This window comes from Petromyzon marinus (genome assembly GCF_048934315.1).
Source record: "Petromyzon marinus isolate PM22_M1 ecotype Great Lakes invasive population chromosome 68 unlocalized genomic scaffold, UKy_Petmar_22M1.pri1.0 chr68_unloc.1, whole genome shotgun sequence".
NCBI lineage: Eukaryota > Metazoa > Chordata > Hyperoartia > Petromyzontiformes > Petromyzontidae > Petromyzon > Petromyzon marinus.
This window is the reverse complement of record NW_027422597.1, coordinates 6,602,531-6,673,468: the sequence shown is the minus strand read 5'-3', so window position 1 is coordinate 6,673,468 and position 70,938 is coordinate 6,602,531. Positions and strand designations below refer to the sequence as shown.

The 70,938-nt window shown below is 46.1% G+C and overlaps 1 protein-coding gene across 2 annotated transcripts; it reads right to left on the bottom strand.

Annotated features, from left to right (window-relative positions):
* Nucleotides 1-11,186: 11,186 nt before the first annotated feature.
* On the bottom strand, nt 11,187-47,305 carry LOC116957979 (chitin synthase chs-2-like). 2 transcript variants are annotated; one of them, XM_076058195.1, is made up of 17 exons: nt 46,015-47,305; nt 44,139-44,234; nt 42,981-43,271; nt 41,084-41,246; nt 40,098-40,184; nt 38,321-38,462; nt 35,689-35,889; nt 31,933-32,217; nt 30,391-30,506; nt 21,948-22,256; nt 17,256-17,392; nt 16,315-16,445; nt 15,621-15,724; nt 13,765-13,875; nt 13,188-13,390; nt 11,868-12,174; nt 11,187-11,772 (listed from the first exon to the last, which is right to left on the bottom strand). In XM_076058195.1, the coding sequence occupies exons 1-17, from the start codon at nt 47,040-47,042 to the stop codon at nt 11,680-11,682; spliced, it is 3,804 nt and encodes a 1,267-aa protein (XP_075914310.1). In that variant the 5' UTR covers nt 47,043-47,305; the 3' UTR covers nt 11,187-11,679. The 2 variants fall into 2 exon arrangements, with proteins under 2 accessions (XP_075914310.1, XP_075914311.1); XM_076058196.1 differs by having other exon boundaries at nt 17,256-17,389.
* Nucleotides 47,306-70,938: the final 23,633 nt, after the last annotated feature.

The window sequence follows — 70,938 nt, the reverse complement described above, 5'->3', positions numbered from 1 at the left end:
TTGCTGTACTGTGTTGTGTCAAAGTTATTTTCAGAGAAGCTGTATTTCTCTTGCAGACAAGGCTCTCTTAACCTCACAGTCATTCTTGTAAATTATCTAACCTTGTCACTGTCTGCTCTTCTTTCATTAGCTGTAAATTAGCTATTACTAGTTAATCTGATCCAACATGATGATGTTCTGCTTTTTACCGTTTTTTCGCAATAGTGATGTTTGTTATTGAATTGTCCATAACGTCTGAGTCGACATGCAAATTTAAAAGTGCATTCCTATTACAAATGTGTCATTAATGTGGTTTTGAAAGTCAAAACTGTGACTATCACAATATTTGAAATTCCTTTCATAATTAAAACAACTCTGTATCTGGTAATGTGCAGGAAGAAAGGAGAAAATGCCTTATCCATTGGATATCGACAGCGAAGTATTCTCGTCCCATTATGTGACAGCTGAGCATATAATTATAGTAGTTCCATTCATATTCTTGGTTCTTTCGGTAAACTCACGTAGAAGGGAAACAATAAAATAATAAAAATATGAATCAACATTCTCACGACGTTTCGACTGCAACACAAGCAATCATCATCAGGTGTGAAAACCACAGCAATATTTTTTTTTAATCATTGAAAACATCGATATTTCCAATCCCATGAAACTTCTCTATTACAATAGACGAGAAGGTAAATTACAATGCCATGTATACACGTAAGTGCAGACAATTATATTCCAAATTTCCACCACTAAAGCCTGTTTCGCGCCCAGATCACAAGGCGTTGTACAAACACACCCAGGCTTATACCAATACAATCCAACCCCAAAACAAAGGACACAAGAAGTAGAAAACGCCCTTAGAATTTAGATGTATCTTAAGGTGCGATTTCAATAAAACGAGGGGGAAGGGAGTCAGCAGAGTGAATGCACGTCCCGTGGAAATGAATGCCACAGCCTGGGGGGCCACACAAGGTCACCCATATGTCTACAAAACAAATCTCAGAGCCACAATCCACCACAACAGCGCTTAATGTGTTTTACACATTGTTGCTGTTTTGTGCTACATATATCTCACATTTCATGTTAAGCACTCTTGCATCCTGCCCAAAACACAAGGCCACATACAGTGAGGGAAAAAAGTATTTGATCCCCTGCTGATTTTGTACGTTTGCCCACTGACAAAGAAATGATCAGTCTATAATTTTAATGGTAGGTTTATTTGAACAGTGAGAGACAGAATAACAACAACACAATCCAGAAAAACGCAAGTCAAAAATGTTATAAATTGATTTGCATTAACCACAATACCTGCAGTCAAAATGCAAACAAAAAACATACTTTGATAATATATGCATTGTCCTTGAAACTGATTGGTCCACACCAAGGGACGGCTTTCTTTTGAGCCTCGACCCAATTGGTGCTCGACCAGATGACGCCAAAAGGCGTCCTTATGGCGTTCTTTGTTGTGTCCAAGTTACCCATTTGCTGCCAACCTGCTCTACCATTAAGTTCCCTCCTACTATACATGGACTGCTCAAAATAAATTGCAGCGACGTGCTGCTGACGGTTAATCGGATGCCTTAGGACGAGTCTACACAGTTCATCCCAACAACCAGCAGTGCTACTTTCTCCCAATGCTTCTCCATGTTGCCAAAGGGCACAAATCTTTCCAGGACCTCTAAACAGTCGAAGGAATTGTATGTAAAACATACAGGGAAGCTTGCAATCTTCGTGAAATTCTTGCACGTGATCACCATCTTCATAAAGCTATGACAGAAGCTTCTGTTGGTCAGTCCCTTTTCCAACTGACATTGCTCTTCTGCATACATCTTCAAGTTTGCAGCCCATCTAACCCCGTGGGACTCTGCCAAAAATACAAAGAGGGCATGAGTGAGGACATCCTCCACGGAGCTCAATGACAAAATACAAACCTCGAAGTCAACTTTTTTGATGTCATCTTCAAACAGGCCCTCATCCTCCTTCAGGACAAACTGCACTCCATTGGTGCTAAGTACCTCGCGTCTATGGGACTACCAACGCCCTACAGGGACAACCTGCATGCCCTTGCTCAAGAGATCGCATGTTAAATATGCTATTATACTTTACAGCTTCGTACACTTTTTTAGGAAATTTAACCAAAGCTCATCCATACACAAATTGAAGCCTACGCAAAAATCTTGCAACACATTAAGACTACAAATCAAGTCTTTTTCTCCCTTGATGCACCTGCAGTACAGGGAAGACCTTTGTTTTCAAACTACTCCTCGCTAAGGCTCGCCAGAGAGAGAAAATTGCTCTAGCTGTGACATCATCGGGGATTGCTGTGTCACTCGATGTGTGTGTGTCAGTCGATGTGTGTGTGTTTGAGTCCATATGTGTGTGCGTTTAGGTACGTGTGTGTGTGTAAGTCCATGTGTGTCTGTGTATTTTTTGCCCAGGCAACGCCAGATGTGTGTGTGTACGTCGATATGTGTGTGTAAGTCCAAGTGTGCGTGTCATTCTATGTGTGTGTCTCAGTCGCTGTGTGTGTGTGTGTTAGTCGATGTGTGTGCATGGCTCCATGTGAGTGTGTAAGTCACTGTGTGTGTCTATGTGTGTCAGTCGATGTATGTGTGTATTAGTCCATATGTGTGTGTAAGTTCATATGTGTGTGTGTGTGTAAGTCAATGTGTGTGTCAGTCGATATTTGTGTGTGTAACTTCATGTGTGTGCATCTAAAGTCCATGTCTGTGTGTGTGAGTCCATATGTGTATGTGTGTAGGCCAATGTGTGTGTGAGTATATGTATGTGCGTGAGTCCGTGTGTGTGTGTAAGTCCATATGTGTCTCTCTTAGTCGATATGTGTGTGTGTAAGTGTATATGTGTGCTTTGGTCGATGTGTGTGTGAGTCTACGTATGTGTGTGTGTGTGAGTCCAAATGTGTGTCTGTGTAAGTCGATGTCTTTGTGTGTGTGGGTCAATGTCTGTGTGTGTAGGTCGATGTGTGTGTCTGTCTTTTTTGCCCGGTACTTACCGCTAGCCTTATATATAAAAGTCTCCGCGTGCTCGCGCTTGCGAGGGATTTGGTTTGCGGTGGGAATAGGCAATTCCTTTTTCATGTCCGTCAGCTTTAAATTAATTAAATTAGCGATTTAGTGCAATTTTGCTATACTTATTTATTGCGCGACATCAGCCGTACCAACTCACGCCAATTGCGTGATGCACGTTCGGTCAAGCTCACAGGGGATATTTTATTTTATGAGTTTAACAATATACACATAATGCTGCGGCTATTTCTTCACAGTCCGATGTCCTCTTCGCTCCCCCCCCCCCAACACGATGCGTATAGTTACTGCTATAAGGTCCTTACATATTAATAGTATTTCAGCGCTTCCGTAGTATTATTGTAGCTCGGGCGGGGATATGGGGGGGGAGGGGGGGTAGCGGCCCAGCCCCCAGCCTGGCAATGTGTCACCTTCTCCAGCTGGCCAATGTAGGCCAGGACGGGGGCTCCGCACGGGACTAGGCCTCACCACGGCTATGGTAAGTACAATTTTCCTTGCTTCTTACGCGAAGAACTCAGGTTCATTGTTTATTATTAGTAAACAAATAAATTGGCAAATATTACAATAATTATGTTAGTGTGCAGATAACAACTCTGGTTCATTGTTTACTATTATGAAACTATGAAGTTGGCAAATATTTGTGTGCAGAAAACTCATTTTTCATTATTACGTTGCTAAATATTTCCTTTTTTAGTTTTTTTTTTATCACACTGCGACGGTGTACTGCCAGTCTGTGCTGTGGACTGCTGCCTGCTGATTAATTTACATCAGTGCACTGCCACTCTATTATCTACACTGTTAATTTGGCTTTTGCCCATTAGGAGTGTATGGCAGTCTATAATCTCTTGCCTGCTTCTTTACCTCACTCAGTGTACTGCCAGCCTTTGATGTCAACTATATCCTGCTTTTTCAGCTGCTGCCTGTATTGTCAGCTTTTTATGTCCACTGAGTCGGCATACTGCCAGTTTATAATCTAGACTGTAGCCTGCTTCTCAACTTACATGTGCGTACTGCTGCTATTTAATTTACACTTATTTCAGCTTACTCTTTGTTTTTTTTCGGTAAAGTCACAACAACTAAATTAAATCACGACGTTTCGGAGGCAACACAAGCTTCCGTCTTCAGGTGGAACAGTCACAGCAAAATTGCTGTATCAAGTGAAGAGAGCTCTAAGACACCCGATATTATATACAGGTTAAGGGGGGGGGGAGGAGCCAGGAAGGGCCGTGGGGGGGGGGGGCTAAGTTAAGTGAAGTGTCGAATGCCCGCTGGCAGGTCAGAAAAATGACTGAAATATGATCGAAACATTGTGATTTAATTTAGTTTTTTATTTATTTCATTTTACCTACGTGACTTTACCGAAAAAAACAAAGATTATGAATCCTTGCAGTCACGAAAGCTTCAAATCTAGAATTATTGCAGTTTATTTCTTCTATACATTAATATTGTTTCCATTGCTCACGTCCCACTATTTACTGATACATAGTACTCTGATAGCTGTGCCATCATCGGGGATTGGTGTGCACGTCGATGTGTGTGTTTGAGTCCATATGTGTGTGCGTGTAGGCCCATGCGTCTGTGTGTAAGTCCATGTGTGTGTCTGTCTTTTTCGAACGGACAACGCCCGATGTGTGTGTGTACGTCGATGTGTTTGTGTGTGTGTCAGTCCATGTGTGTGTATCAGTCGCTGTGTGTGTTAGTCGATGTGTGTGTGTGTTAATCGACCCCCACAACTCTCAATCGGTGATGGGGCAGTTGTGGAGAGAGTGGAGAGTTTCCCATACTTTGGCAGTGTGATCATGACCGGCTCCCGTTTAACAGCAGAGGTCTCACTCCCAATCAGTCGAGCGGCATTATATTTTCATCGTTTGCGTAACGCTGTGTGGAAGCTACAGTGAGAGAAAAAAGTACTTGATCCCCTGCTGATTTTGTACATTTGCCCACTGACAAAGAAATGATCAGTCTATAATTTTAATTGTAGGTTTATTTGAACAGTGAGAGACACAAAAAAATCCAGAAAAACGCACGTAAAAAATGTTATAAATTTATTTGCATTTTAATGAGGGAAATAAGTATTTGACCCCTTCAATCAGAAATATTTCTGGCTCCCAAGTGTCTTTCATACAGGTAACGAGCTGAGATTAGGAGCACACTGTTAAAGGGAGTGCTCCTAATCTCAGCTTGTTACATGTATAAAAGACACCTGTCCACAGAAGCAATAAATCAATCAAATTCCAAACTCTCCACCATGGCCAAGACCAAAAAGCTCTCCAAGGATGTCAGGGACAAGATTGTAGACCTACACAAGGCTGGAATGGGCTACAAGACCATTGCCAAGCAGCTTGGTGAGAAGATGAGAACGTACAAAATCAGCAGCGGATCATATAGTTTTTTTCCTTCACTGTACCTGGTCTATCACTCCGCACGAAGCTTTAGGTCTTCTCGGCAACGGTCATTCACTCCCTTCTCTGCGCTTGCGAAACTTGGACCCCCCTAATGGAACATCTTCGCCGGTTAGAAACATTTAGGCTGGCCTGCCTACGATCCATCCTGGGTTTAACCACGCTGGTTTGCATGCCCAGTCACCGTATGCCTAAACAGCTTTTGTTCGGCCAAATCGAGGGGGCTAAACGGGCGCGGCATGGGCTGAAGAAGAGATGGAGTGATTTGGTACAGGAGGATGTGGAGCTGAGTGGACTTGCCGATGACTGGTACCAGCAGTCTTAAGATCGGCCTCTGTGGAGGAAGCTCGTAAAGGACGCTAATAGGGCAGTTGGAGGCAGTCGCCCTCCAACAACAATGGAAGGCGGAGGAGCGACGCTCACAACAACGAGCGGAGCGCCGGGCGGCTAAAGCACAGCAAGTAGGCATAGTAGGTGGCACAGGTTTTCATCTCAGTCAAACTGTGGCACCTGGGTCTGCCCCATGACTTCCTGCCAGTGGGCATTCGACACTTCACGTGGCCTGAAGGTGCACATGGCCTGGCACAAGCGTCGTGGTGATGTCACCGCCACTTAGTGGCGAATGGCGGTTGTTGTTGTGTGTGCGTCGATATGTGTGTGTGTACATCTAGGTGTGTGTGTAGGTCCATGTGTGTGTGAGTCTAACTATGTGTGTGTGTAAGTCCGGCTCCAGTTGAACAGCAGAGGTCTCACTCCGAATCAGTCGAGCGGCAATATATTTTCATCGGTTGCGTAACGCTGTGTGGAAGCTACCTGGTCTGTCGATCCGCACTAAGCTTCAGGTCTTCTCGGCCACGGTCATTCCCTCCCTTCTCTACGCTTGCGAAACGTGGACCCCCCTAATGGAACATCTTCGCCGGTTAGAAACATTTAGGCTAGCCTGCCTACGATGCATCCTGGGTTTAACCAGGCTGGATTGTGTGAGGAGCTCACAAATCCTTGAAAGATCTGGGCAAGGTCCCATCGGTGAGCTCCTCCGGCAGGCAAGGCTGCATTGGCTGGGTTATGTAGCCCGCATGCCCAGCCACCGCATGCCGAAACAGCTTTTGTTCGGCCGAATCGAGGGGGCTAAACGGGCACGGCACGGGCTAGAGAAGAGATGGAGTGATGTGGTACAGGACGTGGAGCTGAGTGGACTTGCCGATGACTGGTACCAGCAGTGTCAAGATCGGCCTCTGTGGAGGAGGCTCGTGAAGGGCGCTATTGGGCAGTTGGAGGCAGTCGCCCTCCAACAACAACGGAGGGTGGAGGAGCGACGCTCACAACAACGAGCGGAGCGCCGGGTGGCTAAAACACAGCAGGTTGGCACAGTAGGGGGCACAGGTGGTGCACCAGCCAGTCATCTCAGTCAGTCGACCCGTGGCACTTGGGTCTGCCCCGTGACCTCCTGCCCGCGGGCGTTCGACACTTCACGTGGCCTCAAGGTGCACATGGCCTGACACAAGCGTCGTGGTAGCGTCACCGCCACTTAGTGGCGAATGTCGGTTGTTGTTGTGTGTGAGTCGATATATGTCTGTAATGCCATGTGTATGTGTATCTAAAGTCGACGTCTGTGTGTGTGAGTCCATATGTGTGTGTGCGTGACGATGTGTTTCTATGTGTGTGGGTCGATGTCTGTAAGTCCAGGTGTGTCTGCCTTTTTCGCCCAGGCAACGCTGGGTACTTACCGCTAGTAAATATATAATCTCCACCATCTGTTAGAGCAAATCAAATCAAGTGGTGACGTGGGCACTAATTCCAATTGCTTTGGTTTTTAAGCAACCCGTCTGTAAGTCGTTGGTAACTGGTGTGAGGCCTTCAGCTGGCTACACCGGGAGAGCCTTATCAGTCACAGACAGGTGGCTAGGATATGTTAACTACCTCGCCTGCTATGCAGGAGTCCGTGGGTACGATCCCGATCCTGATGCTTGTTGAATATATTTGGACTGGGAGTGGTATATCTAACCCACTCCCAGTCCCATGGTCTTTTTCCCACAATGACCCTAATTAATGACCTGGCTCCCACATCTCGCTTTCTATGTGCACCTAAACATATCTCCCCCAGTCCTTCGTTGTGCTTCTCAATCAGCTCAACTATCTCGCCACCAGACCTCTGTCCCTACCACCATTCACCTACCCTCATCCATCCCAATATTACCACTTCACGTATGTGCCCCATACCCCACTGCCTCTCATCCACGTTGCACCCATCTGTCACCCTCACTCACCATCACATTCAAGCTTATTCCTTCTTCCCTAACACAGCAGCATTTGCTGAATTCCCAGCCCCTGTCCCTCCATCCATTCCGTCAACTCCCTCACTGACAGCCGCTCCACCCCACCCGTTGCTCTCCTTTTGTCCCTTGTGTACCGCGGATTTTCTCCAGGTCCTCCGGTTTTTCCCTACACATTTAGAATGAACGTGCCTTTAGAGAATTTGGCTGCTGCTCTAAATGTACACGTGATAATAAAATTCCACGAGCTATTATTTGTGGCAAGGTCGTTTATTAAAAAAGATATATAGCTTAGTGGGCCTTATCTGGTATAATAAAAAAAAATACTTTATTTTATTTAATAAACAAAATAGTTGACTTGCAAGACTTTTGCTCACAGTCGTGCATGGCCTCATGTCGTCACTCACAGTTGTTCCCTCCACGACATTGTTTAACCTGGTAAAATAAAAGTTAGTTTCGGTAGCTGAACCCAGTTTCTCACTGGTGGCAGCCCAGCGTTGTTTTCTGAGCAACCCGTCCACATCCATGAATCTCGACGACTATGCAATGTTTCATTATTTCAAGTGGGTGATGCATACCCAATTATTTATGTATTTGGATGTGGTAATGCTAAAGTAGTTGGGGGTATTGATTAGTGCGCTAAACTGTTACTCAAGCGATATGTCAATTTGGCGGTGGGTGGCTACAGGTAACAATGAAAATTACACCAACGGACGAGTTAAAAACGCCGCTGGAAGTCGTTTGGGGTGCTGTTGCGCAATCTGGAGGTGGCAGGCTGTTTCAATCGCCCAGAGGGGTGATTCATTGAAGGGCTGTGCCATCATCTCTTTGCAAGCAGTCGAAAATACATGACTGATAACGGCACAGAGGTTCAGTAAACTGTATTAGTGCAAAATAAAAAAAAAACAGGCAATAAAGCGTTTTATATACACTTGTATATATCTCTCTCCCCCTATCTCTACCCCCTCCCTCCCCCAATTTTCTAACACACCCGCTACACTCCGATTCCTTGTGCTCTACTCCTACTATTAGTGCTTTACTCCTACTCCTAGTGTTTTACTCCTACTCCTACTGCTTTACTCCTACTCCTAGTGCTTTACTCCTACTCCTAGTACTTTACTCCTACTCCTAGTGCTTTACTCCTACTCCTAGTGCTTTACTCCTACTCCTACTGCTTTACTCCTACTCCTAGTGCTTTACTCCTACTCCTAGTGCTTTACTCCTACTCCTACTGTTTTACTCCTACTGCTTTACTCCTACTCCTAGTGCTTTACTCCTACTGCTAGTGCTTTACTCCTACTCCTATTGCTTTACTCCTACTCGTATTGCTTTACTCCTACTCCTATTGCTTTACTCCTACTCCTACTGCTTTACTCCTACTCCTACTGCTTTACTCCTACTCCTAGTGCTTTACTCCTACTGCTTTACTCCTACTCCTAGTGCTTTACTCCTACTCCTACTGTTTTACTCCTACTCCTAGTGCTTTACTCCTACTGCTAGTGCTTTGCACCTGGCTGCCCCGCCCATGCTGTTTACGCCATACAGCTTTGCTCACTATGAAAGCCATTATAAGCATATGCTTGGTTCTTTCGGTAAGGTCACGTAGAAGGGAAACAATAAAATAAAAATATAAAACATTATTTTATTGTTTCCCTTCTATGTGACATTACCGAAAGAACCAAGAATATTAATCCCTGCAGTCACGAAAGCTTTAAACCATTATAAGCAGTTGCATTTGGAGGCTTGCCCCCTCTTTTCTCTCCGCCTGATGAAGACCGCTTGTGTTGCGATCGAAACGTCGTGGTTTTTTGCTTATATTTTTAATTTATTAAAAATATATTTTTATTTTCTATCTTCGTGACTTGACCGAAAGAACCAAGAATATGTATATAATCAGTACGTGCCGTGTTAGCACATTGCATAGTAATATACTTAAATAGCATAGTACAAATATATTCTACGACAAACGAGCCCTATTCTAATTTCCATAAACTAAAACATTATCTGGTCACGTTAAACAAAAGCTATGAATCGCGACGTTGTAAATTCAAAAGAGCCTATCGGGATGTATTATTAAGCAGTGGAGTGTAACCTACATTCCACTCGGCGGGGGAATGGTGGAGGAGTGGACGTTTAGCCGCTCGTGACGAATGTTTTCTATGTCATGGGCAGAGCTCGACAACGCATCCATCAGAGAGACACAGAGAGCTTGGCGTGTGCGTAAGCGCTACAAGCGCCCATTGAAGTGTGGACCTCAAAGGTTTGGATCGTTAAGCGTTTGGCTTAACGATCCAAACCTGCAAGGGAATCAACAGTATAATTACCAGTTACCAATTAAAGTCCACTGCACTATGAGCTCTTATTCATAGGTGACCTAGCCATAGCACATGACCGCAGTGACTGATATCACCACACGTGGACATTTGTAGCAGCAGTCAAATCATCTGAACCGAGGAACGCAGAGAAAAATCCAAGCTCCGACCACCACAGGGAGAGAGAACACGCGGACTCCAAATGTACAACAGCAGGCATCGCCAGGCTCCGGCAATTAAACCCATGACCTCCTGTGTACCGGGCGAGGGAGATGACATATTCTTGGTGGCAATTAGCAGAAAATCATTGCCTTGGTATTACACTCATGCATTCACTTCTCTAATCCAATATTTTGGGGAAACCATCTGAACACAGTGCTCTGAATGGATGGCATTGTTGAATGAATGTCCCTTTGCCTGATTGCTTCTTCTCTGTATCTTGTTTTATGTATCCATAGTCTCAATGTAACTCTACATCTCTGTAATTAATAACATTATAAATGCCAATAAATATACTTAGGTATATAGAGATATATGGCCAAAAATGTAATGTAATAAAACGCATCTTCATAGCCCTGCACAAGTATTTCAAAATAGTATGTGCCATGCATTGTCTTTTGCGCTAAGTACTTGGCGACCCGAGTTTTATTCCCACTCATGGCCACCAACAACAGTAGCGATTAATTAATTATCTGAACCGGTTCTGGGCCTCCCCTAGATCTAATCAGCCTCAAATTAGTACCTGGTGCAGTAAGGCGGTTTGACTTGGTGCTGGCCAACCACCTCTTTGTGTGTCATGCCGGCCGTTATAGGTGCTCACTAACAGCCCGATAAGTCTATTAAATCTAAACGGGGGATCTTGTTTAGTGTTGTCTGGTAGAGAAACCTTTCTAAAAACAAGATTGCCCATGTTGGTTGCTAACCATCTAAATTAATCAGGCATACACATGTTATTGCATTAACTACTATGGTTAACGGACCAGTTTAGGTGTGCGTGATGTTTACATCCCCAATTAGCATGGTTGGCTAAGTGCGGTGCAGAATAAGTTCAACATACATACATACAAGAACATGACGTTTCCTTCATCTGACCACTGCTACATAGAAGCGCCATCTCTATCTGATTTTGAACTGGAAACATCATTGTGAGCAAATAAATCATCACATGCATTATGTATCGGATATAAATTTATATTGGAGAATACTACTTACGTTTTCATACATTGAAAATATAATAATCGTCGCTGGCAATGGTCGCTGATGCCTCCTAAGACATCTACACCTCACGCATAAACGAGCCCACATCACTAATCACTCAACTGGTACCCCACCCTATCCCAAGTCAACCTCAAGGTCTCACTGATACTGTTCACACTCTTCTATGGACTTGACCATTAATTACCTCCCTCTCCCCTTCCATCTACACAGCAGCTCCTTTGACTGAATACCATTGTAATGAGAGGCTGCTATGCTGCAATTAACACGACACTGCACTTGCGGTGTCGCTGAAGTTGAAGCGACACTGAAAGGTCCCATGTTGCTGCAAGCTTCTTTAATCCCGCCACCTGTGTCCACTCAGCCACGTAAATGGACACAGCACAGTTGACTCGATTGGCAGGTCGCGTGCTGTGTGGATGTAAAGCATGGGTAACTCCCTCGTCTTTCAAGACGTCTGTGCCCAGCGTGGAAGAGTAGGCCAAAGACACCACTCGAGAGGGGCTCTCTCTCGAGCTCCATTTAGCAAGAGGCCCATCATCTGGGGGTGGCAACAAGCGAAAAAAAACTTGCAGGGCTGCACGTTTACCGACCGCACCGTCATTGATCAACCACGACGTGTGTGGGTCCACGTACGGCGTGCGAGTAGAGGTCCAGGGATCTGTTAGACAATCTCTCTGAGGCGGCACTGCTGAGTGTCATCATCACCGTCTCCTTCACTGACGAACGCTTTTTTTCTCGGCCCAAAGCACCGCTCCTCGAGTGCTGCCGCGACGACGATGACGACGATGACGACGACTCCACGTCATCATCACCGTCTCCTTCAATGACGAACGCTTCGTTTTCTCGGCCCAAAGCACCGCTCCTCGAGTGCTGCCGCGACGACGATGACGACGATGACGACGACTCCACGTAGGAGAGCACGTGCAGCAGCGTCAATAACCTGCACGGGGGTGGAGGGGGTGGGGGCACAGAGTAGAAGTGGGGGGGGGGGCGCCGTGGTGGCGAGACGGCAGGTCACGGGACAGACCCAGGGGCCAATGGTAAACTGACTGAGATGACTGGCAGATGCACCAGCTGTGCCCCCTACTGTGACAAATTGTTGAGTTTTATCGCCTGGTGTTCTGCCTGTTGTTGTGAGCATTGCTCCTCTGCTCTCTGTTGTTGATAGAGGGTGACTGCCTCCAGCTGCCCAGCAGCATCCTTAACATGCCTCCATAGAGGCCGACCTTGACACCACTGGTTCCAGTCGTTGGCAAGTCCACTCAGCTCCACATCCTCCCATACCGCATCAGTCCATCTCTTCTCCAGTCTATGTCATGCCCGTTTAGCCCCCTCTATGCAGCCATAGAGAATCCGCTTTACCATGCGGTGGCTGGGCATAGGGGCTACTTGAACCAGCCAACAGCCGCGCTAGCCAGAGGAGTTCACCGATGGGAATGTGTCCATATCTTTCAAGGATATGTGAGCTCGTCACAATCCAGTCTGGTTAAACTCGGGATGGATTGTAGGCAGGGTCAGCCTGAATGTTTCTAACTGGCACAGATATCCCTTTAGAGGCCTCCACGTCATTCTCAAAAGCAGAAAGAAGGGAGGGCATCACTGTGGCCGAGAAATCCTTGAACTTTGAGTGACAGAGCAAGTAGATTTCACACAGCGTTTCGCAGCCAAATGAAAAGATAATGCTGCCCGACTGATTCAAAGTGAGACCTCAGCTGCCAAATAGGAGCTGGTCATAAGCACACTGCCCACACTCGCACAAATACAAGGATCCCCAGTATAGCTTTAAGATACTGTTTTGGAAAGTGCTGTCAGCGAGTAACACCTACGAAGGCCAGCACGGCACACGAGGGGGAGGTCCAGGACCAGTTCAGATAATCGTCACTGTTGTTCACCGAGTCGACACGCGCTCACACCTCCTATGGCCACGCGTGGGTCTACCCCCCACCCCCTCACCTGTGATACAGCATGGCCAGGAACTGGACAATGAGCATGCTGGCGGAGGTGATGAGGAACATGAAGGCGAGGGGCGGCACTTTGATGAACGTCCCCTCATTCTTCATGCTCGGGATCTCGATGTTGAGGTCAGCTCCCACGAACTGCAGCGCCAGGGTCGCCACCAGCCACAGCGCGTTGATCAGGAAGTAGACAAAGGTGCCCTGCAGGTAGAGAAAGGCAGACCGGGGGGGGGGGGGGGGACGGGGGGGGGGGGGGACCCGAGGCTATTTAGGGACCCCCTCTTTGTGAGTTCAATTCCGTCCCCTACTGTCCATGCCCAACACTAAATTGTAACTTATGTTGTTATTCTTTTATGGTTTATACATTTTAGAATAATTATTAGAATAATTTGCAATAAATTAGTAGGAATAATAAGTCATAGATAATGCAATGTCCTTTAAATCTTCCTCTAGCACATACCAAGTACGGTAAGTACTTGGTTAATGCCTGGTGGTCGCACAACGCGTTGTTGGTGGAATGCGATTCTTCTGTTATTGAAGCATCTCCGGTACCCGCGATGATACGTCGCCAGTACCTTGTTTCTTATCTCGAAGAGTTCCTGATTCACACGTTTCTTGTGATCGTCATCTTCCTCCAGAGGCTTGAGGTAGTCGCTGATCATGCTCTTCCAGAACTTGTCTTCCTTCTATAAATTCCCGATCACGGGACAGAAGGTTCACTTTGTGCGATTATCCAAATAACAACAACTTACTCCGATGAATAATATTACTATTAAGATGTAATTCCCTACCATTGCACAGTTATTTTCTCGCTGTCGAAGAGAGATATAGGAAGCGACTCAGTGAACCAAGGAGGAATCACAAAATATATGGGAAGGCCGCAGCCATGCACACTGTGACAGTGCTACCAACAACTGCCCAAGCTATGCAGTCCTCCGGCCAATTAATGAGGGTTCACACGTGGCAGGGAATCGGAGCAACTGGAGAAAACACACTCCATCCCATAGAGACGGAACAGTGGAGTCCATATTTTCTGTACCGCCATCGCCTGTCAAGTTCATAGTTCCATTTATTTGGTATAGCCCTGTGAGCCATTCGGCTCTTGAATCGGGTGCAACCGCTCCTTTCTGATGCCCACGGGAAGGGAGATTAATTACATCATCTCAGTGTGTAATCCACCAACCATGCGTAGCAGCAGCATTGCCACCACCACCTCCAGAATAATAACATCACTTCCTCCCCATTGCCCAGAATTGTTATCCGGAATGCGCTATCAGTGTCGTGATATGAGAAAAAAACTGCAAGTGGAACTCACGCAAAGCAATGCAGTGATTCCCTACACGATAAAGAATGGCCCAACGGAAGCGGATATCACAGAACTAGTCCTTTTTTCAAACTGTCTCAAAGCCACAAATTACAAGGACCGCGCCACTTGTTTAATCGTCACAGAAAACGACACTCAGCCAAGTGACTGGTCAGCGAAATTTGGACAACTGGGCAACGCGTTGAACAATTAAGATCCAGACCATCAACCCCAACATTCATATAAAATATAAAGCGTAAACATCTGGATATTATTTTGATAAATATATTTCAACGGAAAGGGCCCAATTAGCTCTCAGGCTTTGTTTTACGAAATATTTTCTTCATCAAAGTAAACCAAGCACACAAAGTTTATGTTTAGGGATTTGTAGACAGCATATTAAACACACAATCCGGAACACAACACACAGGCTGAGATAGCTACCATCTATTCCAATAACAACCTCTGCCGTACTTTCTAAGCTGAGCTCTTATTCTTGGTTCTTTCGGTAAAGTCACGTAGAAGGGAAACAATAAAATAATAAAAATATAAAACAATAAAAATATATTTATATTTTTTATTATTTTATTGTTTCCCTTCTACGTGACTTTACCGAAAGAACCAATAATATGAATCCCTGCAGTCACGGAAGCTTTAAATCAAAAGCTGAGCTCTGTCGATTACCTTTTGTCCACAACAACTGCAGTGCAGTAGCCTCACTACCGTCTCTATTAACGTTTGTCCTTATCTTCTGGGCACTTATGCACAACAAGGACAAAGATCCCCGTGTAGCCTTAACAGACTGTTGGAGAAAGTGCTTGATGCGACCACCTCTGAACGCCAACACGGCGCACGAGGAGGTGAGTGGCGAGCACCACGCCCGACCACACTTGTCTCCCCAGTTGAGATATTTATACACAGCATCGGGTACTCATTTAAGGCTGAGTCAACCTAGGGGAGGCCTAGAACTGGTTCAGATAATCGTCACTGGTATTGGTGGCCGTGAGCGGGAATTGAACTCGGGTCGCCAGATTCTAAGTGCAGTGCGTTAACCACTGCGCCACTGCTCCCCACAATGTATACATAGCACACGTGCAGAGAGTGACACACACAGACACATGGACCCACCTCATCGAGGGAGCACCTCTGCGTGATAGCATAACCCTGAGTCAGGACGTTCTCAAACATGACCTGCATCTTGTGGTGGCGCTGCCACACGAGGTCATGGTGTCCTGCAAGGAACAAAGGAGGACAGCGATGTGTGGTGCGCTCCCACAGTGGCCCAGGAAAAAGTTAACCATGACCCAGTGGAGAGAGCTGCATGAATATCAACGATGGTTACACGTTGGTGATTATTCCTATCATTAGGCTGCAAGAAAGCCTGGCTGAGTCACAAGGCTCTGTCTTCATGAGGATCTGACCAAGTTACCGTAGTAGAGGGGTAATGTTGCTGCTGAGTGTGGTCCAAATTAAGTGATTTTCAGGTATGTTTTTTTTCAGGATTGTTATATTTTGGTCAATACCAATTACACATGGGTGGAAACTGGAGAACCCAGAAGATGCCAATGCAGAACAGGGGAAGAGAATACAGTCACCCACGCTTCTACAGCAGCAGCAGAGCGACATGCACTCATTACACACAGAGTGCTTGCCACAAATTAACCACAATACATTGCGGATCTTGCCAAGGAGCATAAACCATCACACGAACTTCGTTCATCCGCTCGTTGAACAAAGACGGTCATCGCATTGCGCGATTAAGATGCACGGTCTTGTTTAACTGACAAGCAAAGACTTTGCCTTTGTTTCATGAAAATATTACCTTTGGCATGGAGGGCGAGGTCCGTGTCTGATTCATCTGGACGTCGTCTTTCGCTCTCTGCTCCTTCTAGATGCTCCATCTGAGTGTTCGTCGTCTTTCCATCAAGTTCCACTGTGCACGATTCCACTCGGCTGGGAGGGATGATGACAAACTGTTAAACTAAACCTTTTTTTATTTCATTTTACCAGATAAGGCCCACTGAGCTATACAGCTTTTTTTCAGAATCGACGTGGCTATCACAAATTATAATTCAATTAAGTGGCTTATCACGTGGAAAATTCCAGCAGCCAAACACTCATTGCATGATGAATCTAAATAAGGAGAGAAAGTAATAGACGCAGACTCCACATAAGCAACAGGCATCGTCAGGGTTGGGATCGAAGCCACGACCTCCTACATACCAGGCGAGGTAGTTAACATCTCACCACCACGGCACCACAGATACGAGCACAACAAGAATCACATTCTATACGTTGAGACAAGACTCATTGACTTTTGAGAATTTTTTTGTGTCGTGAACCCTCCTCCACCCGACATAGTCATTCAAGAATCAGAATCTGTATTTATACTGCAGGTGGAATCCGATGAGCAATGAATCTTTTTCACAAATGTCCAGTAGGGGGCATGGGGTCAGAAAATTACCACAACAAAAAAACAATATAAAAAACGATAGGAATGTCAAGTATAGGAAGGTAAGCAAATTACGAAAAAAATAATTAAAATAAAGTGTATGAGTGCAAATTGCATAAGTACATCAGTTACTGCTGATTTTTCAATACTACATGCAAGCTTGGGGCAAGGCAGCAAAACAACAACAGTCCCAAACCACACCAAGATAACAGTCCCTCAATAGCATGGCACAAACATTGAACTATCGATACACGACAGGTAAGGAACAAAGTTAAAAGCATGGCTACAGGGGCTGAGTGAGGTTGTGGTACCTTGAAATGTCATCCTCCTGACTCATCGCTGCGTTTTCCTTCGGATAGACGCTGATCCTCCACTGGAAGCAGTCCCACTCGAGTGGAAGCACACAGCATCTCGCACCATTGCAACGATGCATGCGTTTCTTCTTCTGCTGGGGGGGGAATGGGCATTGTGTTGGTAGGGTCCTTCAACGATATCAATCCAGCAGGAATTTCAAACAACTTGGAAGGTAGCTGCAGCTGATCGGTGAACCAGCGGCAATAACTGTCCGACCTCTGCGGTCCTCCATGTATGAAGGTTTTATTGGTAATCATTGTGTCTACTAGTAAGAAGAAATCAGAGCACCATGGAGAAAACCCAAAAATGTGAGGGAGAAACATCCCGTCAAATACAGATGGAACAGATAGCATCCACAATTGTCGTACTGCATTCTCCTGCGAGCCACGGTACGACTTCCTCCCCGACACCCACAACATACATACATCTGAACCAGTCCTTGGCCTCCCCTATATTGACTCAGCCTCAAAAATGAGTACCTAATGCGGTGGTTATTTAACATCACCACAAGGGAAACAAAGGTGGCCGGCGTGGTTCTGGCCACCGACCTCCGTTTGTGCCATTCCAGCCTTCACAGGTCCTTTTCGCTAACAGCAATTGCCCCAACAGTCGGTTAAAGACTACACGGGGGATCTGTCTCTTAAGGGGGGTGGGGGACAAATGTTATACTTCTTTCGCAGTGTACGTAGATAATCATGCTAATCAGAGGTGCGGGACAGAGCAACAGAGGAGAATGGAGCAAGATACTCTTTGGTTCTTTTGGTAAAGTCACGTAGGTATAAAATAAAAAAATAAATTAAATCACGACGTTTCGATTGCAACACAAGCAATCATCATCAGGTGTGAGAACCACAGCAAGAAAATGTTCACTGAAGTGGGAGAGATGCCGAGGTTAAGGAGGTTATATAGGTCAGAGAGGGGTGGGAGGGGGGAAAGGGAGGGGAGGAATAGGGGTAGGGGAGAGTTGCGTGGACGTTAGGGATTTAAACGTGAGACTGGGCAGGGGGAAGTGGGCAGGGCTAAAAGTGAGAGGCTGAGGGAGCTGGAGATGCGCAGGGGGGAGAGGGAGCAAAGCAGCAACACGACTGCAGTCAAAGCCGATGTGGGCGCCCAAAGAAAAATAGCAGCACTGCTAAACGCTGGGGATGCAATTAACTCGGTAAAATAGAATAGTACCCGGTAAATAAGATGGAACAAACATGAACAGTTAAATTTGTACCTGGTTAATAACATCTTTCCAATGATTGCTCAATTCGTATCCATCTTCTCAGTTGAAGTTATGTCTGTTTATATATCTGGATGGCTTCATGAACAAACTTTTGATAGTAGCCAGACAGTTTTTATAGCACTTTGTTCTCGGAAAAAAACAATATCATGAGAGCCCAAAGCATTATAGCAATGATCAGCAACGGCGGAGGAATTAGTTCTGCCGTGTTTCAGATCTGACTTGTTCTCGCGGATACGGTCAGAGACATGACGTTTCGTCTCCCCAATGTAACAGTCTCCACAGATGCAACTTAGTGTGTAGACTCCAGGGTATTGCAAGTCAGGAATGACATCCTTCACAGATGGGACTAGATCACGGATTTTGTGTACTGTACTGAATCGGACCTGGATCTTGTGTTTGTTTAATATTTTGGCAATCTTTTTGGTCACGCCTGCTATGTATGGTAACGTGATGGTTTTGATCGGCGTCTCAGGGAGTTGTTTCTCCATAGTTGGAGAAACCGCTTTGCAGATAAATGCGGTCCGAGTATCCATTAATCTTAAGGGCTTGGTGTATGTGTTCCAGTTCACTGGCTAGGTGGTGTTGCTCAGAAATGCAATGGGACCTATGGTGTAGTGTTTTGATGAGGGAATTCTTCTGTGCAGGATGGTGGTGGGAATCAGGTTTCAGACAGGAATCTGTGTGGGTTTCCTGTAGACAGTGTCCCAAAGAACCATCAGGTTTCTTCTCAAACAGACAACGGAACAAGAAGGCGCAGCTAATCGAGTCGCTAACCTTCCTCAAGAGATGACGCGATAACCAGGTAGTACCTATCGCATTTACACTCACTTCTACTACTGTCACTTCTCCTAATGCTAAATGGATCTTGTTTAAAGCCAGCCTATCACTAATCTCAGAAATAATAAAATTGCTCCGATTTGAACTTGATAGTTTAGACAAGACTCTCTTACAATCACACCTAATATTAACAGCCAACATGTCCAATTCTGATTGGGACTATGTTGATAACATGACAGTCTCCTCTGCTAATTCAATGTCAACCAAATGTAAAGTTAACTTGATCGCTAGATGCAACCTCCTGTCAAAAAAGAAGCCTGATTCACACGTTAAAAAGTTAGATGTTAACAAGATTGTCATCAATCAGAGTAACATCCCAATCTCTAACAGCCTAAAATCGGTACTAGCTAAAGGGTTGAATTTCACAGTCACCCCTAAACATATCCCAGTAGATGATATTATCTCCCAGGTTGACATAGCCCTCAAAGCCTTGGGACACATCCTGACAGACGTTGCTAGAGCTGAAATTGCCATCATCTTTAAAAATGCCAAAAAAACCATTAGTAACATTAGCAAAGACGAGCGCTCGGAACTCGAAAAAAATTGAAAAAGAGGGATGACGTAATTATCCTCTCGGCTGATAAGGGCAATGCCACTGTCATCATGGATAAAACCACATACAACAACAAAATCCAGGACCTTCTTAATGATGGTATCTACACCAAAATCAACAAAGATCATACTAACAGCCTGACTACAAAAAAACAATAATATCACTACCAGCTCGACTTCTCTTATCGAACCAGTCAAACGGCTCTCCGTAAAACCTTCTGCTTCTAGAACACCCAGATTCTATGGTCTTCCTAAGATCCATAAAGAAGGCACTCCACTTCAGCCCATCGTTTCCACTGTCAACTCACCTACCTACAAGCTGGCCCATTTTCTGTCTGATACCTTGCTTCCATTCACTTGGTAAGACTAGCTCAGCAGTACTTAATTCAGCTCACTTAGTCTCTCTAATCAAGGGCATATCACTGTCCCCAGATGATCATCTCGTCAGCTTTGATGTGGTTTCTCTGTTCACCAAGGTTCCAGTACCTGACACCTTAGGTTTAGTCCAACATGGACTAAACCCTGATGTTCCTACTCTGGTTAGGCACTGCCTTACCAACACTTACTTCACCTGGAATGGTACTTTCTACAAACAAAACAAAGGTACCCCCATGGGTTCCCCCTTATCACCAGTGATAGCGAATGTTCTCATGGAGAAATTTGCAACAGATGCCATCCAGACATCCACCATACGTCCTTCCTTGTGGAAGATATATGTGGATGACACTTTCATAATTTGGCCACATGGCCTGCCAACATTTAACCAATTCCTCAACCACATCAATTCCATACACCCATCCATCAAATTCACCATGGAAGTGGAGAAGGGTGGTAAGCTACCATTCCTGGATGTTTTGTTTGAGAATAAACCTGATGTATCTTTGGGATACTGTCTACAGGAAAGCGACCCACACAGATGCATATCTGAAACCTGATTCCCACCACCATCCGGCAACAGAATAATTCCCTCATCAAAACACTACACCATAGGGCCCATTGCATTTCTGACCAACACCACCTAGCCAGTGAACTGGAACACGTATACCATGCCCTTAAGATGAATAGATACTCTGACCGCATTATCCGCAAAGCGGTTTCTCCAACCCTGGAGAAACAACCCCCTGAGACGCTGATCAAAACCATCACATTACCATACATAGCAGTCATTACCAAAAAGATTGCCAAAATCTTAAACAAACACAAGATCCAGGTCCGATAGCAGTGCTGCTATTTTTCTTTGGGCGCCCCCATCGGCTTTGGCTGCAGTCGTGTTGCTGCTTTGCTCCCCCCCCCACGCATCTTTAGTTCCCTCAGCCTTTCACTTTTAGCCCCGCCCACTTCCCCCCGCCCAGTCTCAAGTTCCAATCCCTAACGTCCACGCTACGCTCCCCTCCCCCTATTCACCCCCTCCCCCACCCCTCTCTGACCAATATAACCTTGGCATCTCTCCTACTTCAGTAAACATTTTCTTGCTGTGGTTCTCACACCTCATAATGATTGCTTGTGTTTCAATCGAAACGTCGTGATTTAATTTATTTGTATTTTATACCTTCGTGACTTTACCGATAGAACCAAAGAGTATGGATCCCTGCAGTCAGGAAAACTTCAAATCTAGAATGGAACAACACTCCAAGTAGCTATACTCTTTGGTTCTTTCGGTAAAGTCACGTAGGTGTAAAATAAAATAAATCATGACGTTTAGATCACAACACAAGCAGTCGTCCTCAGGCAAAAAATATGTATATATTCCAGCAGTAGAACTGCTGAACCAGCGACAGAGCAGTTACAACAAAGTTATATATGTGGTATTACCTTGTTATCACGGCATCTCTCGAGAAAGGTTAGCGATTTTTCTTTCTGAGGATGACCGCTTGTGTTGCGATCGAAACGTCGTGATTTATTTTATTTTACACCTACGTGACTTTACCGAAAGAACCAAAGAGTATGGATTCCTGCAGTCACGAAAGCTTCACTCCAAATAGCGTTGGACACAAAAACGACAAGAATAACGATAACAAGCAAAGTAACTCACCTCCTTTGGGTTGGGCTCAGAAGGCGCCTTGGTCTCGCGCGTGCCCCATGACACGTTGTACATGTTGACCAGCGAGTAGATGAGCAGCAGCAGGTATCCCGTGGGGATGCAGATGAAGTACATGAAGCCGTGCACGATGCAGAAGAACTCGCGTGGGTGCAGCACCGCGGTGATGAGGTAGATGCCCGCAAGCATGATGAAGAAGATGCCGCTGGGCGTGAGGATGCCGTTCTTGATGAAGTCGCCGACCATAGCGAGCAGCGTGCCCGTCATGAGAAACATGTAGACCACGGTGAGCACCATGGCCACCTTAAACAAAAAAAATAAACTATTTACTTTACCAGGTAAGGCCCACTGAGGCATACAGCTCTTTTCAGAAGCCAACTGGCCCAAATGATAGCTTAACGAAGTGGCTTATCACGTGGGAATGCCGCCCCTCCCTCCAGGTTGTGCACACAGACAAAGATGCCTGTGAGACGATTTGTAACACCTGTTGTTTTTTATGGTTTATGGAAAGAGGAGGCCTGGGTCTGGGAAGCGGTGAGAGTTGGTCACACAGGAGGGAATATCGCCTCCCTCTAGATTGTGAGAGAGACAGAGAGACGCCTTCGAGACGATTTGTAACATCGGTTTGTTTTACTTTTGGTGGTTAATGGAAAGAGAAGGACAACAGAACTATGCCCTAAATGACGCACACAAGGACACACACACACGTACGGACACACACATACGGACAGACCACGACACAGCTAAATCAAAAGAAGCTCCGCCTTGTGGGGAGGAACCAAGAGGAGGGATTTTGGCATAAAAATAGGACACTGCAGCATTGAAACCTCAGTTCGGCCGGCTCATCGGAGCTCGGTTCAGCTCGGCTGAGCTTAGCTCAGCTCGGCTCATCAGCTTGCCGACAGCTTATCAGTAAACAGGCAAGACCCGCTTGATAGCGACGAGGCTACGTGGTGCGAGTCAGCATCATCAAAAGTAGTATTGCAACGAACCTGCATCGCCAGCGCCGATTGCGCAACTGGGTCAACACTCAACACCACTGTGCACGCTGCGAGCGAGCTGTGGGCGCCATCTACCGACCGAGTTCCGCAACTGCGTGTCAACTGGTCAACCTACGTCAGCTGAACCAGTTCACTACGGTGACAGAAGAACCGACTGATACGTATGACGCACACCGCCCCACCACACGGCAAATCAGGCGTCTGCTTGACAAAGAATCAACTCCGAACACTGACTATTCAACACAATTTATATCAGGGACAAAGACAATCTCAAACCTGAACCATCTGGCCGTGGAAGCATCGCTACAGATCGTGTGATAACAGTCCGTCGTTTATAAGTATATACATAATATTTCTTCCTTCTTAATCCTTTTGTTTTGTGATGGTACTTCCAATCACATAAATTACCAACAGATCCATCAACACGAATTGATTATTGACACCTTCTTCCGCAGAACTACGCTCACGTGGGGAATGGTGTGCCCAACCAGATCCTTGTCAGGCAATCTGGTCCACAATTAATTAAAACTTGGTATAAGATAAAGATCTTCGGGGAAAAAGCGCACACCATCGCATGCCCTTACTCCAAACCATTTCTGTAGTCAAATGATCTTGCCGATGGATCTATTGAGATTTGTGCCTTTGAGAATAATAACTGTTTTTTATTTGTCTTTTCGTATGAATACCTTCGCACAACATTAAGGACTGTATTCATATTCTCCTTTGGTTCTTTTGGTAAAGTCACGTAGAATGAGAATAAAATAATAAATTGATAAAATAAAATAACACAATAAAATTCTCACGACGTTTCGGCCACAACACAAGTGGCCTTCATCAGGTAAAGGGACGAGACTGTCTGGAGGACAGCGCTGGAGCGAACAAAGCCACGCTCAGATCGCGACCTTTAAGCTGTGAGATGAAACAAAGCGCCTTGACAAAGAAATTAGCATAGAATTTAGCATTGAAATAGCTGAGTGATTAGCTTGTGACTGGTCACAGAAATGGCTATGTTAAAGTTAAAGCATACACATCCACAGAGGCACCCCTTGACAAAGGAATTAGCATAGAATTTCTATGCTAATTCCTTTGAAATAGCTGAGTGATTAGTGATTAGTGGATGTGTATGCTTTAACTTTAACATAGCCATTTCTGTGACCAGTCACAAGCTAATCACTCAGCTATTTCAATGCTAAATTCTATGCTAATTCCTTTGTCAAGGCGCTTTGTTTCTTCTCACACAGCTTAAAGGTCGCAATCTGAGCGTGGCTTTGTTCGCTCCAGCGCTGTCCTCCAGACAGTCTCGTCCCTTCACCTGATGAAGGCCGCTTGTGTTGTGGCCGAAACGTCGTGAGAATTTTATTGTGTTATTTTATTTTCAATTTATTATTTTATTCTCATTCTACGTGACTTTACCGAAAGAACCAAAGAAGATGAATCCTTGCAGTCACGAAAGCTTTAAATCGAAATGTATTCATATTTCCCATACGCTCGTGTTACACTGCATAAGAGTTAATTGCTCTGATACCAAAAGGAAAACAACGGATAAGAATTGCCTGGAAGAATTGCTTATGGATCTATAAATGAATGCAGGACGGTGTGGGCTATATATTTTCAAATATATGAACTTGCATATTATAAGTGAAGGTTTTTGGTTCGAATATTATATACATGTTTTAACTTTCTCTCCAACGGCTCATGTCATATGGAAAGGAATCAATGTGACGTTGTCAAAGTGAAATCACACCGTTGTTGATGACACTGTATTGATTCCGAGATTGAGAGTTCACATACTATATTAGAGTTAAGGTTTAATTAGAAATAAATTGATTAATGCAGAAGTGGTCGTGTGATTCTTTCCTGAAATTTTTGCATAAGTGCATAAGATCTGATTCTGCGATGAGATATGAACTTGGGGACCTAAAATACATAAACACACTAATCCATACTCAATAAATGTCAAAGCGAGAATAATTGTATTATACTGATCGATAATACGAAGTTAGACAATGAAGCCGAGTTGACACTAGCATAGCTGCATACGATTGATTGCATTATCCCGATTGATAACCCCACCTCGTCAACGAGGCGGGGCCTGATTATCAAAAAGGCTGTCATTCACATAAACACACCCACTCGCATAAATTAATACGATTATCTCTCGAATTAGCATAATTTATATGCATAATTACCCAAATCATCATAATTTCGGACAAATTATGCAAATTTCAAATTTCATTTAATTGTCATTATTTTCATCAAATTTTCATACACCACATATACAACACCCCCCTGGTGAGACATTGCTTAACCAACACATACTTCACCTGGAATTGAACTTTCTACAAACAGATGGGCTCCCCCCTATCTCCAGTTGTAGCCAACGTGTTTATGGAAAAATTTGAAACTGACGCCATCCAGACTGCCACTCTACGTAAGACCTTATGGAAGAGGTACGTGGGTGACACCTTTGTTATCTGGCCACATGGCCGATCTGCTCTAGACCAATTCCTCAACCACATCAATTCCATACACCCAGCCATCAGATTTACCATGGAGGTCGAAAAAGAAGGCAAGCTACCCTTTTTGGATGTCTTAATTAAAAGAGCCACTCTGTCTACAGGAAAGCTACCCATATGGATGCTTGCTTAAAACCGGATTCCCACCACCATCCATCCCAGAAGAACTCCCTCATCAAGACTCTACACCATAGAGCCCATTGCATTTCCGACCAGGATCACATTGCCAGTGAACTCAAACACGTACACCAAGCTCTCAAGGCTAATGGTTACTCCGACTACACAATCCGCAAAGCCATCACTCCAGTCATGAAGAAGGATCCTCTTGAGGAGCCATTCAAAACCATCACCTTACCCTACATTGCGGGGGTCACAAAAAAGATCTCCAAAGTCCTGAATAAACACAAGATCCAGGTCCGATTCAACACAGTACATAAAATCCGTGACCTGGTTCCATCTGTAAAAGATGTGGTTTCAGACATACAGTACCTGGGCGTTTACAAACTAAATTGCCTCTGTGGTAGCAGCTACATTGGAGAAACCAAATGACATATCTCGGACCGCATCCGTGAACATAAAGCAGACTTTAAACACGGTAGGACGAACTCCTCTGCTGTGGCAGATCACTGTTATAATTCAGTGGGCTCACATGACATTGACTTCTCCAAGATGGAGGTTCTTTGCAAGCCACCCGGCTACCATGAGAGATTCGTTCATGAGGCCATCCACATATACAAGCACGGAGACAATTTCAACCGAGAAGATGGATTCTGGCTTAGTAACCATTGGAAAGATATTCTTAGTTTTTTCGGTAAAGTCACGTTGAAGAGAAACAACAAAATAACAAAATATATATAAAACAATAAAAATTCTCACGACGTTTCGACCATAACTCAAACGGTCATCATCAGGTGTGTCGGTTTGCATAAATTTATTTTGAAAACGGCATATTTATTTATATATAAAAAAATAACGTTTGCGTCACGCGCAACGATGGCAGTTTGCCAGGACTAGTCCATCTATTTTTTGAAAAGAGGAGGGGGGAGACGAAATTTGTTTTGTTTTTATGTATGCTGTCTGAAAGGCACTGTAAGCGTGAACAATCAATCAAGAACTGAAATGATTTATCAAATCTTTCCAATGATTGCTAAGATAGAATCCATCTTCTCGGTTGAAATTGTCTCTGTGTTTGTATATGTGGATAGCCTCATGAACGAATCTCTCATGGAAGCCAGATGGCTTACAAAGAACCTCCGTCTTGGAAAAGTCAATGGCATGTGAGCCTACTGAATTAGAACAATGATCTGCTACGGCCGAGGTGTTGGTCCTACCGTGTTTAAGGTCTGCTTTATGTTCACGAATGCGGTCCGAGATATGGCGTTTGGTTTCTCCAATGTAACTACTACCACAGAGGCAACTTAGTTTGTAGACACCAGGGTATTGTATGTCCGGAATCACATCTTTTACAGACGGAACCAGATCACGGATTTTATGTAATGTGTTGAAACGGACCTGGATCTTGTGTTTATTCAAGATTTTGGAGATCTTTTTTGTGATCCCAGCAATGTAGGGTAAAGTGATGGTTTTGAAAGGCTCCTCAAGAGGGTTCTTCTTCATGGTTTGAGTGATAGCTTTGCGGATTGTATAGTCGGAGTAACCATTAGCCCTAAGAGCTTGGTGTACGTGCTTGAGTTCACTGCTTATGTGTTCCTGGTCGGATATGCATTGGGCTCTATGATACAGAGTCTTGATGAGAGAATTCTTCTGTGATGGATGGTGGTGGGAATCCGGTTTCAGATAAGCATCCGTATGGGTAGCTTTCCTGTAGACAGAGTGGCTCATTGAACCATCAGGTCTCTTTTTAATTAGGACATCCAAAAAAGGTATCTTGCCATCTATTTCGACTTCCATGGTAAACCATTTCGGTTCTTAATTGATTGTATTTTACGGTGACTTTCAGACCCCAGCCCTTTCGCTGGCATTGCCTCTTAATACCTCTTAGACCACGGTCAATGGTATGGTTTATAACATGTAGTACAATAATTAATAGTATAACATTGTAATGTTTAACATAACTCATAAGGCAATATATAGCATCGTAATTGCATAGTGAATATACAGCAGTGTGGTATATAGTTAGGTTCATATAATAAGACGTAGTTTAATGTCACAAGTCTAATATTTTCTATTCTAAAGTATAGGGTAGTGTAAAGTAAAACATTGTATAATTCAAAGGTGAAATTTGTCTATGGATATGATATTACACCATGTAGTTTAGATTGGAAGGTATAATATTGTATTATACTGGTAGGAACGAAGTTGTAAACTGAGTGTACCAGCCTGCAATAGATTAATGTGTCCGTCCGTCCGTCTGTCCCCTTTCAATACTTTAACGAAGTGAAATCTCCTGCTGTTGGGTGTAAACATTCCAATGTTCCTACCAGCCCACCCTGCAGGGACCTGTTATAGTAGTCCAGTTTATAGCATAGTCATAAGGCAACTCAGGACACAACAGCGCACCTTGGCTGTTGCTCTTGCCTTTCTTCCCTACTTGTGTTCCCAGCCCCCACCCTCCTCCTCTCCGGAGGTGATGCTGGTAACATGCAAATTCATATTTAAACTCCGCCCACACAGCTTAATAGACGCGGTCCATGCTTGACAGCGTTCATTCAAGCTCTGTCTTCCGGACAGACCTGTCTCTTCACCTGAAGAAGGCCACTTGTGTTGTGGCCGAAACGTCGTGAGAAATGTTATTGTTTTATTTTATTATTTTATTCCCATTCTACGTGACTTTACCGAAAGAACCAAGAAGAGCAAGCGGGGGCTTACAATAGCTGTCATCTACAACCATCGTCTTCACCGCTGTCAGAATAATTTTCCTAGCTTTCTGGTCTGTTAGATTGTGGGTCACTTGGCTATCGCTACATCATCTGTGGTGAAATGAACTGTGTCGGACCGACTGGTTCTTATAGTAAAATCAACAGTGATTTTGCCGAGATGTTCAACAGTCAGTTTAACCCAGCACGTCAGCGGCTCAATACGTCGCTCGTGAAATATACTGGATTACATCTTCACATTTAGAGATGTCATAACTTTGACCAATGTTCTTATCGAAAACGTGGGTATTCGGATCACAGTCTTATGACGTGCAAAGTGGCATTACCGATTATTCGCCCACCCATCACAACGATATCATAGAGAGACTGGAAAGGACTGGACCACGATGCTTTCCCTCACAAGATCCTGTAATCATCAGCGCATCTGAATAATGCATCAACGGTCGATTCATTTGCAGGTCAATTAGAAAATGACATTACCACTGTTCTTGATTAACTCGTGTCCATCCAAAAAACCACAAAGAGAACGTGCAGAGTGACTTTCTGTCACTGGAGGCGATCACTGTGAAACAGATGCAGAGGAGGCTGGGGTATCTTTGGAAGAAAACTGTTTTCCAGACTGTCACACTCCCTTACAGAGCCGCCTGCAGATCTGCAAACCAGCTCATTATTGAGTCTCGCAGATCATTCTATGGTCTGCGCATCAATGAGTTGGCTCGCAACCGCGTGCTCTGTGGCACGTTGTGAAGGGCCTGTTGCACTCCAACCCCATCAACCAGTCAACCCGGTCTGTGCACAGTACGTGTGACGTTCTTTGACAATAAAGTGATGATTAAGATGGCAGTTTCTAACTTGCATGCAACGTATTCTCCCGCTCTTTCATCTGAGTTTGATCAACCTGATAACCAATGCAAAGTCGAGACCCTGGCACCATCGTCGGTAGCAGAGGTGTCAATGTTTCTTGCATGGCTTCCAAATAAGACATTGCCACTCGACTAAATCCCGATATTTATTCTCAAAGTATGCTTGGACGTACTTGTGCTGCCGATTGTCCACCTGTTTCCCAGACCATTGCAAAATGGCGCAGGTAGCACCGCTCCTGAAAAAGTTGGCTTGAGCCATAGTGACCACCCAGACTATCACCCAACCTTAAACATGAGTATGATTTCAAAGGTCATAGAGCGCCTATGTCTGAAGCGGTTAATTCCCCACGTCACTGCATTGTAGTCGGCGTACCGACAATTCCACAGCCCTGAGAGGACTCTACGAGAGGTCAGTGTTGATCTCTAAAAGATCATGGATGACCGGTGCATCGCAGCCTTGGTTGACCTCGATCTCTCAGCCACCTTCGACACCATTAACCATGAGATACTCATTGAGCAGATAAGGTCAAAGTTCGCTGCATTGGGTATGGCACTGAAGCAGATTGAGTCATACCTGTATGGTGGATTACAGTTCGTCAAGCTGGGTGACAAAAAGTCATCGCCTATGTCATGCCTAGTCAGCGTACCACAGGGGTCCATCCTCGGGCCCTTCCAATTTTCAAAATACATCTCTCTGATCGCTGATATCATCTCACTGCGTAACATGAAGTTCTATAAATATGCCGATGACTCACAATTGTACACCGCAATGAAGTCCAAGTTAAATATGGAGAGCCTCGGCAACCTCAAAGATTGCATGCGAGCAGTGCACGTGTGGTTTGCAAGAAATGAAATTGTGGGAGGATCAGATGTGGCAGTCGCAGACTCCAGGATTCAGTTTTCGATTAATATAAATAGCCTCAGCATCGTCCTCAGAATATGTCATGTGATCACCGCGTGCAAAATGTAGTCAAGTCCTGTAATTTTCATATCAGGGCTCTAGGACACATTTGACCACTATTGAGGCGTGATATAACCACCACGGTGACGTGTAGCATAGTATTGATAAGGCACGATTATTGCAACATACTGCGCTATGGGACGTTGCCACGTGTTGTAATTGGTTTTGCAAGTTCAACATACATTGTGGTTCATTTGTGGGAAGCACGTTGTGTGTAATGAGTGCTGCGTGCTGCTGCAGGAGAAGCGTGGGTGCCCACCTTGATCTGCGTGTCGGGCTTTGTCTTGAAGCAGACGGCAATGTACAGAGCGGGCGGAACGATGGCGATGAGGAGTGCCCAGTTTTGGTCCATTTTGAAAAGGAAAGTAAAGCAACCTGAGCACCGGCACGAGACAAATACCACACGAGCTGAATACCATCATCATCATCATTCCCACCACTATCACCATCATTACCATCATCATCACTACAACCACCATCATCATTATCACCACCATCATAGGCATCATCATCACCGTCATAATCACCATCATTACCATCCTTCATAATAAAGGTTTTTGGGTTAGACCGCGTTGATTTATAAATGTGTCGTAACCCTCCACCACCCGACACGGCCAATCAGCAAAAAAAAGTGTCACGTTGACAAAAGACAAATCATTCACTACTTTAGCCCACCGGTGTGTTGAAGAGTGAATCCACATTTACAGTTTGAGTACGACGTTTTGCTGGTAAATACATCCAGCATCATCGGGCAATTCGCCAGAATGGTAAAGCCCTCGCTTGCTCCCGGTTTTATATAGAGCAGCAGGGTGACGTCATCACTTAACTCATATCAGGTGCAGTGATTAGAGGCGGAGGGGGGGTATTGTAATTATATAATCGATTAGTAATCAGTCATTGGTTATGATTAGTAATGAGTTGTAGATTAGTAATTCTTTAAATCAAAATGTAATGTGTATTATTTAATAATACGCTTCCAGGTCGCACTAAGCCTGTAGCTGTCAGAGCGATTAAAGTTATTCTTGTTCCTCCTTATCACCATCATCATAACCATCACCACCATCATTACCATCACCACCACGATTGACAACGACAACCGTCCAACCAGCAGTAAAGTAAAGAGTGCACTCAGATTAACAGTCATGCAGCCTGTGTGTAAATAACTATTTTGCTGAAAGAAACATACAGCAGTTTAAATACCCCAGCACACAAGCAATACTCCTCACAATATCATTAATACGCAAGCAGTGTGCATATGTTACGATGAGAGGATTAACACGAGCAATCGCTTTGAGGCTATGTGCGGTAAACACATAACGATGGACGATTGTTATCAGAAAATATAGCAATCATAAATCTCGTCGCAGGAACAACGACTGTGAGCAGAAGTGTTCCAAGTAAACTTTTTTCACAAACCAAACTATTTTTATTACACCAGATCAGGCCCACTGAGCTATGTAGCTCTTTTTTCAGAAGCAACTTGGCCAGAAATGATAACTCAACAAAGTGGCTTATCACGTGGAAATGTATAGCAGCCAAATAGTATAAACGCGTGATGTTGATTCTAAACGTGGATAGAAAAACCGGAGGACCCGGAGAAAAACAGCACAACCACGAGGAGAAACATACCAATTCCAAATATACAGGCGTCGGAATAGAACCCACAACCTCCTGTATACCAGGCGAGGGAGTTAATGCCTCTCCACCATGGTGCCCTCTCTTTTGATGCAGTCCTTGCATCAAAAGGATGAACCCGGATTAATAAAATAAATACCCAGGACACGTGACAACCCGAAGTCACCTGCAATCATGAGACAGACGGTGGCCGGACCCATGATGGAGGTGGCAGTGTAGAAGATCTGGTAGAGAATGTAGAGTCGAGAGATGGACGGGTTCTTCTTGGCCGTGCGGACGCCATTTTCCAGGATGCTGAAGGTGTTCGCCATCGTGGAGGGGCCCCAGCGCCTCCGCTGGTTGAAGAACTCCTTGAATTCCTGCGGGGCGTTAGTGTAGGCGTCCGATGCGGCGCAGTACTCGACGCGCCAGCCCTGCTGCAGCATCAGCGTGCACAGCCAGCGGTCCTCACCTGCACCCACACATGGGAGAGGGGACGTCCGTGAGTTAGAGGGTAGCCGGCTCGTCGTACCCACAGCCTGGCCGAGCGGCGTATCTCTGTAGCTGCACCGGCAGTAGCCGTCTGCAATTCTCTCTCTCTTTGTATCTTTTTGTATCTCCCACTGCTGCACACGCAGGAGCAGCAGCAACAAGCACCATCATCCGCCTTCAGGAAGCCGACTCTCACCTGTCAATGCTCTCACCTGTCTAGGATCTCACCCGCCCAGGCTCTCACCTGTCCAGGCTCTCACCTAGTTCAGAGTGGTACAGTATATGAGGGACTTTGTCCTTTCACCTCTGAGTACTCGATGGCACATTTCGTCAAATTCGCATAGTGCACATGTTGTATTAATCATGAAGGCTGCAGGAGGTGCGTCTCTTCCCCAGCTTGCTCACTCCACTGCTGGCAGAGGAGCTCGGCAACATTCCCTCTCTCGTGGTATTTTGGCCTCATCTCTGCAAGTTCGCCAGACGTCTTGGAAAGAGATCTGAATACCCACACCTTAGAGTCGCCACATGCGACCTCCCGATCAACTGCGTGGTGAAGCCATTCATACAGAGGGCGTGGTGGGGAGGGGAGCGGTGCATAAAAATCAGACTCAGAAAGCAGAGACCAACATTATAATGATTCATAATAAAGGTTTTGGGTTAGATCGCGTTATTTATAAATGTGTCGAAACCCTCCACTACCCGACACGGCCAATCAGCAAAATAAAGTGTCACGTTGACAAAAGACAATTAGTTCACTACTTTAGCCCACCGGTGTGTTGAAGAGTGAATCCACAACATTTACAGTTTGAATATGACGTTTCGCTGGTAATTACATCCAGCATCATCGGGGAATTCGCCAAAAATCTTTATTATGGATTATAATGATTCATCATTCTGATTTAAAGCTTTCGTGACTGCACGGATTCATATTCTTGGTTCTTTCGGTAAAGTCAGGTAGAAGGGAAACAATAAAAAAGTATTATTTTATTGTTTCCCTTCTACGTGACTTTACTGAAAGAACCAAGAATATGATTCATCATTCGTTCATTGTGGGTCCGATTATCGTGCAGGTATAATATCGAAATCATTCAAGTTGTCAATTGGGCAAGTGTGAACAGATTGTTTTTTTCTGAAAAAGTTAATGTAAATAAATAATATATGTATATTCATGTAAATATTCTCAATATTTTGCTTGCCTTTCAATATTCGGCTTTTGATAATTAAACCAAAACAATTTACGTAGTTGCCCTATGACCTAACAACTTTACTCGATTGGCTCTGTCAGGTGGTGGACGCTTATAGTTAAGATAAATTAACACTATACTTACACGATCATCTAACCCAGCATGAACGCATTGTGAATCATGAATATTGATCGTGAAAGCCTACGTATGAAATTGACGTTGCGGGGTCTCGACCCATGTATTACCGCGATGTATTGTGCAAAAGACGTTCTAAATACATACAACGTCCACGTTTGTCGACGGGATGTTCATATAATTGTAGGGTTTTTTTTTAACCAATGCGACATATCTGCATTGCCTACACCAGCCAGAAGGGTTAGGTGGGAAAATAACAATCAGATCGAGTGTGGCTGCAATTACTTCCACGATATGTATGTTGTGGTTGAACTTTACACGAACAACTTTTGTTTTTCTTCAACCACTTCTTTATTTTTTTATTTAAAGCTTTCGTGACTGCAGTAATTCATATTCTTAGCTCTTTCGGTAAAGTCACGTTGAAGGGAAACATTCGCCACACTCCACCGTATCCTGGACACCACGGCTCGCTCGCCGTGCTTCGCCCGTCTCGCTCACCACCTTGGTTCCCAGTATCACGTCGCTTTGCTCCGCACACACACGTCTTCAACTCTATTCCTATGCGCTCTCCACTGCTGGCTATCCTCCTCAGCTCCTCCGCTATACAGCGTCGTCGCACACAGCGAAACCCAATCTCACTTCTCCATCTCCGCAGACCTCGTCTCCAGCTCCTCTATCACCACGCTCTCTCCACTGCTAACTGCTCCGTCTTCTTCAGCTCCGCTAACTCTATGCTCACTCAACTGGTAAGTGCTTCGTCTTCTTCAGCTCCGCTAACTCTACACACAGTCCTATCTTCCAACTCCGGACCCCAAATCTCCTCAGCTCCCACTCCCAATTATCTTCAGCTCCGACTCTCCCACTCTCTGTGTCTCCTCCCAATTTATCCCCCTTCACATTATTGCTAATTGATTGGCCCGCGTGCCTCCGCACACAACGCATCATCCACCACCTGTCTACTCTCAGACATCCCGGCGCCTCTCCAGTCCCAGCAACAGTCCCAGCCAATCACCGCCGTTGCTTCGCGTCTACCTTAATTGGCCCAACCGATTACCTCACCTTTCAGCTTCTGCACGTGCCTGTCCTAAGGCGACCCACGCTGTTTACGCCTTCCATAGGCTAACCCCCAAATAACCCCAAACTGTCCATGTGATCAATACAATCGCGCAGTTTCCCCAGCACACCTTCCTACTCCACTACATCTATAACATAAAACTAAACTATCTTTTAAATATAATTTTACCAGGTAAGGCCCAGTGTGCCATGTAGCCCTTTTTCAGAAGCGACCTGGCCACAAATAAAAGGTCATCGAAGCAATGGCGGAGCCAGGATTTTCAGTGGGGGGGGGGGGCAACCCCTCAAGCAAAATTAAAAATGTTAGAGGAGTTGTTAGTAATTAAGGAGTTGTTAGTAAGTAAGGAGATGTTAGTAAGCAAGGACTTGTCCCTTGCTTTTTATTTGACGCGTGTGCGGCGATGGCGCAGCCATAGATAGAGGGTCTAATTCAAACCGTGTGTGATCGGCATCACGCTCGCTGAAGGTATGCCTTCAGAGAAGTCGTGTACTGTATATGCAACTGCGCACAATTCTGAGTCACTTATAACTGCTTTGCCATTACTTATTGCCAATTATGGACTAAGACGATTGTCCTATCATCTTATAGAGTCCCTGGCACATAATAATATGCTACACAGTAGCAGTGGGGGTCGCAAAATGCCGATTTATTACTAATAAACCCCAATGATCTGATCGAATTAGGGATTTCAATCGGATCATTGGGGGGGGCACGTGCCACTCCCCCCCCCCCACTGGCTCCGCCAGTGCATTGAAGTGTCTCATCATGTAGAAATTAATATCAGCCAAATGTTCTAAGTGCGTGATGTTGATTCTAAATGTGTAGGGAAAAACCGGAAGACCCCGAGAAAATTTCACGCAACCACAGGGAGAGAGAGACACCCAAAATCCAATATATACGTGTCAGGGTCGGAATGGAACCTACGACCTCCTGTAAACCAGGTAGGGGAGTTAACATCTCACCACCATGACATGTATACATGTTGAACTTCTTTCGCACCGCAGTAACCAACGGTGCTAATCAGAGGTGCGAGATCTAGACACACGTCGAGGATTACCTTGGTCGCACTGGATGTACTGCAGGGCCTCGGTGGCCACCGTGGTGTAGGTCTTGAGGACGTTGTCGTCCATGATGGCCTTAGCCCGGAAGAGGCTGAAGCAGCCAGGGCTGCAGAGAACGCAGCCCAGCACGTGCTCGGCCGTCTTCTGCAGCCAGTGGCCTACCGCGTACTCGAACTTCTGATACCACAGAAGCGGTCCTGTCAGCATATAAACAATTGTGGTTAATTGTCTGAACGCACTCATAGTGAAAACACAATGCAGCAGTCCTAGGATTCAGGTGTGGTTTTCCTGGATAAATATGTTGTATGTGGGTTGTATATTGTATTGTGTGTTGTATGTATGTTGTATGTATATCTGTTGATAAAAACTACTGTGGTTTTTGCATTGGAACCACCACGAGGGGAAGTTTTATTTTTGTTATCGTGGAGAGCGACGTTAGAGGTTTCAATTCCGAGATTGGCAGGAAATGAAATTGTTGACTAAGGGGGATCAAAGGTGGGTCAAGAGGAGGGGTGGAGAAGTACAGGAGGAGGGCGAGGGAATAGGCAGGGGGCAATGGAGGGGAGGATCGGAGACATTTGGGGGGTGTAGAGGGAGGCAGGGTTAGGAGGAAGAGATGATGGCTAGAGGGTCGGGAAGGGCATGCTGGGGAGACGAGAGGAAGGAGTGATGAGAAAGGGGAGGAGGTGAGGGATAGAAGCCGGGAAGAGCGATCCGGGAGGCCACAGTGGAAGGGCGGGATGGCAGGGAGCCAAAGGATCGGTGGTGTCAAGTAAAAACGACACAAGCTCTTTGAATTATTCCCCTGTTTTAATTGTGTATGTGTTATTTGCTTATTTTAAATTGTGTTCATAAATAGATTGGATTTTTCTTGTAACAATGAGTCAAGAGGTGGCTAAATCTGGGTGAAAAGTGGGGTTTGTGTCCTTGCCCAACGCTGGTTCCGCCTTGCTTGACCACTCAACAAATGAATGACATCTGAATTGTGCCGTTAAAATATCGAGATTAGATATTAGTGCGTGCCACGTAATTTTATTTCGTGGCAACTATGTGTGGTGTTAGCCTGCGGTCTGCCTCGGCTCAGCATGGCACATGCCAGCTTATGCCCACTGCTACATTCCCCTGGCAGATTTCATTGATAGATTTTGTCTGTTGGGCACCTAACCTCTAAGGGATGGCCGTCTATTTATTTATTTATTATGTTTGCGAGCCAGCTGGCCAGGAAGGTTGGATGATTACCAAGGTTGGTGATGTGTTTGATTATTACATCGCAGAGTCGTGAGAGATGGCAACTTGAGGAGGCCTTCATCCAGCAGTGGATTGACCACGTATGATAATATATTTATTTTGTTTTCAATAAATAATTCTCTAGGATTTGCGCAATTTACTCCAAAGTCTTTGCAGTATTTTGGTATTTCATTTGAGTTATGTGGAGTCAAACTTCCATTACTAGTGGTGGTGGTGGTTTTATGCAGACCACTTCATGATATACTCTTGGCTTTTTTCGGTAAAGTCACGTAGGTAAAAAATAAATAAAATAAATGAAAACTAAATTAAATCACGATGTTTCGGGTGCAACACAAGCGTCCTTCTTCAGGTGGGAACAACGTAGCTAAAGCACAAACGCTTATTTTACCTACGTGACTTTACCGAAAAAACCAAAGGGTATGAATCCTTGCAGTCACGAAAGCTTCAAATCTAGAATCACTTCATGATATAACAATTCTGCTCCATGTGCACTCGGCACTGCTGTGGTGGACGCGTATTGATTTAATTCCAATCCTTCCACTGTGATTATGTGTGTGTGTATGTGTGTGTTTATTTAAATGTATTTAAACATCCTGAATATTGTGGTAGCAAGGGCGTTCTGTTATTCATAATAAAGGTTTTCGGGTTAGATCGCATAAGTATAAATGCGTCGTAACCCTCCACCACCCGACACAGCCAGTAAGGTTTGTCACGTAAGCAAAATGTGCAAATTAGTTACTATTTCAGCCCACCATTTTGTTGGAGAGTAAATCCACAGCACAGTGCGCTGAACACTGCACTACTGCTCTGCACCACACACACGGACATCCTACACAACACACACACATCATGCACCACACACATCCTGCACCACACACATCATGCACCACACACACATCCTGCACTACACACACACACATCCTGCACCACACACACACACATCCTGCACCACACACACACACACATCCTACACCACACACACGCCCTGCACCACACACACGCACATCCTACACCACACACACACACACATCCTGCACCACACACACACATCCTACACCACACACACACACACATCCTGACCACACACACACATCCTACACCACACACACACACATCCTACACCACACACACACACATCCTACACCACACACACACACATATCCTGCACCACACACATCCTGCACCACACGCACATCCTGCACCACACACATCCTGCACAACGCACACATCCTGCACCAAACACATCATGCACAACGCACACATCCTGCACTACACACGACTAGCACCACACACATCCTGCACCACACACATCCTGCACCACACACATCCTGCACCACACACACATCCTGCACCACACACGCACCACAACTGTCTACGCACCCACGCCCGTCGGGTGAATTCTTCCGCAGGCGGCGCCAACGGTGGGGTCCCTCCTGAGTCGGTCGACCAGCATGGAGAGCGCCGAGGGATAGAAGTCCGTGTCTCCGTCCAAGGCCAGCACGTAGGTGTTGCGCTTCTTCCTCTGTGGCGGTGAACGGGGAGTAGTGGCATGGAGACAGATCAGCAACAGCGGTGGCATTACAGCCGCAACCTCGTCCAGAGCCAGCAAAGCAACCACTCACTTAGCTCCTCACCCCCAACGCTCTTTCTCCAACCTCCAACAACCAAACACACAACGTATGTATGCTGTATGTATGTTGTATGTATATTCTATGTATGTTGAACTTCTTTCGTACCGTACGTAGCCGACCGTGTTAGTCGAAGGACAACAAACTAAACACAAACCGCATTTCAAAATAAAAGAGTGTTTAAAATAGATGATTTAAAAGTGCATAGCTACATTAGATTCCTAATAACAACCAACCGGGTGGAGACATCATTGTCATCTGCAGCGCTCCAACCTCTGGAAACAACCTCCCCGAAGCGGTGCGCACACTCGACTCCATCGTCACTTCATTAACAGTGACAACTCAACAGCAACAAAGCGGCTCTTTTAGCTTGCGTACAACAACAACTAACTCCAGCCATCCTCACAGCAGCGGCTTTTGGTGAGCCATTGAACAAAGACCGGCACTGCATCTCGCGCTTTCAGATGCGCTTCTACGGTAGTCTGGAACGCTCTTCCTTCCGATATTAGGAAGCAACTGGAGATATGCACTTTTAAATCATCAATGAGATAGAACACTAATTTCTCTAGAACTGCGTTTTGTGTTTGGTTTGTTATTCTTCCCCCGCACCTCCAATTAGCACGGTTGGCTACGTACGGTGTGAAAGAAGTTAAACATACATACAACTAACTCTCAGTCGCAAACCTATTTTGCTCTTATATTTTAAACAAGTGTAACAAGTGTATGTATATAGATATTTCTTAATCTAAAAAAAGTTCGATTGCAATTTTGAATACCAACGTGATGATGGCGCGTTGAGTGCCAGAGAGGTAACCAAAGATAGACTTCTAAATGTGCCGACTCTGCGTGTACAGACATGCATAGTGCACGTTACGACTGGGCCACCACCCAGAGGGAGAGAAAATGAGATAAAGTGAGCTATTAGCTCTTTTTCAGAAGTGACCTGGCTAGCATCAAAAATGATAGCTTAACAAAGTGGATTATCATTTGGATATTTATAGCAAATACACGAAATGCGTGATGTTGATTCTAAATGTGGAGGGAAAAACCAGAGGACCCAGATAAAAATCCATACGACCAAGGGGAGAGAGAGACACTCAAAATATACAGGTGTCAGGGCCGGGATCGAACTCAGTGCCTCCTGCATACCAAGCGAGGTAGTTAACATCTCGCCACAGCGGCGCCCTAGCAGGGTGTATTTGGCCTACACTTCCACACTGCTCTCACGTCTTGGGGGAAGAGAGGGAAGTACTCACACTCTACCCCACCGCACGGGAACTGCCCATCCAAAGAATGTGCAGGGCTTACCCATTTATACTGAAGTGGAAAACGGCCTCCCCAAGGTCGGCTTAGCCTTAAATGAGTTAACATTAGCACTGGTGAGACAAAGGCGGATGGGCGTGGTGTTGGACACACGACCCGCTCGCGTGCCGTGCCGCCCTTAACAGGTGCTCGCTAACAGCACTTGCCTCAACAGTCTGTTAATGGCCACGAGGGATCGTTGTCTTTGCAGCTTACAAGACCCTTACCTCCACCCATTCCTCTTGTTTATCTTTCTTCACTGTTTTGATCTTGCGGTAGATCTTCCAGCCAAGGAGGTAGTACAAGTACATCACCTGTACAGAACATGTCAAGGGGTTTAATAATAACCATCAGCAACAGCAGCAGCCGTGATCGATCCACGACTAGATTAAGACCTATCCAAGTCGTCACGATATCTCACGAGTTCCTAAGTCGTTATACACCCAGAACCTCCATTACCGACTGATTCCATCGCTCCATCTCCTCGGCGGCCAAACCTCCTGGATAAGTTCCATTCTTTGGCTGCCACTCCGTTATTATTCTCGACACAATGGCCATGACGGCGCATCCTGCCCAAGTGTAACTCAACAGCGCACATGAAACGAACTATGAATCAAGTGATTTCATTTTCATAAGAGGGAATGACTCTCGAGGTAGCATACAGATGGCATCAATAGGCGTGAACTACTGCCATCTCCTCCGTAAGGCAGATGCTGGTGACAACTCGTAGAGCGAGAGCTGTAACTTTACATCGAGGTGGTTAACGAACCAGATGATTGCATCAGGAGTAGCGGAGTGGCGAATCATCGCTGCTGCGTTCATGTTGTGAGTCGGGCGTTGAGTCGTTTTGTGTTCCGTCGCTCTGTTCTGGGTAGTGACCACTATCGATATTTGGAATGCACAGGAGCTATGCACTTTTAAATCTAGATTGTAAACTCATTTCTTTAGATCTGCTTTCTGTGTTAAATGTTTTTTCCTTCCCTGTACCTCCTATTAGTACGGTGGGTAAGGTACGGTGTGAAAGAAGTTCAACATACATACGTATCATCGCCAGACACTGCCCGGAGATATTTATTTTTCCAATTGTGCATCATTATCGTCATGTATAAGCGCATCAGCTGCTACTATGCTCTGTGTGTGGATATGGTTGCAGGGTTTGTGGCCCAATGAGCTTTGGGGCAGAAGATCTGAAGCCCAGAGATGCAACAAATACCTGGGACCAGCGCTTGCGGTGGCGGATCATCTCCTTGTCCTTGAGGTGCACGCACAGCGAATTGCCGTGCGGGAGTTTGTAGGAGAGTCGCGCTCCGTACGGCGTCTGAGTCCTCTCCATTGAGGGCGCCTCTTGTGGATGATTTGAGTTTTTCTCAAAATACCTTCACATCAGCAGCAGCAGCGCAGGCGACAAAGAAGACACGCCCCAATTACTATGTTGCATTGTTGCTGCTGCTACTGCTGTCATATCTGGGATGAAGTTCCCAGTTGTTACCTCACTGCTGCACTCGACAAAATGTAGATTATTTAGGTTATTTGGCTGCTCTACATTTCCACGTGATAAGCCAATTCGTTGCGCTATCATTTGTGGCCAGGACGCTTCTGAAAATAAGTAATATTGAAAAAAACGTTTTTTTAAACACGCTTATTTGAAATGTACTACTGATTGAAGAACTCTACGACTCCAGGAAGTGGCCCCTAATCTTGCCATAATGTAAGGGATCGTGGCCAATTTCACCCAAAGTCAGTTTACCGTGGACAATTAGAGCCAAGCCGAAACATAACATATAAAAAAATAATATTTAAACATTTTTATTTTATTTTAATGATAGAATATAGTATTGTCATCAGTATGACATAACTATACCAAGTTTACAGACGATACCACTTTGGGAAGTGGGTTAAATTGAGTTACAAGATTTGAGGATACAACGACAACAATAACGACAACAACAACGACAACAACAGAGTGACGTGTAAAAAGATAATACCTCAGTGGGTCTTACCTGGTAAAATTTAAAATAGTTTCGTTTCATTTTTGTCCTATGTGATCTGCTTACTTGTCTTATACTTGGCACTCCTATCGTGTTTTATTTTGTATTGTTTGTTGATGTAACGTTCTGACCCGCCCCTGCTGGACATCTGTGAAATAGAGCTTTGCAGCTCATCAAATTCCACCTGCAGTATAAATAAAAATTCTGATTCTGAATTGAAAAAAGCAGCAGCAGTCGTGGGTGATCAATGATCCAGCACTCAAATATTAGCTCCCAGTCGCTCGCTGGCTCACTAGCGGTCAGTCGCCTTCGTATCGCTCTTCTATTGCTACTACTTCTACAACCACCGTTACTGTTCCCATGAACTTTGAAGATTCCTTCCTCTACCCGCGTCGAGGGCCTTGGTCGCCCAGACTGAGTCGTCTCGTTGCCCAAATTCTTACCAACGCACGAACAAAAGACATCGATCCCCCGTATAGCCTTCAACAGAGTGTTGGGGGCAAGGACTGTTAGCCAGTAGCACCTATGAAGGAAGGCCCGACACACGAGGGGGTGGGTGGCCAGCACCACGCCCGCCTGCTTTTATCTCCCCAATTGCTGCACCGTTTTGTGTAAATTATGTCATGCGACTTGTGCACTCTAGAGCAAGGTTGGCTTTGCATGGTGTGAAAAAAGTTCAACGTACATATGGACGTGCATAAAAATATGAGGCTGCCTGCTCAATTAAACACGAGCGTGAACACTCATCTATCACACCCCCCACCACTATGTTTTTGTTTGCCAGCCAATTGTCAGTTTGTGCACCTTCGGATCTGTGCTCAACAACGGTGACGGTGACGCAAGGAAGGCCTCGCTATGCCTGTGATCCGCACTCACGTAGGTCATCTGCGTGACCATCACCAATCATCGTCATCGTTCACTGTGATCTATCCACTTCTGAACGAAGTCATCTGCGCAAGCTGTTCGCGTCCTTTTCTTGTTCTCGCGCACACCACGAGCTGAGCTCAACTTCCCTGTGCCGTCCCTTGCTTCGTTATTAGAAGGCCCGTGCCTCTATCCATCCTTCCCTCCCTCCCTCCACCCAGCTCATCGCGACCACAGAATAACATCCGATGCACTGACCGGCAGACTTCTGCGATGACGTCCATGAGGCTGGTCACGAACTGGTTGACCACCATGTGATCTCCCTTCCTCTCGAAGGCGTCGTCGAAGTAGATGTGAGCCGAGAAGTCGTACGGTTCCCGCTTCACCGTCTTCTCCTTCCCCTTCTTTTCCTCCTTCTCCTTTTTCTCATTTTCCTCCTCCTCATTTCCCCCCTCCTTCTGCGTCTCCTCCTCCTTTTTCGCATTATTCTTCGTCTTCCCTCTGCCGCCGGAACCGACATTCAGATCCTTTGGCTGACTCCTGTCCAGCCTGGCAGCGGCAAGGGGGAAGGGTGGTTATTGTTAATCCGCTACTGGCTCTCCATTGAGTCAAGGTCACGGTACAGCATTGCTGTCCTCTGCAATCGAGCGCTCTCCCAAGATCTCCCGCCGAAACGTTTCCTCCACCTTTCTCATCCCACTGATATCAGCAAACTTCCACCGCATCTTATGGAGTTCAACTCACAATGACCTCTACCCACATCTGGCACCGGCTTCTGGGTGAGAGTGGCGTTTCTCTGTAGCTGCACCAGTCAGCAGTCGTCTGGAACTCTCTCTCTATTTATCTCCCACTGCTGCACACGCAGCAGCAACCAAGCACCATTATCCACATTCAAGAAGGAGACTCTCACCTGTCCAGGCTCTCCCCTGTCCAGGCTATCAATATTGTTACGCATCATAATAATGTTTGCAGCCTATATATGTTAAATCAAGTTGATTTAGTTGTTTACAGCTTGCACCATTCACAAACATCGCTCAATGGTCACATACAAAGAACGGACCCACATTAAATACGATCAGCTGATTGGCTGCCACGTTAGGAGGCCAAATGTTCTCGACATTCCCAACCGTGCTAATCGGATGTGGAGGGGAAGGAGAATAAACTAAACACAAAAAGCAGTTCTGAAGAAATGAGTTGTTAATCTAAATAATTTAAACATCCATAGCTCCAGTGGCTTAAAAATATCGGAGGGAAGAGCGTTCCAGATGGCCGTAGAAGCACATCTGAAAGCGTGCGGTGCCGTGACCGAACGAAATTAATGGGTTGGTCCACACCTATCTGCATATTCGCGAGGGACCCCCACTGGTCCGTGGGATCCGACCGCTTGATGGGAACGGGCGGTAGGGAATATACTACCTCAGGATGGACGAGATGATCTTCGTCATCTCCTCCTTGGTCTCGTGCCACATGGTTGCGCACAGATAGATCTTCACCCTCTCTTGCTCTTGGCTGCTACAGGATACAACGAGAACATATCGTATTCGGATTGAGAGAGGGAATCACAGAGCGCCGTTCTCTGTTTTATGCATTGGACAGTGTGGGGTGTGCATATTTTGGTCTGTAGGATAGAAGGGCAAACGTCAAAAAATTGTCATCATTATGAAAAAACACGTTTGGATAATGTGATCATACTTTACCTCCGACACCCAAAACGCGAAAAATAGACAAATGCATCGACCAGACTACCACAAACTAAAAACAAAGATCGCCCATATAGCCTTGACAGACGGTTGGGGCAAAGGCTGTTAGCAACTAGTACTTATGTAGCCCAGAACGAGACTTCAGGGGATTTGTGGCCATTCACACAGACACACACCTAGTCATACAGACATCTATTCAGACAGACACCTAGCCACACAGACACCTAGTCACATATGTAGTGGGTTTGTATGGAGACAGAGTCTTCTTAGGAGGCAACACGTATTTATTTATAACAACGATAACAGCATCACTAGGTCCCTAACACGAAGGGGCAATGGCCCCTTCTACCCACAACCTAAGGAGGTACAGCCTCCGGGCTAATGTGCCTTAACTAATGGGGCTAACCACTCTTTAGCCCTCCAGTTAGCGGGAATTAGGGGAGGCTGACCCGACCCAGCCAAGGTCCTCGGGTCTCGACCCTGGCCCACACAGACCCGGCCCAGTGAAGGGCATCGGGTCGGGGGATCCTCAGGGTCCTAGCCTATTGACCACTTGCCTCACTGAGCCCCGGGCCTTATAAGGACGGTGGGGCTTGGGGTCCAGGGCCTTATCTTCAGGTGGGCTTCTGGGTCTTCAGCTTGAGGCAAACGGAATCCAGCCACTCTGGGGTCCGGTTTTATGGGGCTCCCAGGGTCACCCCGACCCTGGTCACGCCCATCATCTGGAACCTTCTCGAGAGACATGGATTGTTGTGCAATCCTCCCCAGCCCCCCACCTGGGGGCCTGGGGTGTCCCCCTCCGGTTCCCAACCGTCCCCCCTGGGATGCCTGACCCACGAGTCCTGCTGAGCACAGGCCTGACTCGCTATTGCCCCCTGTTGGCCCCTGACTGGAAGTACCTGCTCAACCAAAGTGTTGGCGGCTTATTATGCCCACCAATCACCCACCACACATAGATACAACAAGCAAACAAAGATCCCCTGTATAGCCTGATCAGACTATTGGGGCAAGTGATGTTAGCGAGCACCTATGAAGGCCGGCACAAGGGGGTGGGTAGCCAACACCACGCCCGGCCGTCTTTGTCTCCCCAGTGGTGATGTTTACACACCACACCAGGTGCTTATTTGAGGCTGAGTCGACCTAGAGGAGGATCATGATCGGTTTAGATAATTGTCACTGATGTTGGCCGTTAGCAGGAATCGATCTCCGGTTGCCGGGTTCGTAGCACAGTGCGCTAACCGCGACACTGCCATTCCCTACCTACACACACACACCTAATCACAGAGACACCTACACACAAACACCTATTCACAGAGACACCTACACGCATAAACACACGCCTACTCATAGATACACCTACGCACAAACACACACTCACAAAGACACCTACACACAAACACACAAACTCACAGAGACACCTACACACAAACACACACACACATACTCACAGAGACACCTAGTCACATACAGACACACCGAGTAACAAACGCATCTATTCAGACAAACTCACCTACTCACAGACACACCGTGTCACACACAAACCAAGTCACACACGTGTACACACCACGCCGTACTAACACCAACATACGGACCTCCTCTCCTCCAGCACCACCACCTCCTCTTCCTCCTGCTGCTGCTGCTGACGCCGGTTGAGCAGCAGCCCCGCGACGAGACACGCAGGCTGCGGGGCACGGCGCACGAAGAGCTCGCGTGTGCGCTCCATGCGCATCGCACCGCCTGGGCGCAACGCGGGCACCGCCGCCAGCAGCAGCGCCACGCACCACAACGCCCCGGCACCCAAAGTGAGCACCACGGAGTCCTTGCCAGGACCCACGAATGAGCAGACGGCAGCGGCCGTGCGGTTATAGAAGAATGAGGCAGTTGCGGACATCGTCTGCTCAGAGCCGTTCCACCGTCGGACCGACTCGCAGTCATAGCGAGAGTCGCCCGAAGCGTCGAGCGCGAGATGGAGGGCAGCGACGACCGCCAGGGTGGCGGGAATGGCGAGGCAGAGCGGCGTGGCGAAGCAGCTCCTCTGCTGGCGGATCTTGCAGGCGGCGTTCGCGAGCCACTTGCAGAGGATGGAGGCGCCCACCTGCACGCCCAGCAGAGCCAGGGCGAGCGTCATGCTCTCGCGGTGTTCCGCGATGCCGCCGATGGCGCTGAAGCTCCTCCACTCGCCCTCAAAGCCCGCGTCCAGCAGCACGACCGCCACGATGATGAGCGTGCGCACGAGCGAGCCGTAGAACTCGGCGAGGTTCCGCGATTCGCTGACGGCGTCGCGGAATCCCTGGAGCCAGCCGGCCGGCAGGAAGTTCTCCCACCACGACAGGGACACGAGCAGCAGGCTCAGCAGCAGCAGCGCCAGATGAGCGAACCTTTCCTCCGTGGAGCCGTCGTCGGGCGCCACCAACACCGCCTTGGCGACCGACAGGGCGAAGGCGACGAGACAGCAGCAGAGGGAGGCCAGACTCAGGAGCTTGGACGTCCGGGGCGGATTCCTGCGTCGCGTCCACCTGCCGGCGAACTGCAGCGCGCTCGGCACCAGGGTGACACCGTTGAGGAGGAGGATGCTGCTGAGAAGGTTCGCCGAATCCGCCGGGAGGACGACGATGGCCATGAGCGCTGAGCCGAGGCCAATGAAGCCTTCCAGCAGGCAGTTCTGAGTGATACCCAAATGAACGCAAGTACATTGAGAGACAACGAGAGATTGAGGATTGTTGGAATGGTGAAACACGCCAAATAAACGCAGAGCCTGGAGTGTGTTTTTTTAAAGGCCTTGTCGTCTTTGTACAAAACAGGTGACAACTGCACTGGCCAACGTTGGCGAGGCATGGGAAAATCAATCCCCACTGATGGACAAGGCCTAGCGTGGATTAACAAAAACAAAACTCAATTCAACACCAGGCTTTCGCGACCAATATCATCCATAAGATCTTTTTTGGGTTAGATCGCGTAAATATATAAATGTGTCGTTAAACCCGCCACCACCCAACACAGCCAACTAGTAAGGGTTGTCACGTAAACAGAACAAGCCAATTCGTCACTAGCACAGCACACAAGTGTGTTGGAGAGCCAAGCCACAACATTAACAACCTGAGTACAACGTTTCACCAGCAATTACAACTAGCTTAATCAGAGTTTGTTAATGATGAATGTTTTGAGGTTGTTGTTGCTAATTGGGCTTGTGCACCACTGTCAACGCAGCTGCAGCATTGCCAACATAATTTATTTTTAAAAAGTGCGATGCCCAGCAATGGATTTCAAATGACTGTCCGTGAATGATGTTTATTGTTTCATTTTTGATGATATTGACGCGATGCTGCTGCGATTTAATGGTCAGCAGAGTGGACGTGCAATTACTCAGGCCGCCGCGTCTGTTTCCCGGCGCGGCAGCTGAAGCAAACGGGAGAGTTTGTGACCTCTCCTCGCTCTGTCCGCCCAGAGCCAATGGAGGCGGGGGGGGGTCTAGCGTGATGAGTCCACTGGAAAAATCCTAATTTGTATTTACGTAGTATTTGACTTTACGCGGACAACTTCTGTCTTTCTTCAAACACCGCTTTATTTACATCATTCAACATGTCGTCCACACTCCACAGTATCCTGGTCACCACGGCTCGCTCGCCGTGCTCCGCCCGTCTCGCTCACCACCTTTGTCTCCCCACTATCACTTCACTTCTCCGCACACAGCGTCTTCGCACACAGCGAGTCCCCGTTCAGCAACTCGCACACAGCGTCTTTGCTCCGCTATCGCCACGCTCTCTCCACTGCTAACTACTTCGTCTTGCTTCAGCTCCGCTAACGCTACGCTCACTCCACTGCTAACTACTTCGTCTTGCTTCAGCTCCGCTAACGCTACGCTCACTCCACTGCTAACTACTTGGTCTTGCTTCAGCTCCGCTAACGCTATTCCAACTCCGTTTCTCACTCTGTCTCCAACTCTGTTCCGTATTCCGTTTCTACTCTGTTTCCAAACTCTGTTTCTAGACTCTGCTTCTACTCCGTTCCTAACTCTGCGTCTTCATCGTCCAGCTCCCAACTGCAACCAACCTCTGTCTCTCTGTGTCTCCCCCAACTTATCCCCATTCTCATTATCGCTAATTAATTGGCCCGCGTCACATGCTTTGCGTCCTCAAACACCTGTCCTCCAGATATCCCGACGCCTCCTCGCCCTTGACAACAGCCACAGCCAATCACCGCCATTGCTGATCCTCTGTCTTAATTGGCCCAACCGTTACCTCATCATTTCAGCCTTTGCACCCGGCTATCCTAAGACGACCCACACTGTTTACGCCTTCTCCATAGGCTGACCCCAGATAAACCCACACTGTCCGTGTGATCATGCAATCGCGCAGTTTCCACAACACACCTTCATACTCAACTACATTTATACTGGAGGAATTCGATGAGCTATAAAACTCTTTTTAAAATATGTCCAGTCGAGGTGTTGCAACAACAAACAATACAAAAACACGATGTCTGTGCAATTTACTTTAAAAGCTATACAAATAAAACTAAACTTTTTAACTTTACCAGATGAAGCCCACTGAGTTATTACCTTTTTTTTCAGATGCGACCTGGCTATCAAATAATGATAGCTCAACGAAGTGGCTTATCACCATGTGGAAATTTATCGCAGCCAAATACTCTAAATAATATTAATGCATGTTAATTATAAATGTGGAGTAATGCACCGGAGGTCTGGGACAAACAATCCATGCGACCAAGAAAAAAAAACAGGCAAACTCCAAATATGCAGGTGTCAGCATAGGGATCGAACCCACGACCTCCTGTATACTAGGCGAGGAACATAACATCTCGCAAACGTGGCACCCCACTCTCTTCCCTGCCCATCTACTCCATTGATCCCTTCCATACTCGATAGCCCTTTCGTGATCCCTAAGTATGCCTCTGTCGCTGTCACTCATTCCTCAAACCTTGTAACACGACCCTGTATGATAGATCATTCCATTCAGTAATCGTTTTTCTAAGCTACGTCATAGTGCCTTGAGTGAAGGCGCTCTATAGAAAGATAATTTAGACTTGAAATGGCCTTGCAGCGTGGAAGAGTAGGCCAATACACCCATGAGAAGGAACTCTCTTAGAATCACGCTTCCTCTGCTGGAGGGGTGGACAGAGCAACTTCAAGACGACACCTTTGCCTTGACCTCTGTCCGTCTTTGTCTCTCTCTGACCCTTACCAGAGCGATAATCTTCCAATTGGAGGCAGCGGAGTTCTTGAAGGCGAGCCGGAGGCCGCAGCGGATGGAGCTGAAGATGTTGGGGATGACGAGAACGAAGGCGAGGACCCAGGAATAGAACTGGTTCTGGCCGAGCTCGCCGGCCTGCCTGGCGACCTTCTTCATCTCGGCCAAGTACACCAGGCTCAGCTACATTCCACCACATTGCGCACGCCAGATGGAGGGAAGCGTCAGGACACTCTGTGTATCCTATCAATAGAGGGAATCCCCATTGAATGTACGGCGTTCACACTCCGCATTTTAAACTTAAGCGCGGATTTTTAGTTTACAGAACGTTTTCTGCTTTAGCGTGCACGGCGCCCCCGCTATAACGTGAATCTAGCATGTGGCACACTGCTAGCTATGAACGTACCGTTAACCCTCTTCAGATTCCTGACGACTGCCTGATGATGCTGGCTGTGACTCCCAGCGAGACATCCGTACCCAGTTGGTAAACGCATGTGGATTGCCCTCCAGCAACAACGACAACACTGGTGGTGCTCAATGTCAATCAATAAATTAATGCTCCTGCTACTGCCGAAGCGGTAATACACATTGATTGGCTGCACATTTGTTTAGTGGCAACTTCATCAATTGGCTGTGTCAGGTGAAGAAGGGTGCACTACACAACTTTTGCTCACGCAATTTGACCCAAAACTAAATTATTAATCACAGTGTGGATGCCATCATTGTCATCAGCAGCCATGGTCAATCCACTGTTGGATTAAGACCTCCCATTATCTTCTCGACTACGAGTGAACGGTGTTGATCAGTGTAGCGAGTTGACAGTCTCAGCTCGCCTCGAAGCTCAATTCGGAGCGAGAGAACTCGACTCAGAGGCGTTTACATTGAGGGGTGTGTGCCTAGACTAACCACTCAACTAAACCATTTTATTTTACCAGGTAGGGCCCACTGAGCTTTGTAGCTCTTTTTTAGAAACCACTTGGCCACAAATGACAGCTCAACGCGTTGAGAGTATTTGGCTGTATTACATGTCCACGTGATGATGGTGATGATGAGTCACTAAGTTGAGCTATCATGTCCACGTGACGGTGGTGATGAGTCACTAAGTTGAGAGTATTTGGCTGCTTTACATGTCCACGTAATGGTGGTAAACGATGAGTCACTAAGTTGAGAATATTTGGCTGCTTTACATGTCCATGTGATGATGGTGATGAGTCGCTAAGTTGAGAATATTTGGCTGCTTAAACAAGTCCATGTGATGGTGATGATGAGTAACTAAGTTGAGCCGTCATTGTGGCCAGGTCGCTTCTGAAAGAAAGATAGCTCAGTGGGATTTACCTGGTAAAATACAAATACAAAAACAGTTTTAGTTTTATTTTATAGATCGAGGGCATGTGTATGTTGGACTTCTTTTGCACTGTACGTAGCAAAACGTGTTAATCGGAGGTGTGGAAAACGAATCGGGTGATGGTGCAGCTGTGAGGTGAGGCTGAGGAGAGAGGTGGGGGGTGCCTCCTCCTCCTTCCTCCTCACCTTGCTGAGCACCGCTGTCCCGAACACGGCAAGGAAGAGCAGCGTCAGGGGGATCAACCTGAAGACCCGAAGACCCCGAGTCGATGACTCCTCCTCATCGATATCTGGGCGAATGTTGAACCTGTCCCAGGATCTACGGTGGACACAGACGTTCGGTCGAGTCACAGTGTATTTTGTATTGTGACATTGCTCTTTGCTGCTGCTGAAGCTGCAGCAACGCATTGGAACTGTTGTTAACGTAACAACTTATACTGGTAGGAACGAAGTTGTAAACTGAGTGTACCAGCCTACAATAGATTAATGCGTCCGTCCGTCCGTCCCCTTTCATAAGAAGTGAAATATCGTGCTGTTGGGTGTCACAATACTTCAACGAAGTCAAATCTCGTGCTGTTGGGTGTCAAATCAGCAAAAGACAGCACAGAGACTTGATATGTCTTATTGCACCCAACATTTGGAAGTCACATTATCTCATTTGCGAACTTCGCTTTTGGGGATGTGGCAAATTCACTGACGCCTTTCTCAGTCCCGAATTCCACAGTGCAAGCCCTTCCCACATTCGTCCTGCCAGCAGCTTGCGGAACACCCGTCATCCGCGCTTACAGGGCGAAATATTCCTACAATAGTCCGTGAGAGCTTGAAGAGACCCGAGCTGTCATCTATTAAATGTGACGGGTTCATTATTTTGTATTGTGTGCACAAATGCAGATATTATTAACAAACAAACTAATATCAAACCCAAATGTTAAGGGGTATTAATTTCAAGGGCAAATTTGAGCCTCTTCATGCCATTGTATCTTAAAATTTATTTCAATTAAAATGTATTTCATTTAAAAAAAATACGTCTATAGCAAACGCAATTCAATTGATGTCAAAAGTAAGCGCAATTCAATTCAGTGCATTTTAGTGAATAAAATAGGATAAAATGGACGACTCCTTTGTTCATTTCATTCCAAAAGGCATACGAAGTACATACTACCAGAAATAGCTCACGATTTGGCTATTCTATTCTTATTGACTCAAATTTTGTTTCTTTTCCTGGTGACAAATAAATCTACATGGAACTGAGCCAAATATTCTTCGAGTAAATAGACAGTTTTGGTACATTTTCAGCTAATAACATTGAATAAAATGGACGGCCCCTTGAACATTTAGTGAATAAAATTGGATAAAATGGACGACCACTTTGTGCATTTTATTGCAAAAGGCAGAGGAAATATCCCGTGTTGTATATTTTCCAAATGTATTTTTCTGTATACTTAGTTCCTTTCACAACAATGTGCTCACACTTGTGGATTCGGCACTTTGAGTTTTTCTCAGTACAAGACATGAACACCATGAGCAACAACGACTTCGAAGACACCGACGGATTTTTGGATGCCACCGTTGAAAAGCTGCTTGCTGAAACAGAGGCCGCATTTGTTGCTGGAACCCTTTACAAAATCGGAGACAAAATCGCAGATGCCATCGACCCAAAGCCAATCCCAGCAGGCGCGCGAACTGCGCCAACGCCATCCAACATGCAACCACCACCTCAATCGTAGTTTAGTGATCCAAGATAGTATTTCATAGTGGAATAATGAACTATCGAAGACTCTCGAAGGCTTGTCTCTCAGTTTTGTCATGACATATTCAACACAAATTTACAGGTATAAGGCCATAAGCCGGTCATGTTTCGATTTCGAGCAGAAACGCTAATAATGCGGAGTCTAAAGCCCCATACTACCATATACCGGGAAACAAATCCTCATTTTTTTTAAATGCAATTGTTGTCATTTTTAGGCCCAGCCCTTAACGATTTTATGATACATTGCTCCAAAGTGAGCAGATTTCAGTCAATAAGGATTTCACCATTCCATTCCTCTACAGAGGTTAATTTGTCCAAAGAACCCTCAACGATTTTGAGGGCAAAAAGGTGGGAAGACGCCCTCAATTTGCACAATTTTACGTAACAATGTCATAAAATTGCGCAAAATTCCAATGTTCCTACCAGCCCACCCTGCAAGGACCTATTTCATTGGTTGTGTTGGGTGGAGGAGGCCTTGCGACACAACATTTTACACATGCGATCTGAACCGAAAATGTATTACGAATGACGATAAGAGGTCGCAAAAGTCTACACGTGCTCGATTCAGTCGAGTAACTTCAGAGCTTTTATCGACGATGTTCGTTGCCAAGAGGAAGAAGACGTTGACGAAGCAAATGGAGAGGAGTAAAAAAAACAACCCTCTGATTCTTGCGCAAAGAAGACAGGATCGGTGGACGCTGGGCATTGCACTAAGAGGCATGGAGAACAAGACCATGCGTGACCATTCTGGTCAACGTGGTCTGGGAAAGGTGCCACTTTGTGACCGATGCTCGCCCATGCCGAGATCGAAGTTGACGTCTTCCGTCGCTGAACCCAGAGTAATGGGAACTTCTGCGACATCGATCTCAGACGGATTCTGGTGCATTGCGTCACTTTGCCAGAAACCAGTTGGCTATCAATGCTCAGGATACGAGGGTCGGTTTTACCACGTGATTATGTTTACGTACACAGTTTAGTTCGTTGCCTACTATCAAATCACGCTGATATTGAAATCCAAGCAAGTTCAAACCTGCCTGCTGCTGCTGGTGCTGAAGTGACCAGGTTCTCAGGACAGGAATAACACAAATGCACACGTTTCCTCATTGAAAATAAGTATATTTCAAAATAGCAGTCCTGGTCAAAAAGCAAAGTTTGTGGGGAATAATAGCCATTTTCTGTACAGTTGAGGCATAAACAATTGGAAAAAAACACTTAGTACCCAGGAACAAAAAATATATTTATATATAAATGTATATATATATTTTTGTTACACAGTGTTATTTGTACCGGTCCTAGGCCTTCCCTAGGGCACCTCAACCTCAAATTAGTACATTTTTGTAAGCATCGCCACTAGGGAGACAAAGGCGACCGAGCGTGGCGTTGACCGCTCACCCCCTCGTGTGCCATTCGGACCTTCATAGGTGCTCTCTAACAGCACTTGCCTCAACCGTTTGTTACAGATATGCAGAAGATATTGTATGTCTTCATGGTGGTTATGGTGGTAGTTTTGTTTGTAGTGTTGTTGGCAGTGGTGTTGTTGGTGGTGGTTATGGTGCTGGTTGTGGTGGTGGTATTGGTGGTGGTGAAACGCTAACTTACTTCTCGCATTGGGATTGGGGCTCCACTTCTTCTGATTGTGCGTTCTTCTGCACGTCCCTGCTGTGTTGATCCCCGCACGGGCACCCGCATTTCCATTCAACAGCTCCCGCCTCTCCTTTCTCTGGCGGCGTTGAGAACCTGGACGTTGCTTGAGCCTTCGTCATCGCGCAGTCTACGCGCTTGGGAGCTCTGATGTCGGCGTTGGCAGAGATTCTCCCTCTAGCGTCTCTCTTCAATAAACATCAAAACCCTACCTGTCGGCGATTAGCTGTGGCGTGGTTAACATACTTAGCTCATCTATTGAGATAAACTCAGAGTCTTTGAGGCAATGAGACCGATAGTTTTGTATTTTAGATGCGATGGCGTTCATATGCTATACTGTTACGTGCATTATAACTGCAACACGAACTAGCGATAATAATGATTATAAAATTGGCAATATTAGACTCCAAATGGTGAAGAAGGAAAACATCTAACACTGAAAACAGTGCAGATATTTTAACTGTCTACAGACTTCTACAGAGGCATCAGCACTGAGCCCTCTAGGGAGCGAGCTATTAGTCTCATATAGCGTGGTAGCACCACTGATTATATATCGAGAGGGAGAGATGACCCCGCATTCAGTTTGACACCCTTATTTGCAAGCGATCAAAGACAAAGCTGAGGGAGGAAAAGATCTGCTGACCCACGTGGCATGAATTTACAACGAGGAAGCTGACATTCTCTGTGGCTTAATATTCACAGTCGCGATGTCGTGAGTTCATATTCAAAGCAGCGTGAGACCGTCATCAGCAGTGTCATCATTGTTTATCATGAACCACATCAAACACGTCATCATCATTGACATTGAGTCATCAATCATCAACAACAGCGCCATCGCCATAATTAATTTCATTTACCATTACCATCATCATAATTCATTATTATCATCACCACCATCATCACTCTCATCATAATCATGATTAACATCAGCATCAATTAACATCACCTACCAGGATCATTGCCACCGATTGATTGCATCCGTAAATAAAAAATATATATCTCAAACATTTTCAATCTCCCAATAGATGAAGAAATGCCGACGCCACGTTGGTCGTGGAAGCTATTTTGACCATATTTAACCACCACGCTGGGTCAATGTTCCAGACGAGAAGGGTGGAGGGGTGGGGAGCGGTGGTACAGCGGTTAGCGCATTGCGCTACAAACTCGGCCACATGAGTTCGACTCCCGCTCACGGCCAGCACCAGTGACGACTAACAGAACCGGTTCTGGGAATCCCCTAGGTCGACTCAGCCTCAAATCAGTACCTGGTGCAGTGCGTAGTAAACATCGTCACGAGAGAGACAAATGCGGCCGGGCTTTGTACTGGCTACCAACCCCCTCGTGTGCCGTGCCGGCCTTCATAGGCGCTATTTGCTAACATCACTTACCTCAACATGTCTATTTGGGCTACACGGGGGTTCTTTATATTTAGAGGGGTGGGAGGAGCGGCGGAGGAGTGGTGGGAGCATCAGTTCTGAATCCTCTTGCCGCTGGACGTTCGCCATGGTCGGGACTCGAACGCGGGGGGCCGGTGTTTGAAATAGAATAAAAAGTTGATTATCCGAATCAATAACACAATGAGCGCTACAACTCCATACCAAGGATGACTCGGCCAGCAGACAAACACGCAGCAAGTTTTACAAATCAATAAGTAAACACAAGGTAATGATAACAATATGATCTTACACAATGATGTGCATTCACTCCTGTATCTCTGCTCAGTGCGCAATGCACTTGAGCACCGTTCCCCTGCGTGCGACCCGTCGACGGATGAGTGGCACCTGCAGAGGAGGCAGTGCCCACTGGATGAGAAGACTGGTCCCTGCCATAGGAACGTGGAATTTCTACCAGTAGTCCAGCATGCATGTTGAACTTCTGTTGCACCGTACGTAGCAAACCGTGATAATCGAAGGGTGAACAAACAATACAAAAATAGACGTTCTAAAGAAGTCAGCTTCAATCTAGAAAATTCTAGATGATTTAAAAGTTCATCGCTCCAGTGGCTTCCTCATACCAGAAGGAAAACCATGCAGCCAGTGTGGATGGGTAAAGTTTGATTGTTTGATATGATGGGCCTCTTGTAATCGCAGTTATATATTATACAAGTAAACTTAATTACTTATTAAAGGAACCCACAATGTATACTGGAGCAATGCTGCTGGAGTGTAACGGTTCTCAGACTGGACTCGTAATCCACAGATTGCCGGGTTAATTCGATCTCCCTGCGCGGCAGTTGATGAACCCGCCCTTCGCCTCCGTCCACCAAGCGATACAACTGTGTGCCCCAGAGTTATGTCGCTCGGCAGGTCACGTGTGGTGGGGCAAAGTGTGGGTAATCCCCCACCTTTTTCATGACGCAAGACGTCTGACCGGTGTGGAAGGGTCGGCTCCAAATTATACTTCTGTACTTTGTAAATATATTTTTTATTCGTTTAAATATTTCACCTGGATTATCCCTGGAGATTAAAGATCTCTTTTGCAAGAGTGCCCAGGGTGTAATGTGACGCGTACCTAGCAAACACAACGCGACGTCTACAAACGTTGTAAATAACCCCCTGAAGAGGAAGCCTGCTCAGCCAGCATTGACTTCAGCGACAGAATCCGGAGGTGGCTACGCACTTGGCCTATCATCCAACGCTATGGAGGCGTGGGTTGGTGGAACACACAATTGTCGTGAAACTCCCTTCCCGTGGTCGTTGAGCTTGCCATACTCTGGATGACAAGCGTTAAGGGTTTGGTGGCTTTACTGTCACGAGCCAACATCCATTAATCTTACAGCAAGAGCCTTGACTTCTCAAGTGGAGTATCCTGCAGTGCAAGGACATCGGCGACTTCTGTCCTCAAAGTCTGTCATCAAAAATGGGAGATCGTCGCATTTAGTGCTTGATAATCCTTCCATTTTTTTGTTTAGTTATTTTAATGTTTAGGTTGTCGTGTTTAGTGTGTTGTCCTTCACCCGCACCCGTGATACGCATGGTTGGCTACGTATGGTGCTAAAGAAGTTCAACATACATAAAAAAAATTTGACTAAAAACTTTCATGACTGCAGGAATTAATATTATTTGGTTCTTTCGGGAAAGTCAAGTAGATAGAAAAATATTAAAAGTAAAAATAAAGTGAATTAAACTATCACGACGTTTCGATCGCAACACAAGCGGTCGTCATCAGTATGACGACAGCTTGTGTTGCGATCGACTTTACCGGAATAACCAAATAATATACATACAAGAATATAAAGTACAGCAAGTGTGGGTTATCTACAGATAATCCTGGTAACTCGCACTAATTAAGTGGTTGAATGATCTCAGTAAACAGAGAACTGGCAGATTGTTGGTCCTGCCGCACTATCTATAAAGTATAAAACTTACCATTTTTTTTATTTTACCAGGTAAGACACACTGAGCTATGCAGCTCTTTTCAGAAGCGACCTTGCTATCACAAATGATAGCTCAACGAAGTGGCTTATCACGTGAAAACGTATTGCAGCCAAATACTCTAATCGCATGTTAATTCTAATGTGGAGAGAAAAAAAACGAAGGACCCAGAAAAATATCCACGCGGCCAAGGGGAGAACATGCAAACTCCAAATATACATGCGTCAGGGTTGGGATCAAACCTACGACCTGCTGCATACTTAGCGAGGCAGTTAACATCTCGCCACCGTGGCGAGATGTTTGCGATTCCTCGCACCTCTGTTTTTTTGGCTGGCCATAAAACAAAGGCGGTCATTGCATCGCGTGCTTTCGGATAAACGTTTGCGTCTGTCTGGAATGCTCTTCCTTCCGACATTAAGAAGCCACCAGAGCTATTCACTTTTTAAACTAGATTGAGAACTAATTCATTTTAAACGGATTTTTGTCTTGACTTAAAGCTTTCGTGACTGCAGGAATTCATATTATTTGGGTCTTTCGGTAAAGTCACATAGATAGGTTCAAAGAAAATAATAAAATAACAAAAAAATACGTTTCGATCGCACACAAGCGGTCGTCATCAGAAAAGGGGCTTTTTCTGATGACGGCCGCTTGTGTTGCGATCGAAACGTAGTTTTTAATTTTCTTTGAACCTACGTGATTTTACCGAAAGACCCAAAGAATACAATTTTTGTGTTTAATGTTGTCCTTCCACACCTGCGATTAGCGCAGTTGCTATGTCCGATGCAAAACAAGTTCAATATACATAGTTAGCATTCAAACACCACCAGTTTCCTAAAATAGCCTCGTGGCACTTTGACACTTCCGTGTAATGCATGTTACCTGTCACGAGGACACCGTGGGCTCAGTGAATCCCCACATCCAAAAACGACCTTGAGATTAGTAAGTTGATTGTGCCGCCATGATCATCATTGATAGCACCACTAAATATAGCCTTCACGTTGAATTTGTTTGAACTCGAGGTGGTCGGGTTGAGCAGAGATCAAAGTGTTGCGCAGCTCAGATCTTGGGTTCGAATCTAAAGAGCCCTTGTGATTAAGCCGAGTTCTGAAGTGTTAATAACTCGAAAGTTTTAGCCTAGTGGCTAATGACTCTACGAAACTATCGGTCCCATTACGTTTAGTTCTCGACTTAATTTTCCTAAATTCCTGTGCTATAGGGATACAAAAAGTGGTTTTGACTATCATACAAAGTTTACTTTCCGTGGCAGGGTATATGGAAAGAATCGCCCCCAAGTGCGTGAGCCAGATTATTTGGTAATTTTGGGACGCTTTTGCCAGTATAAAATGATTTTTAAAAATCAGAATAGGTTTTACCCTTTCTGGCAATAAAACAGGAGCTTTTAAGATGGTTCAAGGCTGCATTAATTACAGGTACTTTTGCCAATACATGCACACAAACAAATTTGTTTCGATAATATACTGATTGTTTCATCGCATTATTTGGTGTTACTTGTTGGCAGTGGTGCACAAGCACAAATAACAATAAATGAATCGTTTTGGTCAATGACGCATCCTTAAAAATAAAACACACACAATAGGTGACGTTTTAAACAATTGCCTTTATTCACAGCACATGGAGAGGCCAGATAAGTAGAGTGGATAAGAAGTGCAGTCAGCAGTTTATACACCGTGGGGCCTCTTAAGAATCATACTACATTATAAAAAAAATCTCCCTAGCATCCTGACGTGCGTGATTGTTACCTTTCATCCCACGGCATTGAGCATATTCGTATGTAGTGACGTCATCAAACATCCCCCCCCCTCATCCCCCAACTATTCACCCTGGCAAAATATAAAGACATGTTTTTACTCATTAATAGTTTTTAAATAATCCCCTGAGTGAAGGATTCCTGGCTTCATATCTAAATTCAATAGTGAAAGGAAGTCTACACAAATCGTCCTGATCACAGAATTGATTTGTATTGTTCTCTTCAACACGAACACGATCACTCATAGGGCAGGGCATCCCAGCCTGTCTCACACCTCGTTGTAAACCCTCTTTCTTCCTGCCAATGCATTATTTGGATTTTAGCCCAAAGGATGCATTAGTGGCATCCTTTAGCATCTCCCTCGCCTGGTATGCAGGAGGTCGTAGGTTCGATTCCGACTCGAATGCCTGTATATTTGGAGTTTACATGTTTATCCGGGTCCAATGTTTTTTCCCTCCACGTTTGTAGTGACATACTAGATGTCACTAGAGGGCAGCCACAGTACCAAGTGATAAAGAGTACTGTAGAGGCATAGCCCTGGCCACGGTGAGAGTGAAAGTGCGTGAGGACATGGACTTTGGGTAAACCAATGAGGACTCGTGATCAGATGAGGTGGAAGATGCTATCCCCCAAAGGGGGCGAGAGGGACACGTGATGGGGAACGAGAACCCTCGGGGAATAATCTGGAATGGGGCATGGCTAGGGGCGCAGCCGCTGGCCATGCCGGGGCAGATAACAGCCAGTGCAGAGAAGTTGGCAGGGTCGCCGTCGTCGTGGTGCTGTTCCAGGGAATTGGAATCTGCCAGCGAGGTCTTCGATCCTCGATCTTCGAGCGTCGGACAAGTCGTCGAGAGCCGGGCAGCGTGATAGCTCACCCGGCCAATTATATAGTGTTCCTTTGTGGTTATGTAGCTATCTATGGTGATCACCATCATTAGTCGTTATCCCGTTGAGTATAGACTTACCTGTTGTTAGTGAATAAAACGTGTTGCCTCCATACTCGAGAGTGCGTCTCAATATAACCCACTACACATTTATAAATATGCGTTTAGAGTATTTGGCTGATATAAATTTCCACGTGATAAGCCACTTCGTTAGGCTATAATTTGTGGCCAGGTCGCTTCTGAAAAAAAGCTATATAGCTCAGTGGTCCTGACCTGGTAAAATAAAGAAAAGTTTTTTTTAATAGTTTAAGATCCCACATCCCCTTGTCGCGCCTTCTTGCCTGTGCCTTTCTTGAACTATTTATCTGACCGTGGTCTTTAATTCCTTGCGTGACCTCCACATTCAATTGGGGCTGAGTCCTTGCACGACCCCTACCATAGGATAAGAAAGAGCGCAATGCACTTAGTGATGATCCTCTGATAATTGCAAAAGCATAGAGAAGCTCTCAAGGAATGTATGGACCAAACTTATCATTTGGGATTTGCTAATGCTTTACATTTCTGAACATTTCAAGCAAATATCATGTTTGACCTTGGTATCCAATGTTATTGTCTTAAATAAAACAAAATGTGCATTCCGATATGCAGTGTACTATGTATGGCAGCGTTGGCTGTGACCATTCTGTGGGTCGTGACTGATGCGCGTTCACCACAGTCAATTTTCTGATCTTGATGCCGATACTTTAGTAAAGCGGGGATGTACAGCACTTGAATGGTGTCTCTGATGTCACCTGTGATGCAGGATGATTGTCAGAGTTTCAGGTTTGGTGGCTTCACGAGGCAGTATCCGAAAATCTTCCAACAGGAGCCTTGACTTTTCAAGTGAACTATCCTGCAGCGCCAGGACATCAATGTTTTCTGTCCTCAAAACATTCACAAGATAGTCGCATTTAGTGCTTGATAAGACATCCACATTGTGCTGTACGATTTGCAGCAATGGACTAATCAGACAGCTATTGTGTCCTTGAGGGGTGGTCCGTTTGCGTTGCTGCTTTCGCTTTATTGCCCAGGGACGACCATATAAAGGTTACTAGTTGATGTGAAGGTAGCATGTGTTGCATATTCTCCAATTACATAGAAGGATGCCTGGCATACTACCGTTGCTGGTGTTTCACATTGAGCTGTGTACTGCAAAAAGCAGTGTTTGTGCGACTCAAAACCTCATCCTAAGTGGTTCTCCTTTGATTAACTGTAAAAACATGAAACTGCCCCCCATCCGGAAATTTAAACTTTCCGATTGTGAGCTATGTCATTTCCTAAACACAGACCTACCCCTTTCCAGATTTAAAGCACATTATAGATAAAAGTTAGATCAATTAAATGGATGTCTTGGCTATTTTCAATGTGGCATTAAAACTGCTTCAGCCATCAGGCTTCCATTATAACTGGACGGAGTCACGGTACACAATAATAGGTATAATGTAGACCAGGACCTGCTATATTCCTTTATTAACATATTACCACATTTCTTTTTATCATAGACTAGCGGCAACTACCCGGCGTTGCCCGGGCGAAAAAGACAGACACATATCGACTTACACACACTTTCTATGTACATGAGTTTAATGGAAGAAGCAAGGAACATAAATTATTTGTCCGCATACAAACATTATTATTGTAATATTTGCAAGGTGATAATAAAAAAATAGGTTTCTATCAACGTGATTTGACACAAAAAAGAATGCAGAGCAAGTTAATAATAAATGATTAGTTGTGAGCACACAACGAAAATATGTGAATATTTTCAAGGTGATTATAAAAATCCCAGGTTTCTGTGTACAAGAGTTGAGCGAAAGAAGCAAGAAATAGAAACATTAGTTGTCTGCACACAAACATTATTAATGTACATTCATTGTTCTTGGTTCTTTCGGTAAAGTCACGTACTCTAAGGTAATACCAACCGCATTTACACTAACCTCTGCTGCTGCAACTTCTTTTAATGCAAAACGAATTCCTGCTAGAACTAGCCTAGCTCTTATCTCAGAAAAAAATCAGACTGACACGCACCGAACTAAATCAGTTAGACAAGACATTTTACAAATCCAGTTTATAGTATAGTCATGAAGCAGCTCAGGACACAACAGCGCACCTTGCTTTACCTGCTCACTTTTCTTTATTCCTCTATGCCTATGTTCCCAGCCCCCCCTTCCCCCCCTTTTCGGTGTAGTTGCATTTGATGCTGATGACATTTGGGCTCTGACTCCACCCACACAGCTTGATAGGCGCGTTCTTTGCATTCCTCTCTGCCTGTGTTCCCAGCCCCGCCCTCCTTCCCCCCGCTCCGAAGGTGATGCTGGTAACGTACAGACTCATGTTTTAACTCCGCCCACACAGCTTAATAAACGCGGTCCATACATGACGGCGTCCATTCGAGCTCTGTCTTCCGTACAGACCTGTCTCTTCACCTGAAGAAGGCTACTTGTGTTGTGGCCGAAATGTCGTGAGAATTTGTATTGTCTTATTTTGTTTTATTCTCATTCTACGTGACTTTACCAAAAGAACCAAGAAGATACATTCATTGTGTCTTTCAGTAAAGTCACGTAGATAGAAAAATTATGAAAACTGTAAAAATTATCACACAATACCGTACAACAACAACCGCCATTCGGCATTAAGTGACGTCACCACGACGCTTGTGGCAGGCTATGTGCACCTTCAGGCCACGTGAAGTGTCGAACGCCCGCTGGCAGGAGGTGACGGGGCAGACCCAGATGCCACAGGTCGACTGACTCAGACGATTGACTAATTCACCACCTGTGCCCCCTACTGTGCCATCTTGCTGTGCTTTAGCCACCCAGCACTCCGCTGGTTGTTGTTGGAGGACGACTGCCTCCAACTGGCCAGTAGCGTCCTTCACGAGCCTCCTCCACAGAGGCCGATCTTGAGACCACTGGTACCAGTCATCGGCAAGTCCACTCAACTCCACATCTTCCTGTAGCACGTCACTCCATCTGTTGTCTAGCCCGTGCTGCGCCCGTTTAGCCCTCACGATCAGTCCGAACGAAAGTTGTTTAGGCATGCGGTGGCCGGGGATGCGGGCTACATGGGCCAGCCAACGCAGCCTTGCCTGCCGGAAGAGCTCACCGATGGGACGTTGTCCACATCTTTAAAGGATTTGTGAGCTCCTCACACAATTCAGCCTGGTTAGACCCAGGATGGATCGTAGGCAGGCCAGCCTAAATGTTTGTAACCGGTGAAGATGTTCCATTAGGGGGGTCCACGTTTCACATGCGTAGAGAAGGGAGGGAATGACTGTGGCCGAGAAGACCAGAAGCTTCGTGCGAAGCGACAGACTAGGTAGCTTCCACACAGCATTACGCAATCGATGAAAAGACAATGCTGCTGTACTGATTCGGAGTGAGACTTCTGCTGTTAAACCGGAGCCGGTCAGGTATGGCAAACTCTCCACTCTCTCCACAACCGGCCCATCACCAATTGGGATTTGTGGGGGTGGAGTGTCCGATGGTACTAAATACCCAGGCAGGTGTTTCGTTTTGGTGGGGCTGATTGCAAGGCTCCACCTCTTAGTGGCAAGCTCCAGGTTCAGCAGCAGCGCCTCCAACTCGTCCTCTGAGTGAGCAGCAATTACCAGATCATCGGCATACATAAAATGGTTGAGCAATAGGATGTCATCCCTTGAACGTAACTGGGCATCGATCAGCCTCCCATTGTATCTGTAGCAGATGAAAATTCCTCCGTTACAGCTATTGAAGGCTTCACGGAGTACGTGGTAAAAATAGATGTAAAATAATGTGGGAGCTAGAGCACATTCCTGTCGCACTCGAAGGTGTACAGGGAATGGCTCCGATTCCTGGCCATGTAGTTTTACCCGGGCGGCAAATAATATGAAATCCTGCAGTCACGAAAGCTGTAAGTGAAGATAAGTGATGTAATAATAGGAAGGTGATATTTTCAAAAATAGGTGTATTTGAACGTGAGTTCACACAACAATAAATATGATATTTGAACGTGAGTTGACACAATAATGAATATGAAAGTAATGGGCAAGTTATAAACAAAAAAGTATTTGTTGTGCGATTTGTGTGCTGTGTATGGCTTTGTGGCAATTGCTGAAATAGAAAAAAAATGTTTGTAGCTACGTCACGTAACAGAAAGAGGCAAAGAATATGAAATCCTGCAGTCACGAAAGCTGTAAGTGAAAAGAAGTAATGTAATACTCTTTGGTTCTTTTGGTAAAGTCACGTAGGTATAAAAAAATATAAATCACGATGTTTAGATTGCAACACAAGCAATCATCATTAGGTGGGAAAACCACAGCAATAATGTTTTTTTAGGTGTGTTTTTATGACGCTGCGATGGTCTCCTGCCAGTCTGTCACGTGGCCTGCTGCCTGCTGATTAATTAACGTCAGTGCACTGCCACTCTATTATCTACATTGCTAATTTTGCTTTTGCCCATTATGAGTGTATGCCAGTCTATAATCTGTTGCCTGCTTCTTTACCTCGCTCAGTGTACTGCCAGCTTTTCATGTCGACTGTATCCTACTTTTCAGCTGCTGCCCGTATTGTCAGCTTTTGAGGTCGACTGTAGCAATGCTTATGTCATTGAGTCGGCATACTGGCAGTCTATAATCTAGACTGTAGTCTGCTTCTCAACTTACCTGTGCGTACTGCTGCACTTTAATGTAGACTTATTTCAGCTTATTTCTTCAATGCATTTATATTGCTCCCGTCAAGCCATTTGCTGATACGTAGTACTGCGATGATGATTAATATATTATACTGCTAAATACGTTGGACTTTCTTAGCTACAGCCCATGGCATTTCGTCTATCTTTTTTATGTATTGCACCTTTACTTTCCAACAAGGCGGGGAGCACGCAGGGAGGTTCAATGCCCCAAATTTTTTTGACCTTGCTTTCTTACTTTGAGTGAGGAACATTGTGAGAGAGACATTGTTATTCCATAGCAAGAAAACACCATCGCACGATTTCCTGACACTAACAGAGCATATGATACCCTACAATGACACATTTTCCTGTCGCATGGCCAAGATGGTTACCAAGTCAAGACGCCTCCAATTACAAAGCTGCAGGACAATGACATCCTCACAAACTGTCTCCTCTAAAAAAAAACTTGTATTCCTTCGCGATCATGGAAAGAGGAGGTAACCACATATTATTGTGCGCCAGTCTCTTTCACCAGTATGTTGTCGATGAATATGCCAACATTGAGAGGAAGCGCCTTCTTTATATTCAACTGAATCAAAACCGCCTGCGTGTGAACAGTATGCTCATCTCTGGGACGCCATCAATGCCGAAGGAGATGCAAATGCTCACAATGTGGGCAGATTAGTTATTTTGCCTTCATCCTTCACAGCTCCATCCAGATACATGTGTAGTGCCTTGGATTCACTCGGACGACAATCGCCTTTCTTCCACCGTCACTTTTATTTCCATCGTTCCGCACACACACACACTATATAATTTCTCCTCTCCGCGCTCCGCCAACTCAAACACTCGAATTCCCCTCAGCACCGTCCGCTCATGCTCCTTGTCTCCACACACAGTCTCTTCTTCTCTCACCGCACACACAGTGGTTCTCTCTCTATCTCCTCACACACAGTGACTCGTCTATCTCTTCACACACAGTGACTCTGTCTATCTCTTCACACAAAGTGACCTGTCTATCTCCTCACACGCAGTGACTTGTCTATCTATTCACACACAGTGACTTGTCTATCGCTAGCTCTCCCTGTACCTACCTATACCGTAATCTCCATTCTGCTAACGTTAACTCTCGCTATCGCTATTTATTGTCCTCTGGGTTCGGCTCTCAATCTATTTCCCACTAACACTTACCGGCTTCCACTCTTCGCATCTCTCTCTACCCGCTGCTGTCTCCACTTCTCGCAAACTCTCCCGCCGTCCAAATCACCTAGCGTGTTTATCCCCTTTCCAATCAGCCTTAATTAATTGCCACGTGCCTCGCTGGCATTTTCCCGCCAGCTCCGCACCTGTCCAATGGCCCAGACTCCGTGACGCCGCCACTTAACACTAACAGCCTCTCGACCAATCACAGCCCTCGTCCCTTGACTCCCTTAATTACTTCGGCTTGTTTACGCCACCCGTGACTTCATCACCTGCCCGACCTTACATGACCCACACTGTTTGTATGTACTGTATATGGCCAATTTACCCATGTGTATTTTCTACTCCACTACATCACCTACCCCCCCCCCCCCCCCCGTGATGAAATAACCTACCCATCCCCGGCTACGTTATACTCGAATTGGAGTAGTGGAGTGAAGCGGACGGAACAATGATAACATATATACAGAACGCACTCGCAACACATAACCATTTTGTACAACCACCCGACATGCACCACACAACGACACTCACACAACACCTTTATACAGAATCCCCAAACCCCCCAAAGTCAACGTAGTGTACTTCTCCTGGAACGGGTTCCCGCTGCCGGCCCATCTCCCCTGCACGGGACACCCTGCGGTAAGGGAGGGCCTCGCTCGTCTCGCCAACGAGGGGCGCTCCTGGGCTCCACCCTGCGCCCATCCCTGTCCCAGCGACACTCTGCTGGCGGGGTTGTCCGTTGTTCCCGCTCAGGATGGACATTGGTCCGGATCTGTGGCCGTTCAGTCGGCGTCCGGTCAGCAACTCTGCCCAAAAGGGGCGATCCTGCAGGCACACGGGGGGCAGATCTCTGGGACACGCGCACTTGTGACCTCCCCACAGGTTCGTCGGACACATCCAATACAGGCCGCTCTCGGATGGGGGATGACGCGTCATATGGTAACACAAATTTCTTCAGGCGCGATGGGTGAACAAACCATGTCCCACGACCGAATTTTATTCGCACACTCTGATCCCGTAAAACCTCCACAATATCAACGGGCCCCTGCCAGGGGCGGTGAAACTTTGGGAATGTTCCCACCGGCACTATGGGGCAGTGCAACCAGGCTTTATCTCCAACACTCCACGGCTCTCATGGCTGCTGCCTGCCATACAATCTTTCATTAGCGGCTTGTTGTCGTGCCGTATTTTTCAATGCAGCCTCCTGGGCTTCCCTCAGATGGTCTAAAGCCACCTGCATTTGAGCAGGCACCATCGTAGATTTCTCTCGCTTCCGAATTCCAAATTTAACAATAGCCAGCGCTTCTGGTTCCCGTCCATACATTAGAAAAAATGGCGAGTACCCCGTTGAGGCATGTGGGGCCAATCTATACATGGCCAGCGTCGCTGCAACATGCAGGTCCCAATCATCTTGAGCGGTGTTTACTTGGGGACAAAGCATGGACGTCAGCGTCCTATGCAGCCGCTCGACCATCCCGTCAGTCTGCGGGTGGTACGGGACGTCCGGATCTTTTTGGTCCCCAGCGAGTCACACACGTCTTTAATCAATTTCGATGAAAAATTTCTGCTTTGGTCAGTAAGCAATTGTTCTGGGGCCCCCTTATCTAAGACGTACCCTTTCAAGAAAGCCTCAGCGATCGACGTCGCTGACTGGTCTACTAGCGGCCATGCCATCGGCCAACGAGTCAAGTATTTGTGCCCTCGGGGGGTGACGGGGAATGGACCCAAAATACCTAGTGCCACAATTTCGTTCACTCTCGAAACTTGAATCGATAGCAATGGGACACGATATGGCCGTGCCGGCGCTTTCCTCCGCGCACATTCCTGGCACGCTTTTACATGCTGTTTAACATCATTAAACATTCCCGGCCAGTAAAATTCATTCCCCACTGTCAACGCGGTCTTCCTCTCCCCCAAATGCATCAATTTCTCATCTATCTCGTTAATGAGTTTCCCCTGCAACACCAATACAATTTTTTTGTGCTTCCACATCCCAGCGAACAAGCAACCCCTCCTTCAACATCAAAAATGGGCGATCCTCCGATCCCCTTGAACGAGAGGCACGCAGCCTCATCCTGGTCAGAGAGGAATCCTCTACCTGCAGTTGCTTCCACTGTTTCAATGACAACCCCAATAATCCAATTTCTGCTCCAGGGATTATCCCTGGCACTCCCGAACCTGCTGCAGCGACCGTTTGCGGAACCTCCTGCAGCGGCGGGCCGCAACACAGTGAGCCCTCTGCGCACTGACACGTCTAAGCCGGTCGCGACAACCTCGACAAAGCATCCGTGTTTACATGGCGCGTTCCTTTCCTATGTTGGATCGTGAAAGAGTACTCCTGAAGGGTCTCAAGCCAGCGAGCCATCTGCCCCGACAGCTGATCCACGCGCAGCGAGTACTGTAGTGCCGCGTGATCAGTGCAGATCAAAAATTCCCTGCCTTACAGATAAGGTCGGTACTGCCGAACAAAATGGACAATTGCCAACAATTCTCTACGCGTCACACAGTATTTTTGCTCCGCCGGCGATAACACCCGGCTGCCATGTGCCACCACTCTCTCGACGCCCTCAACCATCTGTGACAAAACCGCGCCTATGGCCGTATCACTGGCATCCGTGTCAAGTATAAATCGCTTCATAAAATCCGGGTATCCCAACGGCGGTGCGTCCGCCAGTGTGGCCTGCAACGCTTCGAACGATTTTTGTTCTGCAATCCCCCATTGAAACTTCACACCTTTCCCGGTCAGCGTATGCAATTGTTGAGCAATCGTGGCAAAATCCTTATCGCACCGCCGATAATACGATGCAAAGCCCACAAAGCTATGCCCTTCCCCTGCTGTTCTCGGCACTGGCCATGTTCGCACACAACTCGTCTTTTCCGGATCAGTGGCCACTCCTGACATGCTAACAACGTGCCCCAAATACTTCACCGATGTTCTTAACAATTGGCACTTCTGTGGTTTAAATTTCAATCCGGCGCGCCGCACTCTGCCAAAAACGGCGCGCAGTCGTTGCAAAAGTTCATCGAAATTCCTACTGAGAACAATCACATCATCTAGATATATCAAGCATGACTCCCACTGCAGGCCCGACAACACGAGTTCCATTAATCGCTGGAAGGTCGCCGGTGCGGAGTGGAGTCCCATCGGGAGCACGTTAAATTGATACAATCCTTGTGGTGTCCGAAATGCCGTTTTAGGTCTTGACTCCTCATCCAGGGGCAATTGCCAAAAGCCCGACAACAGATCGAGGGTCGAAAAGATTCTGGCGCCGGACAGGGCGTCCAGTGAATCATCAATTCGTGGAAGCGGGTACGCTTCCGCCACCGAAACTTTATTCAATTTCCGATAGTCAACACAAAATCGCATGGTTCCATCACGTTTTTTAATGAGGACAATAGGGGCTCCCCACGGGCTGGACGATGGGGCAATAATATCTTGCTCTAGCATTTCATCAACAGATCGCCGAATACATTATTTCTCAAGCGGACCTACACGATGTGAATTTAACCTGATCGGGGGTGCGTTTTCTGTGTAAATACGATGCCGCAACAACGTCGTTCGACCCACGTCGTATTTCCCTGAACTGAACACATCTTTAAATTCCACTAGCAACGCATGCAAACTCGACCGTTGCACAGGCGATAACTCTGTGTTTTGTTTGTAAAGATCCCTTAACCATTCCGGATCGTCTTCCTCCCTTGACAACATTTCATCCTGTCCCGTAGCAAAACATGTTTTCGTTTCTGGACCCGGCGCACCCGTCGCGTGCGCCAACATAGTGCTCTCTTGAATAACAACCTCTTCGTGCCCCGCGTTTACAATTTGAATGAAAGGATCGCAATATGTTGGTATTATGGTCAAAGCCCCTACCATGGTGGGCATTCTCGATACAGTATTTGAGGGTGTTACCAGCACTCCCTCCTGCAGCTCATCCCAAGGCAATTCCTTCTTTAACCATAGTGGCACCAATATTTGCGATGCAGGTGGGACGCGCACGGTGCGGCTCACCACGGCCTGCACCACAGCGTTCGCCACAGCAAATTTTGAAGGCGTCCCCAAAAATTTTATACATCTCCCCGACGGTAATTCCAAACAACCTTTGTCCACTGAAATCTTAATCGGCATCTTTCGCAAAAAATCCGTGCCCAACAAACATGGTACCGCCAAGGCCATTGAAACCAAAACACTTCCCTTCACAATCACCTCCCCAATTTGAATTGTCACAACCACGCAGCCCATAATGCCCAAACTACCCCCGTTTTCCGCTACCCATGGCCCTTCCACCGGCCCCAATGATCCAGGCGATGTCGGCAGCGACCGAAAAGTTTGCAACGAAATGAGAGTCGCCGACGCCCCGGTTTCTACAATAACCCGTACCATAACACCTTGAATGCATGCCATCACATCCGACGATCCCGGCGCAGCCCCCATCACACGATGTACCAACGCGCCCTACGTATCCCGGCCATGCGTACTATCCGAACTCGATGAATATGGGTGAAATGACACGGATGAGTGATGTGGATACGGCGGCCCTGTATTGAATGCATCTCGACTCACCCGGGATCCTTGGTCTTGGGGGAACCGCCCGCTGTAGTTGTTCGGCACCCTTGGAGGACCACCTCTCCGTCTCCAGCAGTCACGGGCGAGATGAC

What these genes read in the sequence shown, in the direction of transcription:
- LOC116957979 (XM_076058195.1), bottom strand. Translation starts at nt 47,042, where the DNA reads ATGGCCATCGTCGTCCTCCCGGCGGATTCGGCGAACCTTCTCAGCAGC. An exon ending in GTCATCGCAGAAGTCTGCCG is followed by an intron (nt 41,247 to 42,980) that starts GTCAGTGCATCG and finishes GCTGATGTGAAG; the next exon opens with GTATTTTGAGAAAAACTCAA. An exon ending in AGAGGTGCTCCCTCGATGAG is followed by an intron (nt 13,876 to 15,620) that starts GTGGGTCCATGT and finishes GGGAATTTATAG; the next exon opens with AAGGAAGACAAGTTCTGGAA.